This window comes from Trematomus bernacchii, unplaced genomic scaffold, assembly GCF_902827165.1.
Source record: "Trematomus bernacchii unplaced genomic scaffold, fTreBer1.1, whole genome shotgun sequence".
Lineage (NCBI taxonomy): Eukaryota > Metazoa > Chordata > Actinopteri > Perciformes > Nototheniidae > Trematomus > Trematomus bernacchii.
The window spans coordinates 297,918-358,865 of NW_022987803.1; the positions used below are offsets into that span (position 1 = coordinate 297,918).

Below are 60,948 nucleotides of genomic sequence, written 5' to 3' on the forward strand. Positions count from 1 at the left end.
TATGGTCAGGCAAGATTCCTCATCAGCATAAAGTCGGGTTGAATCATTATTTAAGATGAGTTGTTTTCAATAAGGATAAGAGTCCCAGCGCCTTTCCTCTGCAGAATTAGAGAAGGATGCAGTGAGAACCACCAAAGATCAATAGAACATATGCTTAGTATTGGGAGAGGAAACCACTGAAATTGACAGAAAAATAAGCCTTTTAAGATTGCTCCATGTTAAAATAAATAATATATAACATAATACAAAAATAATATTGTATTCAAAGTTAATACAGACTAACAGAGTTGATTTAATATTGACAGGAAATAATCTGCTCAGAATGAATTCAAATCAGTCGTCTCATACAAACTCTTTTCAGCTATTGCATTCATTATTAGGTTTCTCAGTCTTTCTTTACGGTTATTTTAATGCCCAAAATATAATATGTCACATTAGTCAAGGGTCCTCAGTTTACTCAATGATAGATAAAGGGTCCATTAAGGAAGAGGTTCCTCGCCAGCTGCAACACTTCTGATCACTCCCCACAGGCTGGGGTTATAACATTTCCATTATTAATATATTATTATAGCATGTTTTTTATTGTGTGGCTGTGCTCTATAATACACTTATTCACAAATATATGCTTGTGATGCTAGTGTAGGGAACACATCTGAATCCTGAGCTCTATGTCTGCACACATATTAGTAAAAGCCCCTCTTCATCATTTCCTGAGGAGACGTACTTAAATGAAGGCTTCACGCACATGGTTCCCGGGGTAACTGCTTTGCTGATGACATGCTGTGCTTGTTTCAGAATCCAAGAGCGTCCCAGACCCTGAGCTGGTGGTGAAGTTTGGCCCGGTGGACAGCACGCTGGGCTTCCTGCCCTGGCACATCAGACTCACAGAGTTCATGTAAGCTGCGTCCTCTAAATACAGCCATGACAGTTATAGATGGAAGCTTCAGGGGGTCTTTTTGTAAAATGGGTATATTGAACATGAAAAGAAGATGGCAGTGTGTTTCTCTGAATGTTGGTTGATTTGTCCCGCTCTGTCCTCAGCTCCCTACCCTCCCACAGAGACATCTCCTACGAGGACCTGTTGGGGGTGCTGCGGCGCTTTGGCAGCTGTCAGCAGCGGCTCGGACAGTGAAGTGCAGGCAGGAGGAAGTGCGGGGTTCACAGTCGGAGGAGAGTTTGGACAGGTGTGACCCCTCCATGCTTCGCTGTGTCCCCCACTACCCAACTCCCCAAATCTGTCCATGTCCTGGTTCTTTAAAAGACAGCCAGCCAGATCACTTCCTGCCACCAGCTCTTGTCTTATTATAAACTTGCATTCCAGGACTTCTGGAACATGCTCTCCAAGCCAAGAGAAAATAGCACATGAGACTCAGTGGCAGGAGAAGTGCGCAGACTCCGTTCTGTCCTCTCAGAGCCTCAGCCTCCAGCTGCTGTTGTCTGCCTTCCCTCAGCAGATAACAAAGAAGAAGCAAGGCTTTGTGCTGGCAGATCCAGCTGCATTTCAGAGAGAAGCTTGACTCCCTAACACAGCCAAGGAGCGGAAGTGTAGCTGAGGGATTGAGTGCTTAATAATAGTGTGTAAATATGAGAAATTCATGTGGCTACGTTTGTCCCTGTGGCTCCAGCTTGCAGTCATGTGTTCATGTGTAGTGTTGCTTCAGACACATACAGAGTCTCTGGGCTCCTGTTAGACTGACCAAGCTCTGAAATAAAGAAATGCACTGTGTGTGTGTCTCCTGAAAGCTCTGAAGTATCACCTTAAATGACAATCCTGTGTGGAAACAATCCTAACTCCTCCTGATATCATAACTGAGTTATCACTCCTCATGTAGCCATGTGTTCACTGATCTAATGTCCAATCCTTGTGTTTCTTGGCCCAAACAATTCTCTTCTTGTTGTTCATCCTCAGTAGTGGATCTTTGCAGCAATTCACGCAGACACCTCAAATACTTATTTCCCACAGTTAAATGCAAATCAATTTTTATCTTTTATATAATGTACATTTCTGGATTTTCTTTTTGATATTCTTACTCTGTTAAAATAAACCTACCATGACATCAGAGACTGTTCATTCCTTTGTAAGTGGGCAAACTTACAAAATATGTAAGGGAACAAATACTTATTTCCTTCACTGTATATATATATATATATATATATACACACACACACACACACACACACACACACAGGATGTATGTTCAGTAGAGGAGCGCTATAGCAGACAGGGTTCCCTGAGATGAGTGCACATGGTCCTGCTGCAGAGCCACTCCCAGGTTTAAAAGGAGTTTTGCATGGGAGAAGTGAGAAGTCAAATGTCCAGGCAATGGCCCTGTTCTGAAGAATGAACCACAACAACACACTCTCACTCCCTAAGCGTCCAGGAGCGACGCTTGGTCAGGGTCCCGTGGCGTCCAGTTGTGAGGCTCCTTCAGCTTCATAAACGGACGCAAAGAGCTTTCAACTGATTGCAATGTATTCCCATCGGCGTCGGTATTTGACGCTTAGGGAAGCACGGCATTCGTTTGTGTCGGAGGCTGTTAAAGGCAATGTGAGCGTCCATTCCCATTGGATAACGGAGAATTGTACACCCGGAAGTAAGTATTCCCTTTACTGTCGATTGATTTGACAGTGATATCTGCACTACTCATCAACTCAAAAACACCAGATTATCCTTGTTAATTAAACGACATTGATAGGTTTTAGTGTGTGTACAATGCTTTTGTCACGTTTTCCCCTTCAATTCTGAGAAACAAGTCGTTTTCTATGAGTTTTGGATGGCCGAAGACATTACATTACCCACAATCCTCTGTAGCAACCATAGACTGTATACAACAATTAAATAATACATTATTCCGAGTGTGCTTGCTTTTCTTTTTGAAAGTCATCACATAACGGCATTGTAATACACGTTTTGGCTGCATTAAATATGACATATCTGCCGTAGTTAACTCTATTTATAGAGCCCTGATGAGAAGACTTCTAGACAAACAGGAACTGCCGCCAAAACTGAAAACTTGACGTGGATCTTAAATATATAAGCAATTAAACATCTTACATTTCTTTTCACACAATACGTCTCCTTGCAGTATCAACACTAATTCGGCTGACTTTTATATTTGATCCAATTGGTAGATAGGCTGTATTTACGCCATAACGGTGCACAGCTGATAGAAAGGGACACCTACTGGTTAAAGCACGTTATTGCATTTTATAATTTTACTATTAGATATTAATAGGATCCCTATAAAGTATATTCTTTACTCGTCGTTATTCTCTACTAATAGTTAATTAAAGACTGTATATAATGACTATTTTGCACATCCCTTTCAAGATTTCAAGATTTTCTAAGGTTTATTGACATATATTATACACAACTACGGTGTAGTTATGCAATGAATGAAAAACTTGGGTCGCAGGTTCCTCAACAGTGCATTACAAGACATCTATCAATATGTGTGTACCTCCACCATTACATTGTCATATTCTGCACATTTCTTATACTATCTACATACATCTTATAAGAGTATAATACATATGTATAATATCAGTTAAAATAATAGTTAACATGGCAGGAAAGCAATATATTAGACGTTAAGTACTTTGTCAGGCTTAATATTTATCTGTACAGTAGATACAAATGTCACTGTGTGTGCTGTGTGCTCTGCATGTGTGACCATCAAAGAGGGTTTCATCCCTCCATATTCATCTTCTATACCCCCAAAGCTTTTTTCTTATTCAAAAGAAGACCTTAACCTAAAGTATTCTTTAATGTTTAAATAAAGCCTTATTAGTTTGTCTGTTTTGCACATCCTCCTATTCATATCTAATAATAAAATTATAAAATGCAATAACGTGCTTTAACCAGTAGGTGTCCCTTTCTATCAGCTGTGCACCGTTATGGCGTAAATACAGCCTATCTACCAATTGGATCAAATATAAAAGTCAGCCGAATTAGTGTTGATACTGCAAGGAGACGTATTGTGTGAAAAGAAATGTAAGATGTTGTTTAATTGCTTATATATTTAAGATCCACGTCAAGTTTTCAGTTTTGGCGGCAGTTCCTGTTTGTCTAGAAGTCTTGTCATCAGGGCAGAGTTAACTACGGCAGATATGTCATATGCAGCCGAAACGTGTATTACAATGCCGTTATGTGATGACTTTCAAAAAGAAAAGCAAGCACACTCGGAATAATGTATTATTTAATTGTTTTATACAGTCTATGGTTGCTACAGAGGATTGTGGGTAATGTCATGTCTTCGGCCATCCAAAACTCATAGAAAACGACTTGTTTCTCAGAATTGAAGGGGAAAACGTGACAAAAGCATTGTACACACACTAAAACCTATCAATGTCGTTTAATTAACAAGGATAATCTGGTGTTTTTGAGTTGATGAGTAGTGGAGATATCACTGTCAAATCAATCGACAGTAAAGGGAATACTTACTTCCGGGTGTACAATTCTCCGTTATCCAATGGGAATGGACGCTCACATTGCCTTTAACAGCCTCCGACACAAACGAATGCCGTGCTTCCCTAAGCGTCAAATACCGACGCTGATGGGAATACATTGCAATCAGTTGAAAGCTCTTTGCGTCCGTTTATGAAGCTGAAGGAGCCTCGGCGCGTCACAACTGGACGCCACGGGACCCTGACCAAGCGTCGCTCCTGGACGCTTAGGGAGTGAGAGTGTGTTGACCACAACCGGATTCCTACTTTAAAGTGGACCTATCATGCTATATTTGAATAATATAGTGTAGGACCATACCTATATAAGGCATATTTATACTTTTTTTTTTTCAAAATACCAAACAGATCATGCATTTTAGCCATGCCTCATTTTGCTCAATTTGACAATTTCTAGCTCTGTTTTTGCAAGGGCTGATTCTGTGAGAACAGCACCATCTACTGGCCTGGCATATGTACTACAGCGTCTCCAGCGCTTTCGAACGGCAATGCCGTGGCTGTCTCCTCCTGATTGGTGGAGTTGGTCCAATAGCCGTAGCGCCACCGTCCTGACGTCAGGACAGTGTTCAAATCTGGATCAGTTTTTATCAGATCCGTTGCAGCCCCTTTTTTAGAGATTTGGGTATGGAGGAGAAAATAGAGAGGGTTGTGTTTTCTGACACTTGGTGAGTTCCCTGGAACACTGGGGACACATATTCATGTATAAAAGACGTACAAAAGTGCATTTTGCATGATAGGTCCCCTTTAAGCCAAAGTATGACATCTTCTGTAAATTACAATGTGGACTTTATGGTTAACGGATGCAGTCATGCAGATAACAGATGTATTACAAAATATGTACAAAAGTGGTGGGGCACAAAAAACTTAGATGTCTATATATAAGCTTCTGCAGTGACGTGCAGTGAGGGTCATGGCTGGTGAGGCACTGGCACTGACTCTTCAGGTTTACAAATATTATATTTTGACCTAAACCAAAATATAATATTATTTTCAAAAGCTTTTTTTGTCTGATGCTTCAACAAAAGGATACCCAAAAAATGTAATTTTATCATTTAAATATTGAATTGTTCTCTCTTAGTAAGATCCCATTTTCAATAAAATTGCGGTCTTACCTTGACTTGAAGTTGAAGTCCATTTGCCTATCCTTCTGGACAAAAATGTCTATTACTTTTTTGTAAAAGTCCTCCTTATCTTCTTGTAGTTTCAAAAGTCTATCATAAATCTAATCGAGAGATTTATGATTAAAAAATTATAAAAGTAGGGTAGACATGTGGATATTATCCGGCTGAACAAAACGTGCATTTATCTAACAGGTACGTTTCCCACAGATCTTATTTCGAGCTATTTTCTAAAATCCTATGGAGAAATCTCATTGCTTTTTTGTCGAGGGAAGCCATGCGCAGCTTACTTCCGGGTTTTAGGACGCGTCACTGCAGCTCTCTCGTCTCCTCTTCACACACCACACTTTTCGCGGCACACGTACTTACAGCCAATCAGCTCTGAATTATGTGAGATGACGTATGGTGGGGATGGAAGCTCAGTGCCCCTATGGTCATTATTTTTTTGCCACACACATTAAATAGGAAAATACTCTGAGCATGCGCAGTGTCGTTTTTACAGTCACCGTTCACTTAGACAGTGAGAGGGAGGGGCATGATCAGGTTTTGTCCCACATGGCTCAAAACAGCTCAATAGGCACACACTGTAGACACTAATTAGAAGAACACAGACTAAAACAGCAATGTACAGACGAATCAGATGATTAAACATGATCTTAAAATATATTTAATATTTTTTTTTATTTTTTTTTGCATTTTTTGTAATCATTATTTGTAATACTTTCTGCTGACACTAGGTGGGGCTGTGCCCCACCTGCCCCTAATGACCAGTCGCCACTGCTTCTTCCTCCCGTGAGGCTGTCTGTGTGACAGCACGCTTACCAGTATCCTTAGCTGCGTTCACACCAAGTACTTTCCTGTACTTAGTTCCGGCACTCAGAGCCCCGGCGCTTTTTACCCCAGGGCACTTAGTACAGATCGCGTTCACACCGGAGTACTTTTCCCTGAGGGAAGATTACGCAAATGAGCCGCTGACATCACTTCTTCTTCTTCTGCTTTGGCTTTACTGGCAGGCCACAAACCACTTCACGGCGAGTACAGTAGGTGGCGGTATGCACCTTAAAGTTGTTTGCAATCCGCTACAAAACAAGAGAAGAAGAAGAAAAACTTCCCGCGTATACTGCGACGGCCACCCACTCGCTGTACATTAGGCGTCTGTTGTTTACCTTCCGACCTCAGACATGATGGAGATGGAGTCGACTGAAGTTGTGCTGTTTGTGCTCATGTTATACAGCTTTGTAACTGAGTTAATGCAGCCTGAGCAACTTGCGTACAATAACAAAACAAGCCGAGAACGAGTGGTGGTGGAGAACGCTTTTGGCAGACTGAAGGGCAGATGGCGGTGCTTGATGAAAAGAAACGACTGCAAGATGGACAAGATCAAAATCCAAGTGGCAGCATGTTGCATATTACATAACCTTTGTGAAAGTAATGATGAGTACAGGGACGAATGGACTGCCTTACCGGCGACCCAGCTTGATGGGCCAGCCATTGCCGAGGCTGGGGGGCAAGACACGCGCACAGCCCTTATGAGGCATCTGAACAGCGTGTAAATTGTACATTGTAAACATTTTGACAATAAAGCTAATCTTTTGTACAGTGCTTTTGTTTCTCTTTTATTTTCCAGTCAAGACAGGCAACATTACAATAGTGTACAGTGTGGCAATATAATAACAATAAACTGTGCCAGGTGTGTTGTATGCACAGTAAATAGGCTCAGCAGCAAACCCACCTTTATTATTTATTATATATCTTCCTGAGACCCACTGCATCCGTCTGCCATAAACACTATGGAAACCTACATGTTAGTTTCGGCCCATAGTGGACTCCATTTTGTGTTGTGTAAAATGGGGGGGGGGGGGGGGAATTAAAAGTTTGCAAATCCCCATGTCCTCCTCAGAGGACAATCATAAAAACATTTAGTTTTAGGTCAAATAATATTTAAAATTATATAAATTATCATATTTGTGTATGTGCCCCTGCCATTCCTCCACAAGGTTGCAACATTGATGATAAATAAATGACAAATAAAGCTTTGCCAGTTTATAACCGATGAAACATGATGGTATCAGAATAATCACTTACATGTGATGTATAGGATGCTACACAGGTCACTAAAGATAAAGTGTCAGGAGAAATAAGCAAGATACAGGATCTGTTTAACAGTAAATAGAAGTTCACATTTTTAATGTAAATAAAATAGAAGTTGTACATGTAAATTAACATTATCAATATAAAATAAAGTGTCAGTTGTATCAAGACTATATAATAACAGTAATAACAATAATATAAAATGAACTGGTGAGCATCTTGTCCTCCGTTTCCTGGGCCTTGGTGAACAGCACCATCTGATCCCTGTGCATCGACTCTTTCACCACGGCACGCCAGTCCTCCAACGCCTCGACGGTGTCAAAGAAATTCGCATCCCGTGTCCGCTTTCCTAAGAGGGGAAAATAAGCAAGATACAAGATCTGTTTAGTCGCCATGTAGTTTTACAACATACTAGTGTGTGTGTGTGTGTGTGTGTGTGTGTGTGTGTGTGTGTGTGTGTGTGTGTGTGTGTGTGTGTGTGTAGCTGCCGCTCAAAGTGCCCTTCTTTATTGCTTTGTATTGTTGAAGAGTGCTTCATGTATGCTTGAACTTTGTTTAATGTTGTTGAGGCAAGTTTTCTTACCGGAAGTCATGTGACCTCTAGCCCGGATGTTTACAATGTTTGTGAGAGAGTAAAAAGGCGCGAACATTTGTAAATGCCGGTCTAGGCGAATACGTTTTCACGCTGTTTCATAATTGTACCAAGAAGGAAATAAACATGATTGTGAACATCAGTTCGATGCGTAACGTTCTTTCAAGACAAAGTTACAGTGTGTGTACCTTTGCGTTTGGTTGCTGGTAAGGGGGACGACCAAGCGCTGTGATCTAGAATGCAAAGCTCGCTTGTTTCCAATCCCGAGAGTTGTCCATCCTCGCCTGAAACAGACGATTAGTGCCATGAGTTAGTGAAGCAAATTACAGAAACACTGCACAGTTATTCACAAGTCAAAACGTTTTCATAGCGGCCGAGAATATCTAGCTAGCTAGACGTAGCTAGCTCGGGGCCGGTGTTAGCCTATTCAGCCTAGCATGGCTAGCTTGATCTACTGAGCAAATAAAAGTACATCTGAGACCATTATTGTGCAGATTAAAACCCCAGTGCATGTAGTTGATTTTACCTTCGTCGTGGTCGTTGGCCACTGAATCCGCCGTTTGTAGTCCTGCCTGAGTTTCTTTATTTTTAGCCGGTATGCCGTGGGGCTGTGCACGATTCCCAGGTCGAGTGAAAGCTACTGAACTGGCTTCAGTAGCATTCCCTGGGTCGCGTCCTCGGCGTAGATCTCCAGAAGCGCCGACACCTCCTCATCACTCCACCGCTCCGATGATTTCTTGATGCTTGCCATAACTGCTTTCAAAAACAAACTACTCTCCGTCGGTGCGCTGGGTTTTTGTAGCAAGGAAAAACAATGGCGGCTCTACACAACATTTTCACAGTTGTACAGGGCGTGGTTTGCAATTCGCCCAGCCAATCAGCACTGGGGCACTTTTTTCCCACAGGAAAGTACGATCTCTCAGCGGGCACTAAAAATGGGGGTAAAAGTTCCCGAGATTAAGTACTCTTTTTGGTGTGAACACAACATAATGGGTACTAACGGAACTAAACGCGAAAAGTACGGTGAAAAGTACTCCGGTGTGAACGCGGCTCTTGAGCTCCTTCATGTTAAATGCAGCACCTGCAGAGGTGGGAGTAAGTCCTACATGTGCAAGTCATGAGCAAGTCTCAAGTCTTGACCTACAAGTATCAAGCAAGTCCCAAGTCACTGTGGTGAGAGTCAAGCAAGTCAAGTCAAGTCATTGCTCAGGTCAAGCAAGTCAAGTCAAGTCATACGAAATTCTGATGAATAAGCCCAGTTTCCGCATTTAAATCAGTTAAAAGACAGTGGTTATGAAAATGGATTCAACCCACACTATGATCTTCATCACATACACAGTTAATCATTTGTAAACTGTAAACAGTAAATCTAATTTAGACCAATGACAATCATATTAGATTAATATTCACCCTAGAACTGCAGACAATATAGCTAGGACTCAATCAAAAAGTCTGTTCAAAAAGGCAGAATTTCAGGTAAGAAAATCGTATATGGCATTTGCCATTACACATATTTAATTTACATTTCTATTAATTAATTTTCATTTTTACAATAAATCAAGGAATGATGCACTTCTACAAACAAAAACAACATAATTAAAACATTTAAACAAACTACTAAAAGTAGATGAACTACATTATTCAAAAGTTTACAGTAACTTCTGATAATATCACAGGGGAAATAAACGAGGCATCTCTTTTCCTCTCTCTCTCTCCCTCTCCTGACAGCCCGTCAGTATCAGGGTTAGTACAAATGAATCCCTTGGCGGTTCTAGTGTTCATTTACCGTTTTGTCTTCTCTTTGCAATGCTTAATCGATTTGAAACCAAGTCTAACGTAGCTTAAACTTAACGTTAGCTTTCTAGCACAACACATTCACGCACCTTTCTCTGTGGGTTTTTTTGTAGTGACGAATGAAGTTGGATGTTGTGGTGGTCGTGTCAATGATCTTTATGCTGCAGACCCTGCATACCGCTGTTCTCTTCTTATTAGCGTCATCGACAACATAATCCTTGAATCCAAACTTGACTATTTGTGGAGTAACGCTAGCCGCTGCCATGTTAACTGACACTCCTGCCAGCTAGTGGGTTGCCAGGTTTGCGCGCATGGCGCTATAATCACCCAATCACGTTTCGAAAAAACTAAACGTAATATCTCACTACAAAAACAAACGCAAATATTTAATTTTAAACAGTCAAGTCCTTTCAAGTCATCTGTCTCAAGCTTAAGTCAAGTCTCAAATCATGAATACCAAGCAGGCGCGCCGGATTCATTTTAGAAGTGGGGGGGCCAAAAAAGTGCGTGTGTATGGCCCAATCCCAAACTACGCCCGACACACTCCCCCTCCGTGACGGAGTGAACTCCGTGGAGTGACACATGAGGCTCCCTCCTGTCAGATGGAGGGAGACAGCGGCAAGCTTTGGGACAAACTCCCCTCTCTCCGGCAGAAACAGGAAATGCCGTAACTACAACGGTTTCAAATCAGCATCTCTTTGACAAAAAATGTAAATTAATAACTCAAATAAAACTCCAAACATCTTTAATTGTGTTACTTTTTTGTAAAGCTCTTTTAGTTTTAAACCTTATGTTTATAAGCTTATTAGTTTTTGCAACAGTCTGTAAATATACACAACTTTATAATAAAATGCACACAATTACCTTTTTCTAGACTAAACACAGGTATGATCCTAAGTTAAAAACATATGAGGTTATCATGAGGTTGTTAACATCGCAGTTTATCAGTGGGTTATTGATTCTGCGTCAGTCTTAGGACAGTCATACATTCCTATGAAGTCTTCATGGACAACATAATCAGCTGATACCCATCGTACAGTCAGAGACAACTGTTCATGGAGGCTTGGGCACTTTTTCCAGTTATTAACTCCGGTATTAACAAAGCTATCATCTCCACATTTTGAGAAAGTTACAAGCCGTTTGACAGCAGCAAATCTGCATATTTCACAGAAGGCCCGTTTAGTGGTTTTGCAAATAATTAACCACTCTCTGTTTTTGTACCATTCTGCGTTGAAGTACCTTTCTCTTTGCCCAGACGATCTAGCGGTCTCCTTTTTTTCGACAGTTAGCTGTACAGCTTTACCCGCCTCAATGTCCCGACAACAAACCTCCATGCAGTCAGAACCAGCCTGTTTCGGTTCAACGATGGCGGTGGGGGTGGCGGCGGCGGTTTTGACAGTCTCTGCGGCCGCAGAGCTGCTGCTTTTGGGTTTATCTATTCTCGCTTCGCTGGTTCTTCTATGATTGATGAAGGTCCAGGCTCCGGAGAAGTGGATGTCAGGGATGTGACCTTCCAGTTGTTAAAATGTAAGTTTAGATTAACTGTATTTAGTTTTCTTCTGCGCTGGTTCTTCTGACTTGTTTGCAAGTGTATCTATTCTTTCTATCTGGCTTAACGGCTGACACACACATAACAACGTAACAAATAAAGTAAACAACGTAACAAATAAACAAATCTAAGCTTTTTTATTGGTTGCAATTTACATGGATACATTTGAATGGTGTGACAATGTCCTATTTGATTGGGTTAAAATGTACATATTCTTCCTGTTATGTCTGCCTGCTTTATTTTACCTAATGCAAACCTGCTCCATCGAAATCAGTCGCATTGACGCGAATACACGTTTTGAGTTGTATACACTGTTGGAAAGAGGAGATTCCTAGCTTTCTAATGATATCAAGATTGTTGTTGTAGGCTACTCCAAATATTAAGCAAAATATGTCACATTATATAATGACTGTTACAGAGTCATCATTTTGAGAAAAAGGCCTTTAAAGTTTCCTCTTCTCTGGATCGATCTGATTGATTATTAGCGGAGCAAATGATCAAAATAGTACGAAGGGAAGATAGGGGAAGCCCGCGAGTGTGAGTGTGTATACGTGTGTGTTTGTGTATTTTTGCGTTTGTGTATTGTGTTTGTTTCCCGGGGAAAACACTCACGAGAAACACCGGCTGTTATGCCTGCAGTGAAGTAAAGTTACTCCGTTGCTTGTAATTATGCCGTTACAAGCTTCAAAGTTGTATTTATCATCTGAATTTGCCGAAACAAGTTTAATATTCTGAAAGCCAATACTTTGTTTATTTGAAATCAGATAAAAACAAACTGTAACGGACCCTGCCGTGTTATCTATGATTACTATACGCCTTACATTCATAATTTCAGCAGAGGGAGGGGAAGCGGCGCTGTGGAACAGCAGAGTGGCGAGTGAGAGCTTTACAAGCTTAAAAAATGCCTGTAGCTAATGAGATTGAATATAACAATCAAACATAACAAAATATACACAGCTATATCAGATCGCGTTTTAGATGCGACTTTAGAGTAGAGGAGAATTATTGGGGATTTGTACAGTGTTCCACGGCATCCACGCTGCGAAAATGTGGGGCAGGGCTGAAAAGTGGGGGGGCCAATGGCCCCCCCGCTTCCGGCGCCCTTGGAAGTAACGTGACACAACGTCTGCGTCTGAAGTTACTTTACTTTGGTAGTTATCACCAAATAACCCAGTAATGTTACAGCTACGTTGCTGTTCAAGCTAGACTCTATTTCAATATAGTTTTGGTATTAAAATAATGTTACACTTCTTGTATGCCCTGAATGCAAAAACAACCACAGACAAGAATATATATTTTTAATTATCAAAATGATAACAAAGGCTGAAAAAACAGGAGAAGCCTGTCTTCCCTTGGTCTCCAGGAGAAAACGCCACTGTATATCACCAAGTTCTCATATAGTTTTGTGTGAAATAGATCGCTGCAGTGAACACGACTTTATGTATTTGTTTATGGTTTATTTGATTTGGAGGGATGCAGTATACATAGAAGTTCAGAGAAGAGGCAACCCCTATATATTGTTTATTTTATTTTATTTCATTTTGGCACCATGGCAGAGGCAAATATAGAGTTAATGTGCGGAGATTATAATGTCCCGTTTACTAAAATATGTATTGTTTTATGATGTTTAGTTGACAAAATAGTCACTGTGCTACATTTTGCTGCACTCAAGCATACATCTGAAGACAAGAGTTGTGTCCCCCTTTGGCCACAAGGGGGAGTATATATATATATTGTATATATATTAGGGCTGTCAGTCGATTAAAATATTTAATCGCGATTAATCGCATGATTGTCCATAGTTAATCGCGATTAATCGCAAATTAATCGCACATTTTTTATCTGTTCTAAATGTACCTTAGAGGGATATTTTTCAAGTTTTTAATACTCTTATCAACATATGAGTGGACAAATATGCTTTATATGTTTGTTTATTATCATTTGAACAATGACAAATATTCTCATGAATATTAAACACAACAACCTCTGAACATTACAAATATTCGCCTCAATTCAACCTGGAACCTCTCTCATACAATACAAAGTGTGTGTGTGTGTGTGTGTGTGTGTGTGTGTGTGTGTGTGTGTGTGTGTGTGTGTGTGTGTGTGTGTGTGTGGAGACACTGTGATGGATCGTTGGAGCTATGTGCAGCTCAAGGCATATATGCTCGAACGTGTGCTGCCTGGACGCTGCAATCATGTTGCGCGTATTATCCGTGCTGAGTGTGCTGACTTTTCGAACAATGTCCCACTGTCTGGCTACCTGCATAAAGTCAAGTGCTCGGCGCAGTTGTCGGCGAAATGTCATTGAAACAGCTCCTTATATCCGTTAGCGCAGCTAGCTAGCACCAGATGCTAACAACAACAACAACACGTAAGGTGTGCCTCGCTCGCGCGAGTCGCCCCACACATACACACACCCTCCCGGTCCTCCCGATGGCCAGTCCGGGCCTGCCGGTGAGCGTGGAAGTGTGGTCTGCCACAAGCGGGCGGCAGGAGCGGGGCTGTCAGCATCAGCTTGTAGATGGTATTTTAAACTCGATGCGCTCTGAAACTACGGGGCGGCGAGGACAAAAAATACACATGCGTTAATCGCGTTAAAATAATTAGTGGCGTTAATTTTTTTTTTGCGTTAACGCGTTATTAACGCGTTAACTTGACAGCCCTAATATATATATATTTTGTATAGATGTTGCAACTATACAGAGCTTTGGCAATACTATATGTAACTGAGGTCATGCTAATAAAGCTATTGAATTTAATTGAGTATACATTTAAGTGAGCTGTCAGGAGGAAACAAAGGTTCGCCAACACATTGCACTTTAATGCTGAGAAAGTACAAAGACGTGAAACGATGTGCTGCAATGTCTGTGTATTTTTGAAGAATGCCAAGTAAAGGAAGAAAGTAATAACTCGCACTGAGTCTTAATACATTACTTTATTTCTATTATATAGAAACACTATCCAATGATTTATTATGTTTGTGTTACACACACACCATTACTGAATTCATTCTAAGACCAAGAATAACCTACATACAACAATAGGGAGCCCTGGCTCAAGGACGGACAAAACAAGGACACCACACATGATTATTTTCCAATTACAGTATATTTATTTAAAGAGAGTAACTCAATTGTGATATCAGTTAATCAGTAATGTGTGTAGCGTACGGGTGTGTGATGTGTCAGCAGGGCCGGACTGGGACCATAGCAGGCCGGGAATTATACACCCAGCCAGGCCACTACCAGTTTTGTTTGGGGGCGTTTTGCTAGATGTATCGTCAATATTTACAACGTTGCTGCCCTTAGTGATAGCCCTACAGTTTGAATCTACTACTTAACCTGTTTCACACCTTCCCCCCGGTACCGGGCGGATAAACGCGTCATTTGCAGGAAACAACGTCTAAGGAATCTTAATATTGAATAAAACTATGAATGTGTTATATCCATGTAACGGGAAGAAACTCAGCTAACTGATCTTTTTAATTTTTTTTTCAAAAAAAACCCACATTGCTAGCACTCAGCCTCTGAATTAGCCTCAAGCGAAAAAAACGTAACATACTAAGGCAACTAAACTCACTCTAACTCCCTTATTACTTATCCTAGATGCACAACCAACCACTCTTTTTTGGTGTCCTGGAGACACTGAATCTACCGGTGCCCTCCTCAACACTCAGTGATAAACATTCGCGACGCTCTAAACGAAAGCGTACATCATCACATGTGGAGCTAAGAAGCTAAACACGTAAATATGGCTTACCTTGGTCAAAAGTGGTCTTCAATGGCATTAAAACGATAAAAAAACGATGCTGCAGTTAATCCATAGGTTCATCCTATGTGTCTGTGCCTTCTTTGAAATTATTTCTGATAATCCATAAGCAATACAACTGCGTTTTAGTTTCCAAACTCCAGAAGGAGACATTCCTCCACTTTGGTTTCGTTTTCCACACGCGAAGCAACCACATTTTTTCTCTACAACGTGTCTGGGTGGGAGCCTCCCCCTTCGATTCTATTGGCTCTAACGGTCACAAGGGTATGTCAACCAACCAAATCGAGCAAGGGGGGCCAGAGATAGGTCAAATCCACCCAAATGACTCCAGATGGCCCATTTTTGGCTAAATCTCTCTAAAAAGGTCAAATTTCACTTGTTTTGCATCAATCTTGATACAGGGTACTTATTATATGTTGTACTTTGGATTCCTAAAGCTTTTAGTCTACTAACCCATCATCCAAGGGTAGTTTTCACTATCTGTAAAAAATAATTTTTGGACGGACACTATAATTTACAGTTTTTTACTATGTAAAATCTGAATTTTCTTTAAAATAAAAAACATTTATATTGATTCTGACACTTCTACATCCAACTCACAGGTTTATCATTACTTTGAGAACAAAGATTATTAATTTAACCCTTTTAGAAGGGAAGATATGGTCATTTGTTCTGGGAATGTCATTTTCGAGCCTGAGACCTGAAAAACAGGCTCAGAGTGGAACAGGTTAAAGGGGACCTATCATGCAAAATGCACTTTTGTACGTCTTTTATACATGAATATGTGTCCCCGGTGTTCCACGTGTCAGAAAACACAACCCTCTCTATTTTCCTCCATACCCAAATCTCTAAAAAAGGGGCTGCAACGGATCTGATAAAAACTGATCCAGATTTGAACACTGTCCTGACGTCAGGACGGTGGCGCTACGGCTATTGGGCCAACTCCACCAATCAGGAGGAGACAACCACGGCATTGCCGTTCGAAAGCGCTGGAGACGTTGTAGTACATATGCCAGGCCTCTAGATGGTGCTGTTGCTCACAGAATCAACCCTTGCAAAAACAGAGCTAACATTTTTCAAATTGAGCGAAATGAGGCATGGCTAAAATGCATGATCTGTCCCTCATCACATCCCCAGCCACAGCCGTGGTCTTAACCGGTCTTGACATAAAATCTCGAGTCCTATAGGTCCGATACAGAGACAATACGAAACCAAATGCAGTCGATTCGGAGACCAATACCGTTAAAAAGTGGTCTGGAGACCGGTCTCGAGTACAACACCAGCAAATATTTTCATACTAATGATTATTAATTATTATTCCCCTCTCTTCTGATACCAATACTTTGCCGATGAGAAAGTGTAGGCTACCTGTAACACTCTCCAAACTAGGAGCGGAATCATTCGAAAAATATAATATAGGATAATGCTATACAATGCTAACGGAGGCGAGACATACGTTATTCACGCGCTTATCCACACGTACGTTATTCACGCGCATATCCACACGTACGTTATCAACACGCATATCTAAGATAGTGCTTTCTAAGGTTCAAGGTTCTTTATTGTCAAACTGACATAGCTACAGAGTAATTATGTTGTTGAACATCTTATGTCACAGGCTTCTCCAACAATGCAACATAATAATAATACAGATAGTAAGAGTAATACAAAAAGAAAAATAGTTATAAAATAAAGTGAGTATGTGGAATAGTGCAGTACGAGTCTATATACAAGTTATTGGAATGATATATATTAGATATTAGATATATATTACTGAGTAGCAGATGAATGTTTTGAAATTGTTTCAGCAGTTCAATTGTTTAACAGTCTCACTGCCCGCGGGAAGCAACTGTCTCTGAATCTTTTTGTTTTTGCCAGGATGCTGCGGTAACGTCTGCCAGACGGCAACAGAAAGAACAGTTTGTGACTGGGGTGATGGGGGTCTTTGGTAATCCGTAGTGATTTCTTCCTGAGCCGCTGGGAGTAAAGGTCCTCCATGGATGGCAGCTCCGTCCTGGTGATGTGCTGTGCAGTTTTCACCACCCTCTGTAAAGCCTTACAATTGAGGTCGGTGCAGCTGCCGTACCAGGCCGTGATGCAGCCAGTCAGGATACTCTCTATGGTGCACCTGTAGAAGTTGCAGAGTATCCTGGAATCCATTTTGAACCTCCTCAGCCTGCGGAGGAAGAAGAGCCGCTGTCGAGCTTTCTTGGTGATGGTGGTGGTGTGAAGAGTCCATGTCAGGTCCTCAGTGATGTGGACCCCAAGGAACCTGAAGCTGCTGATTCTCTCCACCGTAGTCCCGTAGCTACTCCGCCGCTACGTGAGCGCGTACTTTGAGCGCATCTATGGTACGTCGCCGTGACGTCTGACATCGTTGTGACGTCGCCTGTATTCTACGTCAACCCATTCAAAATTGATGGAGGCGTTGGCGCACGTTGACACGTCAGTTCTCCGCTCAGTTAGCTTAGTTATCTGTTCTTTGGCACAAATCACACCTCATAGAAGAGCGTCCCCAGAGGTACGGACACCCCCGTGCCGAGCCTCTACCAGCGGATCAGGGCGCAGTTAAGCAGGTGAGAGCATGATCTCTGCATTAGAGCGGAGGGTCACAGGCAGCAGCTGGAGACACGGAGCGGACTCAACAAACCTTGTCCCAAAGTTTAAGTCGTAGTTAACTTCACTAGATATTTCAAAGCAATGTGTCCAGCAGGCGTTGAATTCTGCCACTGTACAAAGTGTGACTGTACCTGACAAAGTGACCACTGAACTATGGTATCTTCAACATGTCTCCCAGGTGACCAAGCTGCAGGTTTTCCTCTGATTTGAAGCATGATGTGATACACATGTGAAAAACATTTTCCACATGACTGACTGTGTGCTGATGTTCTCCTGATGTCCATGTGTCCTACCAACCCAGTCTCACGGCATTTCGTGTTATAGTCACGAAATTAATTTAATCTATTGATTCGTGTTCACCAACACGATTTTCGCATTTTTTTCGTGTCACACAGAACGATTTTAAAAGCAATGTATTTCTATTGGTAGTATGTTTCGTGCCTGCACCACGTCTTTTTGTCCGGTCGGGTCTTGGAATACCAGAGCTGTGTGGTTCATAAACACATTTTCTTACTCAATATCTTACCCTAAGCCTAACCCTATCCCTTTTATTTTAAATTGTATAATGTCGGAGTTTTTTTGCCGTCCGCGAGGAAAATAAATGGCTCAGAGCCTCAGAATACTGACATCTGTATTTTTTGTCATCTTTTTTTCCTTCTAATTTGTTATTATTTGGTGCAGGCACGAAACATACTACCAATAGAAATACATTGCTTCTAAAAATCGTTCTGTGTCAGAATACTGAAATCTGTATTTTTAAAAATCTGTTTTTCCTTCTAATTTGTTATTATTACATTGCTTTTAAAAATCGTTCTGTGTGACACGAAAAAAATGGCGAAATCGTGTTGGTGAACACGAATCAATAGATTAATTTCGTGACTATAACACGAAATGCCGTGAGACTGTGTTGGTCCTACAGGGAGCTGCTGGTGAGCCTGGCTCTGGGTCAGGTCCTGTCCTTGTTAATCTGTGCCATCAGCCTGATCAGCAAGTACCTGGCAGATGACTTCCATGCTAATACGCCACTCTTCCAGAGCTTTCTTAACTACATCCTGCTGTTTCTGGTCTACACCACCACTCTGGCAGTCAGGCAAGGTACACACAGAGTCCTCAACACACTGCTGCACTTTCCCTCTGTGCTTTCTGAGGACGAGATGGACCTAAAGCAGACAAACCGTCAGGCGCACTAGGGTCAGCTGTATGTAGGGAAGTATGCTCACCACACTCTCTGTCTCTCTCACAATTCAATTATATTCAATTAAAAGATGCTTTGTTGGCATGAACGTATCAAAAGTAAATCAACAGTAAAACATTAAACAACCACTGTTAACAACATTATTATGTAATTAAAACTCAAGGAGAGAAGCTGAACAGAAATAATGGATATCAACAACCAAATCAAAATGATGATAATACAAATATTATCAATGCATGTACATTATGCAACAGTGTGCGTTTGTGCGTCGTATCAGGGTGGTTGCTGAAGCAGTTCTGTTTCTGCTGTTTCATCAGTTGGTAGACTCTGATTGATAAGAGGTCAGACCAGTGGTGTAAAGTAACTAAGTAGATTTACTCAAGTGAAAGTAAAGTACAATTTTGAGGTACTTGTACTTTACTCAGTGGCGTTTTCTCCCGGAGGCCAAGGGAAGCCAGGCTTCCCCTGTTTTTTCGGATTGTAGTTATAATTTAAATAAATAAATAAAAACACTTTGTTTTGTTTCGATAATTCTCCTTTGCTGTGTGTTGCTGCCGGCCCGTCTCTCCCCCACTCTCATTGAGTATTTTACAAAGAGTGAAACAAACAGCGCCCCTCTAGATGTTATGGTGAAACAGTAAATTGCATTCACTGTTGCGAGAGGTGAAAACAAATTGAGGGATTGACCAATCAGATGAGGCCCACGTGATGCCCCTGCCAACCTGTGATTGGTCAGGGCCATGCCAAGGGAAGCCAGCCGCCTCTGGCTTCCCTTCAGAGGCGGCTGGCGATTTGATTGGACACTGCCATCCAATCGATCACCTGAATAGATGAGATTGTTTATATTTTTTAGTTACTTTTGGACTACGGACTGAGCTAATTACAGAGACGAGGACTGTTGCTGCACTTGCCGTGTGTTAGAAAGGGAAGGGAAGAGAAGGTGGACTATCGCATGCAAATGTTTCTGTACATAATTGTTTTTGAATTCATGTGCTTCATACACGCCTACTGATACTTTGATGTGAACGTAAAACTTTAAAGGTCTCCTGATTTACTTTGTGAATGAATGCTTCTTTTTTATTCATTACCGAATCTGCACTGCGCATTGAGCGGCTGGTATTGCATTTGGGGGGGGGGGGGGGGGGGGGGGGGGGTGTCTGCATAAATGAATAAGAAAATGCTTAAATGAATAAGACGAAAGAGTTTCGGCTGGAGAGTGCGTGCGGACCTGTCGGTTCGATAACAGGCGTGTGCAAGTCCTGCATCTGTGTGATACAAATGTGTGTAAAATGATACCGGGCGCTGTAATCACTCATCTGGTTACGTTATGGGTCGTTGGGCGGGCTCGTGCCTCGGCGGCCTGTCTCTTTAAGGAGCTCGTGAGCAGCGGAACTGGTCACAGCCTTCACAGCAGCCGCAGCCTGCCAGCCGCACTGCCTGTTCTTCTGAAAAGTTGAGTATAAAATCATTTGTATTTACGGTCTGGTGTGAGCAACGGCATGCTCATTAATCCTCGTGTCCTACGGACAGCAGCGTTTCACTTTGTGTCGCCAACAGTTGGGCAGGGCTCTGGCTAATACATGGAGCCACCCTGTCGGTGTATCTGTCACAGGCAGAGGTGGCGGAAGTACTTAGATCTTATACTTCAGCAAAAGTAGAAGTACTAGATTGTAGGAATACTCTGTTACAAGTATAAGTCCTGCATTCAAAAAGTTACTCAAGTAAAAGTAGAAAAGTATTAGCATCAAAATATACTTAAAGTACCAAAAAGTAGTCATTGTGCAGATTGGTCCATTTCAGAATAATATATATGATGTTTTATAATTATTGATCATTAAAGTGTTAAAGGGGACCTATCATGTAAAATGCACTTTTGTACGTCTTTTATACATGAATATGTGTCCCCGGTGTTCCAGGGAACTCACCAAGTGTCAGAAAACACAACCCTCTCTATTTTCCTCCATACCCAAATCTCTAAAAAAGGGGCTGCAACGGATCTGATAAAAACTGATCCAGATTTGAACACTGTCCTGACGTCAGGACGGTGGCGCTACGGCTATTGGGCCAACTCCACCAATCAGGAGGAGACAACCACGGCCATTGCCGTTCGAAAGCGCTGGAGACGCTGTAGTACATATGCCAGGCCTTTAGATGGTGCTGTTGCTCACAGTATCTGCCCTTGCAAAAACAGAGCTAAAAAATTTCAAATTGAGCAAAATGAGGCATGGCTAAAATGCATGATCTGTTTGGTATTTTGAAAAAAAAAAAGTATAAATATGCCTTATATAGGTATGGTCCTACACTATATTATTCAAATATAGCATGATAGGTCCACTTTAAGTAAAGTACAAGTATCTCAAAATGGTACTTTAGTACTGGACTTGAGTAAATGTACTTTGTTACTTTACACCACTGGCCTCCGGCTAATACATGGAGCCACCCTGTTAGTTTATTTGTCACTGGATGTAGAAACATGACCTACATTTGCACTCGTAGCTTTATAAAACGGAATGAGGCCTTTCATTTGGTCATCACATATTTTTCTTCATCAAAATACACTTTTACACAATTATAGATCCTGAAAAATAACCTTTCTTTTGCCAAATTCTCTCATAGTTTGTGATCCTAATATAAATATATTTTAAGAAAGAGTTTATGTTGATTTATTTACATCAATTAATGTCCTGCAAGACATTATGATATAAAAGTATTTGAAAACAATATTGATTTCTTTAACTGTGTAGATGAAGGTAGGGATATACTGTATATCCACCATCACATTTGGGTAAAAGTCTTCAATGTAACGTTTTATTATTTTCTTATATTTCTTTTGTTGGGTTCAGTATGTTAGACACAGTCAGTGACATGTAATAAACAAACTAATATTACTCTTCTGAGTTTGTTCATCAGCTGTTCAGCATAGCATTTCTGCCTGATAGACAATTAGAAGACTGAATGTTCTTAATCTCAGTTGAGTGATATCAAAATGTGATCCTGGTCACGTCAGCTCTACTTTGGTTTTATGAGAGAGCATCATCCTGCTAAAGTTTGTTTTCTTTTTTAGAGCTTTCTGTATTAAACATCCTCTACTTCCTAATGTTGCCCAAAACACTATATTTTGCCAATATCATGTGAGGTTGTAAAAAAAAATCAATTGATTTGAGAATTCTCATATGTTTAGAAATACTATGTAGATTTTCCAAAACACTATTTGTTTATCTATTGTGGACATGCATGGATTCATGGCAGTCACTGGACATGTATTAGTGCTCTGATGCTGGACGTGCCAGGGACTGTGACTAGATCCCACTCTTTGAAATATAATATCTATATGCTTACATTACACCATTTATTGAATGGCAACCCCTGTATCATAACACTTATTCTATGGCCAGATCTTTGACCAAACACAGGTTTAATATCATGCTGATGTTGGGGAGGGAAGCGTGATGAGCTCTGTCTGTGTCCCTGCAGCACCATGAGTCTGCGAGAGATCAATGAGAACGTGAAGCTGGCCCGCGAGTACGCCCTGCTGGGAAACTACAGCTCGGCCAGTGTTCTCTATCATGGATTGCTAGAACAAATCAAGAAGTATGTGTACACCATGCGGGACAGCAGTTATCAGCAGAGATGGCAGCAGGTAACATGATATTAAAAACTTGACATACATTTTCAGAAATTAGTCCTGCCTGTTCTGTTTACTGACTTTTATTGGTGTTTTCATCTCAGTTATGGCAAGAAATCAGTGAAGAGAATGGACAAGTTCAGGACATAATGTCCACTCTGGAGAACTTCCAGCTGGACACAACACCTGCTAAACCCAGCAACCACGAAGACAATGAAATAAGGCCTGTGCATGTGGAACAGCGGTATTGCACTTCGTTATTCACATCCAACTCTCACCTTTCAGCCTTCTTATTCGTTGCTTCAGTACATTTTTTCTCTGTTGGCAGTAATAGCGCTTTGGGTACTGTAGATCTATTTCCTGTTTGCAGTGTACAGGTTTGTGCTAGTTCCTGATGCAGTCATGTGATTGAGATTAGTCCCTTTGAGTCTCTGTTGTGACCTGGATTTGTTCCTGGTCTACCCCAAAGGAGTCCTGTAAATCTCTGTTTTCCGTCACTTTAAGGCTGGCTTCATGAGTCCTCCTGCTGAGCCTCGGGACGTTAAGGCTAATGTTTTTGTTTATAGCTACCTCTTCTTCTCTGTCCACAGACATTCTCCATGTCCTGTGAGGCGGCCAGGTAATGCAAATAAAGAAAGTAAAGCCCCCAACAACAGGCTGAGTGTGGCAGTGAGGGCCCAGCAGAGGCACTCCCCCCGCGGGGCCAACGGGGACAAAAGCAAACCTTCCAAGGGCAAAGAAAGGAAGGAAGTGAAAGAGGGCAGAGCAAAGGATGATAAGGTGCACACGGCACCTTCTTCTTCATTACACTGCTTAACTTGTTCTCAATATTTGCATTGTGGATCGCACAGTATCCACATGCTGCTTGTTTGCCTATTTCCTGGTAGAAATTCCAGTTTCTTGTCTGGAAGAAAGCAGACCCAATGGCTAACATTCAGGCTGCAGAGTAAGAAAGAGTAAAATAGTTTTGTGTGCCTCCCAGAACAAAGCTGATGTCCAGGAGAAAGAAGTGAAGAGGTTTGACGGAACAGGGTACGACAAAGACCTGGTGGAAGCTCTGGATCGAGATATTATATCTCAGAATCCCAATGTGAAGTGGTACGTGTTCATCATGAGTGCGGGGGTTGTAGGTATATACTTGTGTGATTTGAGAGAAATCTCATTCAGAACTTAAAGAGTTCTCTTTATTTCTAATTATGGAGCTACAGGACAAAATAACTCAAACAGCCTGCCACATCTGCAACACACTGACCACGCAATAAAACGCTAAACACAATTCAGATTTGATCCGCAGGTCTCCCTTGAAAAAGAGATCGTTGATCTCAATGGGATTTTTCACCTGGTTAAATAAAGGCTACAAACAATTAGAACTTACTCAAGTTATTAATGATATCTTAAGCTAAAAGACGATACATTTGTATTAAGCAGTTCACATGTAGCTAGTTAACATAACATGCACTGCAGTTGGGAAATTCATGACAGCTGGAAGATTTAACAATTGTCAAAAAGATTATAGTTAAAACTTTTAAGATCATTATATCATAATTGGAATCTGAATGGGGACCTGGCCGCTGCTTCTTCACTCTATCATACTGCTAGCTAGAGCAGCTGCTCATTATTGCCTTACAGATCACAGTTTGACTTTTAGCCTCATATTGTTCAGCACTGCTGTTTGTATTTCACTGTATTGTTTGTGTGCGTCCATAAGAGAAACATACCATTTGTTAAACACATATTTCAAGGAGCAGACTCTTAACCAGGTAGTGTGTGTTTTTCCTTTCTGAGTGAGAGTACACTTTGGAGCAAGGAGAACACAGGGTTAGGGTTAGCTCTGCTCCTAGCAGCTGGCAGGGAGCTATCCCCCTGATCAGATGGAATCCGGATGTCCATACTGCTCTACGACACTGTGCGTCGGCTTGGTCCTGTTATTATCTAAAGAAGAGATTGTTTTATGAACGTTTTGGGCAAGCTGAATCAACTATTAGTCAAAGCAATACACAGCTGTGGGGAAAGAATGCTAAAGCTCCAAAGCAGTTTGCCTGCAGGAGACAGGGGAGGAGAGCCAACAGCTAAGATGACCAGATCCAAAACTAAAGATTCCATATTGAACATTCTATATCACTGAGTTCCCCCCCACTTTAAACTGTCTCATCTCTTTCTTAGGGACAACATTGCAGACTTAGAAGATGCAAAGAAACTTTTGAAAGAAGCGGTCGTGTTGCCGATGTGGATGCCAGCTTTCTTCAAAGGCATACGAAGACCATGGAAGGTGCGGATTTAAAGACATTCCAGTTGTATTTTTTCTGTAATCTATTATCAGTATCATGCACAGAACCTTTTTATATTTGACCAAAGGGAGTGCTTATGGTGGGACCTCCTGGCACGGGGAAAACGCTTTTGGCTAAAGCTGTTGCTACCGAGTGCAGAACCACATTTTTCAACGTCTCCTCATCCACTCTCACCTCCAAGTACAGAGGGGAGTCTGAGAAGCTGGTTCGCCTTCTCTTTGAAATGGTAAGACTTCACATATGATGTTGTACACCAAGTCATGTTTTTCTAGAGCAACATCCCTTTGATTTTCACCCTTCACAGGTAGTGTGCCCAGCACAACACGGAGTCTTTCTCTTTTCCCATTCTTTGAAGGTGTGACTGTTGGCAGTGTCATCATTCCTGTAAAACCACAGCATCTATAGTGATAATTACAGTTAAAATATGTTAGCCTTAATGGCACATACAAGAAAACAAGCAGTATAAATGAAAGAAATACAAGAAAATAAATAAAGAACACTTGGTTACCCAACATGGAATATACTGAATGATGAAGAGAGATGAGTTTGCCTGGGACAATGTGTGCAGACCTGACAGGGGATATGTTCTCTCCAGTTATTGTAACTAGTTGTGACTGTGATACTTTTAATATTTTCTTGACTGATCATGTATTGTGTTGTTGGTCAGGCACGTTTCTACGCTCCCACTACGATCTTCATCGATGAGATTGACTCCATGTGCAGCCGCAGAGGAACCTCAGAGGAACACGAGGCCAGCCGCAGAGTGAAGGCGGAGCTGCTGGTGCAGATGGACGGTAACCTGACCACAACACAACCATGATAGGTTTACTACTGATCGGATAGCTACAGATCAATTCTTGAACTAGTAAACAGAAAACACACTGCCAAGTTGTTTTAGTTTAATCTTCCTACCCTACTAAATGTTAAGAAACAATTGACCTGTATTGATGCTGCAGGAAAGTCTTTGATATGAAAAGGCAGGAGAGTCTTTCAACCAGACAGGAAGAGGCAGGACGTCCTCCACAGCACAGAGACCCTCTGAAGACTCATTGTGAAGACATGATGAAGACTCAGGCTCATGATGAAGACTCAGGCTCATGATGAAGACATGATGAAGACTCAGACTCATGATGAAGACATGATGAAGACTCAGACTCATGATGAAGACATGATGAAGACTCAGACTCATGATGAAGACATGATGAAGACTCAGGCTCATGATGAAGACTCAGGCTCATGATGAAGACATGAAGACTCAGGCTCATGATGAAGACATGATGAAGACTCATGATGAAGACATGATGAAGACTCAGGCTCATGATGAAGACATGATGAAGACTCAGACTCATGATGAAGACATGATGAAGACTCAGACTCATGATGAAGACATGATGAAGACTCATTGTGAAGACATGATGAAGACTCAGGCTCATAATGAAGACATGATGAAGACTCAGGCTCATGATGAAGACATGATGAAGACTCAGGCTCATGATGAAGACATGATGAAGACTCAGACTCATGATGAAGACATGATGAAGACTCAGATTCATGATGAAGACATGATGAAGACTCAGACTCATGATGAAGACATGATGAAGACTCAGGCTCATGATGAAGACTCAGGCTCATGATGAAGACATGAAGACTCAGGCTCATGATGAAGACATGATGAAGACTCAGACTCATGATGAAGACATGATGAAGACTCAGGCTCATGATGAAGACATGATGAAGACTCAGGCTCATGATGAAGACATGATGAAGACTCAGGCTCATGATGAAGACATGATGAAGACTCAGGCTCATGATGAAGACATGATGAAGACTCAGGCTCATGATGAAGACATGATGAAGACTCAGGCTCATGATGAAGACATGATGAAGACTCAGGCTCATGATGAAGACATGATGAAGACTCAGACTCATGATGAAGACATGATGAAGACTCAGACTCATGATGAAGACATGATGAAGACTCAGGCTCATGATGAAGACATGATGAAGACTCAGACTCTTGATGAAGACATGATGAAGACTCAGACTCATGATGAAGACATGATGAAGACTGAGGCTCATGATGAAGACATGATGAAGACTCAGACTCTTGATGAAGACATGGTGAAGACTCAGACTCATGATGAAGACTCAGGCACATGATGAAGACATGATGAAGACTCAGACTCATGATGAAGACTCAGGCTCATGATGAAGACATGATGAAGACTCAGGCTCATGGTGAAGACATGATGAAGACTCAGGCTCATGATGAAGACATGATGAAGACTCAGGCTCATGATGAAGACATGATGAAGACTCAGGCTCATGATGAAGACATGATGAAGACTCAGGCTCATGATGAAGACTCAGGCTCATGATGAAGACATGATGAAGACTCAGGCTCATGATGAAGACATGATGAAGACATGATGAAGACTCAGGCTCATGATGAAGACATGATGAAGACTCAGGCTCATGATGAAGACTCAGGCTCATGATGAAGACATGATGAAGACTCAGGCTCATGATGAAGACATGATGAAGACTCAGACTCATGATGAAGACATGATGAAGACTCAGACTCATGATGAAGACTCAGGCTCATGATGAAGACATGATGAAGACTCAGGCTCATGATGAAGACATGATGAAGACTCAGACTCATGATGAAGACTCAGGCTCATGATGAAGACATGATGAAGACTCAGGCTCATGATGAAGACATGATGAAGACTCAGGCTCATGATGAAGACATGATGAAGACTCAGGCTCATGATGAAGACATGATGAAGACTCAGGCTCATGATGAAGATATGATGAAATGCAAAGGATACTATAGCACAGAATAAGACGTATGAATGAATCATTTAATGACAGGGGTGTCAAACTAAATGTAATCGCAGGCCACATTAGAATTATGGTTGCACTCAAAACGCCGGTTGTAACTATATAAATATACATATATAATATATATATATAAAATAATGTATTATATTACATTATTGCCTCTGAATTGGATTATTATCTGATACGATAATAATTTAGTAATTAACTACTTCTGAAAGCAGAAGTCCAGGGCAAATAATTGCAAGTCTCTTCAGTGTGCATGTCACAAAACGAGATGCATTGTGGGACATGTAGTTTATGGGCAACCTGCTTTTGTAAAGTGGCATGTAACCGTATAATAAACGTATTATATTCTTTGCAAGCTCTTGCGGGCCACATAAAATGAAGTCGCGGGCCGGATTTGGCCCCCGGGCCTTGAGTTTGACACCCCTGCTCTAGGATCAGTCCGACAGCAGCAGGAATGAAAGGTTCCGGTCTGGGGGGGCATCTTTAAATAAGTAGCCCCCCTCCCCTAAACGGATATGTTAATATGACAATTTAGTTTAGCAAAAAACTAAAATAAATGTGATTTAAAAAAAACTATTGATTGGAAGGTACAGATGAGTTATCTTATATTCACTTTTAGAAATGATTATTGTTCTTTGTAAAATGCTCGAAACAAGCTAGCATTGGTTTTCTGCAGCATTGCCTTTTCCCCAGCATTCTAGATGTAACAGTTTTAACTAAAGAATATATACAATTACAGCATCCATTCTCTCATTGCTGGGACTGCTGTCTAGGTGTTGGTGGAGCCTCAGAAAACGATGATCCATCAAAGATGGTGATGGTGCTGGCTGCCACCAACTTCCCCTGGGACATCGACGAGGCTCTGAGGCGGAGGCTGGAGAAGAGGATCTACATCCCGCTGCCTTCATGTACACACTCTGCTTCACGTACACACTCTCTGCTTCATGTACACACTCTCTGCTTCATGTACACACTCTCTGCTTCATGTACACACTCTCTGCTTCATGTACACACTCTCTGCTTCATGTACACACTCTCTGCTTCATGTACACACTCTCTGCTTCACGTACACACTCTGCTTCACGTACACACTCTCTGCTTCACGTACACACTCTGCTTCATGTACACACTCTCTGCTTCACGTACACACTCTCTGCTTCACGTACACACTCTCTGCTTCATGTACACACTCTCTGCTTCATGTACACACTCTCTGCTTCACGTACACACTCTCTGCTTCACGTACACACTCTCTGCTTCACGTACACACTCTCTGCTTCACGTACACACTCTCTGCTTCACGTACACACTCTCTGCTTCACGTACACACTCTCTGCTTCACGTACACACTCTCTGCTTCACGTACACTCTCTGCTTCATGTACACTCTCTGCTTCATGTACACACTCTCTGCTTCATGTACACACTCTCTGCTTCACGTACACTCTCTGCTTCACGTACACTCTCTGCTTCACGTACACACTCTCTGCTTCATGTACACACTCTCTGCTTCATGTACACACTCTCTGCTTCATGTACACACTCTCTGCTTCACGTACACACTCTCTGCTTCATGTACACACTCTCTGCTTCATGTACACACTCTCTGCTTCACGTACACACTCTGCTTCATGTACACACTCTCTGCTTCATGTACACACACTCTGCTTCATGTACACACTCTCTGCTTCACGTACACACTCTCTGCTTCACGTACACACTCTCTGCTTCACGTACACACTCTCTGCTTCACGTACACACTCTCTGCTTCACGTACACACTCTCTGCTTCACGTACACTCTCTGCTTCATGTACACACTCTCTGCTTCATGTACACACTCTCTGCTTCACGTACACACTCTCTGCTTCACGTACACACTCTCTGCTTCATGTACACACTCTCTGCTTCATGTACACACACTCTGCTTCATGTACACACTCTCTGCTTCACGTACACACTCTCTGCTTCATGTACACTCTCTGCTTCATGTACACTCTCTGCTTCATGTACACACTCTCTGCTTCATGTACACACTCTCTGCTTCACGTACACTCTCTGCTTCACGTACACTCTCTGCTTCACGTACACTCTCTGCTTCACGTACACACTCTCTGCTTCACGTACACACTCTCTGCTTCATGTACACACTCTCTGCTTCACGTACACACTCTCTGCTTCACGTACACACTCTCTGCTTCACGTACACACTCTCTGCTTCACGTACACACTCTCTGCTTCATGTACACACTCTCTGCTTCATGTACACACACTCTGCTTCATGTACACACTCTCTGCTTCACGTACACACTCTGCTTCACGTACACACTCTGCTTCACGTACACTCTCTGCTTCATGTACACACTCTCTGCTTCATGTACACACTCTCTGCTTCACGTACACACTCTCTGCTTCACGTACACACTCTCTGCTTCACGTACACACTCTCTGCTTCACGTACACACTCTCTGCTTCATGTACACACTCTCTGCTTCATGTACACACTCTCTGCTTCACGTACACTCTCTGCTTCACGTACACTCTCTGCTTCATGTACACTCTCTGCTTCATGTACACTCTCTGCTTCATGTACACACTCTCTGCTTCATGTACACACTCTCTGCTTCACGTACACACTCTCTGCTTCACGTACACTCTCTGCTTCACGTACACTCTCTGCTTCATGTACACTCTCTGCTTCATGTACACTCTCTGCTTCATGTACACACTCTCTGCTTCATGTACACACTCTCTGCTTCATGTACACACTCTCTGCTTCACGTACACACTCTCTGCTTCACGTACACACTCTCTGCTTCATGTACACACTCTCTGCTTCATGTACACACACTCTGCTTCATGTACACACTCTCTGCTTCACGTACACACTCTGCTTCACGTACACACTCTGCTTCATGTACACTCTCTGCTTCATGTACACACTCTCTGCTTCATGTACACACTCTCTGCTTCACGTACACTCTCTCTGCTTCACGTACACTCTCTGCTTCATGTACACTCTCTGCTTCATGTACACTCTCTGCTTCATGTACACACTCTCTGCTTCATGTACACACTCTCTGCTTCACGTACACTCTCTGCTTCACGTACACTCTCTGCTTCACGTACACTCTCTGCTTCATGTACACTCTCTGCTTCATGTACACACTCTGCTTCATGTACACACTCTCTGCTTCATGTACACACTCTGCTTCATGTACACTCTCTGCTTCATGTACACACTCTCTGCTTCACGTACACACTCTGCTTCATGTACACACTCTCTGCTTCACGTACACACTCTCTGCTTCACGTACACACTCTCTGCTTCATGTACACACTCTCTGCTTCATGTACACACACTCTGCTTCATGTACACACTCTCTGCTTCACGTACACACTCTGCTTCACGTACACACTCTGCTTCACGTACACTCTCTGCTTCATGTACACACTCTCTGCTTCATGTACACACTCTCTGCTTCACGTACACACTCTCTGCTTCACGTACACACTCTCTGCTTCACGTACACACTCTCTGCTTCACGTACACACTCTCTGCTTCATGTACACACTCTCTGCTTCATGTACACACTCTCTGCTTCACGTACACTCTCTCTGCTTCACGTACACTCTCTCTGCTTCATGTACACTCTCTGCTTCATGTACACTCTCTGCTTCATGTACACACTCTCTGCTTCATGTACACACTCTCTGCTTCACGTACACACTCTCTGCTTCACGTACACTCTCTGCTTCATGTACACACTCTCTGCTTCATGTACACACTCTCTGCTTCACGTACACACTCTCTGCTTCACGTACACACTCTCTGCTTCATGTACACACTCTCTGCTTCATGTACACACACTCTGCTTCATGTACACACTCTCTGCTTCACGTACACACTCTGCTTCACGTACACACTCTGCTTCATGTACACTCTCTGCTTCATGTACACACTCTCTGCTTCATGTACACACTCTGCTTCATGTACACACTCTCTGCTTCATGTACACACTCTGCTTCATGTACACACTCTCTGCTTCACGTACACACTCTCTGCTTCATGTACACACTCTCTGCTTCATGTACACACTCTCTGCTTCATGTACACTCTCTGCTTCATGTACACTCTCTGCTTCATGTACACTCTCTGCTTCACGTACACACTCTCTGCTTCATGTACACACTCTCTGCTTCATGTACACTCTCTGCTTCATGTACACACTCTCTGCTTCATGTACACACTCTCTGCTTCATGTACACTCTCTGCTTCATGTACACACACTCTGCTTCATGTACACTCTCTGCTTCATGTACACACTCTCTGCTTCATGTACACACTCTCTGCTTCATGTACACTCTCTGCTTCATGTACACTCTCTGCTTCATGTACACACTCTCTGCTTCATGTACACACTCTCTGCTTCATGTACACACTCTCTGCTTCATGTACACTCTCTGCTTCATGTACACTCTCTGCTTCATGTACACACTCTCTGCTTCATGTACACACTCTCTGCTTCATGTACACACTCTCTGCTTCATGTACACACTCTCTGCTTCATGTACACTCTCTGCTTCACGTACACACTCTCTGCTTCATGTACACTCTCTGCTTCATGTACACTCTCTGCTTCATGTACACTCACTCTGCTTCATGTACACACTCTCTGCTTCATGTACACTCTCTGCTTCATGTACACTCACTCTGCTTCATGTACACACTCTCTGCTTCATGTACACACTCTCTGCTTCACGTACACACTCTGCTTCATGTACACACTCTCTGCTTCATGTACACTCTCTGCTTCATGTACACTCTCTGCTTCATGTACACTCACTCTGCTTCATGTACACACTCTCTGCTTCATGTACACACTCTCTGCTTCATGTACACACTCTCTGCTTCACGTACACTCTCTGCTTCATGTACACACTCTCTGCTTCACGTACACTCTCTGCTTCACGTGCACACAGAGCTGAGCCCAGATTCTTTGCATTCTGTATCCTGTCCCCTGGGAGTACAGAAAACACACACACAGACACACACACACACACACACAGACACACACACACACACAGACACAGAGCTTCATTATATTAATAATAAGTCTTAAAACACACTTTGACCAAGCCTGGGCCTTGAGATCAGGTTGTACTGCAGACCTTAAAGCTCTAAATGCTGCTGCGTCTCTGTCTGCAGACGCAGGGCGGGTGGAGCTGCTCAAGATCAACCTGAAGGAGCTGGAGGTGTCCGAGGACGTGGACCTGGAGAAGATCGCAGAGCAGCTGGAGGGTTACTCTGGAGCCGACATCACCAACGTGTGCAGGTCAGCCATCCTTTCAACCAATGTGGTATGGAGGTTATTCCCTATCTTTATTCAAGAGCGTGGTCTTTACATTTGAGAGCATAAGTTATTGATTTCACGTTCAGATGATGTATTTCTTTCCCTCAAACCCTGTCCTCGCACTCAAATAGCGCTTGCTTGCGCTTAGATTTGCTGCTTCTGTGCGCTCGTCAAATGTCTGAGAGCAGACATTTGACGAGCGCACAGAAGCAGCCTGAGTGCGAGGAGAAGGTTTTAAACTAGAAAACAGGAAATCTGTGTAAGCAGCAATATATCTGAGTGCAAGCGTACAGTTTGAGCAGAAGCAGAGCAGATCTAAGCGCAAGCAGGCACTATTTGAGTGCGAGGACAGGGTTTGAGGGAAAGAAATACAAAATCTGAAACGTGAAATCAATAACTGATGCTCTCAAATTGAATGACCACGCTCTTGAATAAAGATGGGGAATAACCTCCATAATGTGGAACTTCACGTTAAATGGAGATGGTGACAATATATGTACCCAATATGACCATTGCTACAATAGATAAAACACAATTACCTATTGACGCATAACACAGTAAATAATTCCAGTTATCAATCAATCAATCAATGTTATATAGCCCAATATCACAAATGTTACATTAGTCTCAGTGGACTTCACAGTTTGTACAGAATATCAGTGACAATACGACACCCTCTGTCCTTAGACCCTCTGTCCTTAGACCCTCTGTCCTTAGACCCTCTGTCCTTAGACCCTCACATCGTACAAGGAAACACTTCCAGAGAAACCCCACAGTTTAAAGGGGAACATGGGAGAAACCTCAGGGAGAGCAACAGAGGAGGGATCCCTCTCCCAGGACGGATAGACGTGCAATAGATGCCGTGTGTAAATCAAAGAGATAATACATTTTACAGCATAGGTAGACCAAATGTTTGGAAATGCATGTGTCTATAATAATAAGATGAATCCACGAGGATGTCAACAATCCTGTGGGAGCCATCAGGGAAGTAGTATGATGAGAGTCAGGCAGGACCGCAGAGACAGGTTCAGACACGACTCAAAGTCCAGGACTCAGTCCAGAACTCAGGATAGAGGATCCAGGACTCAGGACCACAGCAACAGGATCAGCCACGACTCAGGGTCCCGGCGTAGATAGACACCAAAAAGAAATGTGGGGGAAGCTGGGTTATTGGGAACATGAGAGTACACAGGTACAGACAGAGAGAAGGAAGAAGTAAGGTGTCCCCCGACAGTCTAAGCCTATAGCAGCTAAACTAGGGGCTGAATCTAATCAGCCCTAACTATAAGCTTTATCAAAGAGGAAGGTCTTAAGCGCACTCTGAGACCACTTGCTGAAAAATAATTAAATGTGGATTTAAAATAAAAAAAGTATAACTTTTTGTAATGCAGACATTACATTGACTTAAGATTGCAGAAGATCACAATAAAAGCCAGGGCTGGAAGGATTATTGTAATAAGTTTGGTTAGTTAATTGAAGAAATCAAGTTTTGAATGAGCTGTGTTCTGTTGCAGGGATGCCTCTCTCATGGCCATGAGGCGAAGAATAGAGGGCCTAACACCAGAGGAGATCCGGAACATTTCACGGGATGAAATGCACATGCCCACTACTATGGAGGACTTTGAGTCTGCTCTGAAGAAAGTGTCCAAATCTGTGTCTGCAGGCGACCTGGAGAAGTATGAAAAATGGATCGAAGAGTTTGGGTCCTGCTGAAAACCCCCAGCATCAGTCTTTTAAGTAATGATGTTCAGAGGGTAGTGAGTCATTCAGGTGGGAATAGAGAGTACTGGAGATGTATCCATTCAATATTGTACATTGTGTTAATGTTGTAAAAAGGTGGCTCAACTTGATCATTCCTTACAAATGATGACATTTCTAACTTGTGTTAATGATCCTGAAATCTTCATCATGTAGCTGTGAGACAAAGTTTCCTGCGACACACTGACAGATGTTTTAAGTTACTTTCTCAAGTGTTATAGTTCTTTGTACCATTGTATCTGACAATGAGATGCTCAGCGAACTGCCAATCAATGTCAAATGTTTTGTTTTCCATTTTTGAATGCATTTTATTTTATTTTAAACAGTTTGGTTCTCTCACATTTTTTAATTTAACGCTAACAAGATATTTATGTAAATAAAGTTGACAATGATTGTACTATAAAACTGTTATATTCACTATGTCTTGCGTGTAATTTTGTTTAGTAAGCTAGGGAAACAAACTCTGAGGACCCTCTCACTTCTGTGGCTCACCTAATATTGATCAGCAGTCAAGGGGATTATTAGATAATAAGCATCCCTCACTTATTATCTCATTTACACTCAAATGAGATAATAAGTGAGGGATGCTGGTCATCAGGTCAGAGACTTGTTACTTGAGAGCTGGAGCTCTGTTTAGTGCCTATAACCCAGAGCATTCATCTGGTTGCATCTTACCATTAATTTATCTTAATATTTCTCACTACAATAAACAGTATATTATTACTGTACAATATGTACATGTCTTATTCTAATGACATGTATATAGACTCCTGCATTACTTGGTTACTTATAACTTTCTCTGCATTAATTAGCTTATTTCTTTCTGACATGCATATAGTTCACTTCATCTGCATTACTTGCACATTGGTCTGCAACATAATCTGCTCTGCTCTATTCTGATTTATTCTACACTTTTTCTATTTATTATTATTATTTATTTGTTGTATTGTTTTATGTCCTATATATAGTTTATTATGTTGCATTGTTGGAGATGTTCAGTTCCATATCTACACTAGCATCTTTGCATATGACAACAAGGTCTTTGAATCTTTGGAACTTTACCGTCTGCAGCCTGTAAGGAGATGGGCGTTACACGTCCCAGTGGAAGCTGCCTGTGTCGGGCAGATGTTGAGCTCTGTGTTTTCCCTCCAGGCACCACATATCAGGAGCAACGCAGCAAGTGTTCTGAGTGCAAAACAACAGTGAGCACACAACACGAAGGTTTGATGCTCATCAGAGAAGCATTTATTCAGCAGGATGTTAGACCCAAACCCACAGTCCAGCTTATGAATGCACACAAAAAGTCTTAAAATAGTAACATGTTTCGAAGAGCAAATTAAAATACATTTTATTTGTATTCTTCAGCAACACGTCTGAATTCATGCCTGACATATTGTTTGCCTCACAGGCTAATGTAGTGTCCTCCACGGAACTGTAATGTATTGAGATGATCACTTGAACCCAACACAGGTCATCGTGCAGCTTCCCACTTCTTCTTGCTGATAACACAGCAGTTCACTAGCCAGACTTAACATGCATCTTCCACAAAGTACATCATGCATTCTGCAGATCAACTGGAGAAAAAACACAAGCTCATCTTTAAAGGGGGTTTAAAAAAAGCATGGTAGGTGCATTTTAAAATAACACAAACATGTTGAAACACTCCCACTACTTAGTTTAGGATTGATTAAACACACCTCTTTGACCACTAACTGGCATTCTTCGCCACAAGTCATTCTTCGCCACAAGTCATTCTTCGCCACAAGTCATTCTTCGCCATAAGTCCAGTTTTCACTCCACAATTCAAACCTAAATACAGACTATTTACACAAGTCTTTCACCTTGGTACTTTATGTTATATAGTGCAGACAATCGGAACTAACGCATTTACATTCTCCATCATGACAAACAGGAAAGCACACAAAGAATCAATCCCCCCTTCACTGAGAGTCACAGAGGCAAAGAAACACAATCATTATATGAAAGCAAGCCTTAAGGGGAGTGTAGTGACATTCAGTTTAACAGAGGTGGTGGTGGGGGGGGGTGTACTCCTTTAACTTTGTCCTCACTTAAAGAATGAAAGTTGGGAGACACTGCATGCTTCATTATAAAGTCATTATAGTGCATCTGTTATCTCAGCTTTCTTCACATCCAGCAAAGGGTTGCATTTTAGAGAATAAAACATGTGAGCTGTACAGAAGTGTTTCCTAAAGTCTTCTCAGTGATCAGAGAGACTGGGTCAGCTCCATACACTTCAGTTTGTTCATATTTATGGGTTTAACCTGCAGTGCGCACATCTGGGTGTCTTTGCTTTCCCTTTAGCCCGGACACGTATTCTGAGCACTTTTAGGAAGACTCGCCTATGTTCCATTATAGGAGTAGTTTGTCATTTAAGAATTCCTTTCTTCAGTCGATGAGTTGTACATATAACATGTAATACGCAGGCTGGTGGTTTGACTTGATGGGGCATGGGTTATGTGTGGTTTAATGCTTAATACCACATGTATGACCCTACTTTTTGAAACAATACTGAAGATGTATGGAAGAATGAGCCACATTGCAAAAGCTTGTTAAAAAAAAAAAGGTGAGTCATTTCTAGTAGATTAATGTACACTCATTTATGACTTGGTAAAACTCTTATATGACAAATCACAGGAGCAAAGACATGGCTTTTTCTGTGCAGGGCAACACGCAGCTGGCCTCCATACATCAGTTGCTCACTTCCTGTTCCTCTCTCATCATGTTAGTGAATTGGAGGAATTGGGTGGCATTAAAGCACTTCCTGCTCCATGGCTTTTGTGCTTCAAAGGGTCAATTGAGGAGCTGCTTCCAAAATCAGAATACCAGCTTGTGACAAAATCATGCCATGCTGAAAATATAACGCAATGCCCAAGTTAAAGAACAAATAAGAACAAACTGAAAATAAAGAAGCTGGCCAAAAGCCCCCTTCCTTCAAGGCTTCTTCTCTTCCTCTTCTTCTGCCTCTATTTCTATGTTCTCGAGCAGAGTGTGCTTCTCGTCTTCCGGCATCAGAGTGAGAGGGTTTAGGTGAAAAATGTGCCTGTAAGAAAAGAGGCAAGAAAAATATCAACATTTTGTAGACATCAGGTAGGTACTGATCACACATATATATTCATTCACTCATGTTCCCCATGAAACATCTCACTTGTGTTCACAAGTTGGGAAGAACATGTCCAAAATCTTGACGATGACCGCTGATCCGACCACGCCGATCACCACCACCCACATCACCAGGAAGAAGAGAGGCAGCGACTCGGAGCTGAAGCGCCTCAGACGCTCCCTCAGCTCTTCCACCCACTGACACACAGCCTAAGGGAGCACACACACGTCAGCTACAGCTACTACATGTGGAGGCTAGAGAACACAGCTACTGACAAAGAGTTGATGGGAGGATTGTGTGTCATGTCATGGAGCTCCAAAAACTTCCAGTGAGTTGCTGGATTCTTAAATACTAGAAATGTTTTTATAGAAACTATCATTAGTATTCCACCCTCCCCACATGTTTCAAAAGCGTTATGATAGGACAGTGTAACAGTGATCACAGGAGCAGCCATACTAGCCAGTGCTGTGTGAATCCCTTCTGATAAACTGGCTCTCCATTCCCTGTTTGTGTTCAGAGAGCCCTGCAATGTCTGGACCTCTGAGGCAGTATGTGCTGTACCTTCAGGTCTAGCATCACAAATGGCTTACAGAGTAAGATGATATGAATTCTTTGGGTGGAGTTTCCATCTGAATGTGATCCGGTTGGCTTGGCTCTCTGACATCAAACTCATCATCATATCTGACGTCATACAGCAGGTCAGGGTCCATGCGGAGAGGCGTCTCTGGGAGCTTCCCCGGGGCGGCCACCTCCTCCTGCGTGGTCTCCGTGTGCTTCAGGGGGTACTGGCTGGTGGTCTGGGATATCAGCTGTTCTTCATCTAATTTAAATACAACACACACTTACTGGATCTGTATACAAATCATAACGAGGATCAGCAAATGCTCCATGTTTACATACCTTTCCTGGGGTTAGGTGGATCTGTGACCACCATGTCATTCTCCCTGGGAAGCCTGAAGATCTCACTGTGTCCGATGGGGTAGATGTTTGTGAACTGAGCCAGCTTCTGGAAGTCTGGGCTCATCAGTATCTTCACCTCACACATGTCAGGCTGTTGGACCTAAACGATAAAAACCAAGAGTGTGAAATCATATTCAATTACTACTTTATCAATCATGATCTGTGGGTTTATCTTAGAGATATTACCTCCTTGCCCTCCATCTCTATCACTTCACTGAACACCTGCAGAGCCAGCACCTCCTCTGTGTCGCTGTACAGCCGGTTCTGGCTCACCATCACCCGCGTGACCGTGGACACCAAGTCCCCAGATTCAAACTCACTGCTACCGTTGATGCTGTCTACTGGAAAAGAGGACTAAGTGACATGTCTCCAACAGTTTGCATTTGTACCTTTAGCACCTCCTCATTAGCAGATCAATCGGTCAATAAACATCGATGACAATTTTGCTCATGAATTAAATATCAAGTCATTCACCAAGTAAACAGATACATTTTACAATTTGAAGACATCCCTTAGACTCTACTTGTAATTCTGTAGAAGTTGCCGCGTGGTGAGGACAGCAGAGGCAAAAACTAAAAGGAGGATGTCAAAATCCTGCATTACAATCTTGAAGGAATTTGCATCAAAATATACTTACAAATGTACCATGTACAGAAGTAACTGTACTCATTCAACACAACAGTCCATTTCTGAATAAGATATGATATATCATTGCATTCTATTGATGTATTAATGTGTTCATCACTTGAATGTTTCAACCGGTAGTGGAGAAGTTTATCTTAACCTAAATAATACATGAACAAGCATTTGTTGATTAGCATATATTTTGTATTAATGATCTAAATCTTAAAGGATGCCTAACTAAAGCTGTCGGGTGACTGTAGTACAGCAGGAACAGCTGAGGGGAGCTGGCATGGTATGCAAAAAAAGAAGACAACCCGAACCAATATTAATTAATTAATTTATATTATCGACAGGGTTTCTTCTGGCTGTGTTATACAAATGGTTTGGTCCGGGATGGTTCACGATGATAAGGTGAGGGGAACTCACAGAGCAGAGCCTGGCAGGTGAACCTGGTGACTCCGGACAGCTCCACCGGGATGTGGTTGACCAGCACCTGCTGCTCCCCCACAGACAGGTTCAGGCTGATCTGAGAGCAGAGGCAGCGGTGAGGCTCACATTAAACCTTTAGAGTTGTCTTTCTATGTACTGTAACGTTCAACGGGCCTACCTGCAGGCTGCTGGAGTCCTGCAGCTGTGTGTCCGCCACAGTCCCGGCTGTCACGTTAATCACGATGTTTTCCTGTGGAGGATATGAATAATCAGAGAGAACAAATAGGTGACACGTTAGCACGAGTAACGCTAAGCTAACGCTAAAACTGATCGTTGCTAACATGTTACCGTATTCAATTGGCTAGGCGACGGCTCTGTGCAGGTTACTGAAGCAAACAGAAGCGATAACACACAAAGTGTTTGACCCGCCGTCTCCATGATGCTCTACTTCACAGCGTCAGACAGCTGGTTTTAAAAGCGCTGTCTTGGCTCAAACAAAAACATTGAGCAAGACACACCCACTGCGCACGCGCGAGATATTTACAAACAGTCGTCTCGCGTTAACAGGAAACTCAGCATGGCGGTGCTGCTTGAAACAACGTTGGGCGATGTTGTTATCGATTTATTTACAGAAGAAAGGCCTAAAAGTAAGAAATAGTGCAATCTACACCCAACAGCAGCTCATTCTGTGAACAGGTGCAGGCTGAGCGAGCCGGGGGGGAGCTGCGGCTCTGTGAGCGACGGCTAGCTAAGCTAAGGCCGTTAGCTTGTTCTGTTATTGAACAACACACTGTCCTGTTCCTGACGCACAGCGTTACGGAGGCCGAGTTCATGTAGTGATGTGATGACTATCGGATTAATCTCTGTTCTCTTTTCTTCTCCAGCTTGCCTAAACTTTCTGAAACTATGCAAGATAAAGTACTACAACTACTGCCTCATCCACAATGTCCAGGTAACATTACACACTGTCTCATTCACAATGTCCAGGTAACATTACATACTGTCTCATCCACAATGTCCAGGTAACATTACACACTGTCTCATCCACAATGTCCAGATAACATTACACACTGTCATCCACAATGTCCAGGTAACATTACACACTGTCTCATTCACAATGTCCAGGTAACATTACACACTGTCTCATCCACAATGTCCAGGTAACATTACACACTGTCTCATTCACAATGTCCAGGTAACATTACACACTGTCTCATCCACAATGTCCAGGTAACATTACACACTGTCTCATTCACAATGTCCAGGTAACATTACACACTGTCTCATTCACAATGTCCAGGTAACATTACATACTGTCTCATCCACAATGTCCAGGTAACATTACACACTGTCTCATTCACAATGTCCAGGTAACATTACACACTGTCTCATCCACAATGTCCAGGTAACATTACATACTGTCTCATCCACAATGTCCAGGTAACATTACACACTGTCTCATCCACAATGTCCAGGTAACATTACACACTGTCTCATCCACAATGTCCAGGTAACATTACACACTGTCTCATTCACAATGTCCAGGTAACATTACACACTGTCTCATTCACAATGTCCAGGTAACATTACACACTGTCTCATTCACAATGTCCAGGTAACATTACATACTGTCTCATTCACAATGTCCAGGTAACATTACATACTGTCTCATTCACAATGCTCAGATAAAACACTCTTCATGAGACAGGTGTGTGGAGAGGCATGGGTAGATCAAAAGTTCCAAATATTTATTCACACATACATTCTTTGATTCTTGATTGACGTTGCAACAAAAATATATTTTCTGCAAGTAAGACAGTTTGGGGGAGATTAATTGCAACTTTGACAACTTTAGACTCATCAAAGGGTCAGGTAGATATGTGAAGATACTGTGCTCTCCTAATTTATCTGTCCACTTTTGAATTTGAAGCTGTGTTAGTAACGTGTCCTTGTGTCCTCTTCAGAGAGACTTCATCGTGCAGACTGGAGACCCCACTGGGACAGGGCGCGGTGGAGAAGCTGTCTATAGGTCAGTCCTCTTCATCACCACTGTTGACTTTCTTTCACACCGCAAGTTGAACACTGATACATTTTCTGTTCTGTGTGTGTGTGATTAGCAAACTCTATGGGGACCAGGCTGGCTTTTTTGATGCAGAGAAAGCACCACGTATCAAACACAGGAAGAAGGGCACGGTGTCCATGGTGAACAACGGAAACAACCAGCATGGTTCTCAGGTGAAAAAGAAAGGATCACACTGTTGTTTGCCCTGCTTGTTTCAAAAAGCTTCCAGAGCAGAAGCAACAGAAAATGATCAGCCAAGTTAAAAATAACTTGTATAACTCAGCTGATTACGACACATAAATCATCAGGTCTTCTTATACACAATTAAGAATAGAATGAGTATAGTACTATTTGACCATGTTGTACTGAACCATGGTCAATGGTAATGGGTGGATGGAGAGACTTTATGCATCCATGACAATCTGTTATTCTGTTCCTCAGTTCCTTATTACCATGGCTGACAACCTGGATTACCTGAATGGAGTCCATACTGTGTTCGGGGAAGTGACAGAAGGCATGGACATCTTGGCCAAAATCAACGAGGCCTTTGTGGACAAGGACTTTGTCCCCTTTCAGGATATCAGGTGAACTAACACAAACTATCTATGCAGTAGTTCCCTATGTTTCCAAAATCATATGTATTATTTATCAGAGAAACATCTGGGGGGTTGGGGTTGCTGCAGGATAAACCACACAGTGATCCTAGAAGATCCTTTTGATGACCCTCCTGATCTGCCAGTGCCGGATCGATCCCCTGAGCCCACCAGAGAGCAGCTTGACGTGAGTGCCACTGTGGATCCATTCATAAAGCCAAAGCTTGACACAAGATAACTGAGAAACTAACTTTCAGAACAAGAGATCCATGCTCAGCAAACCTCACCTGGACATTATACATGACCAAATGCATACATGTCCACAGTTTATGTGAAAAGAGCTTCATCTGTCTGAAAACCTCCAACTGTTTCTGATGTGGTGTGCAGAGTGGCCGAATCGGAGCAGATGAAGTGATTGACGATGCGGATGGAAAAGAAGCAGAGGAGCTGGAGGAGAGGTTAAAGGAGAAAGAAGCCAAGACTCAGGCCATCCTGCTGGAGATGGTATGTAGAAGAAACGTGCTCTCAGCCTTAAATGGAACATACCAAGAATGCAGTATGTCTACGCTCTTCTGTCACACCGTCCCTTAGGTCGGTGACCTCCCTGACGCAGACATGGCGCCTCCAGAGAACGTCCTGTTTGTGTGCAAACTCAACCCAGTGACCACAGACGAGGACCTGGAAATCATCTTTTCTCGTTTTGGGACCATAAAAACGTGAGGCTTAGCTCCAAGTTCTACGCACTGTAAACTGCCATTTGTATTCAAAATGTTTATACAACTAATTTTGTGGAAATTGTTTTTTGATATAACACTTTTCTCATGCTACTTTGTTATGTGTAGTTGTGAGATCATCAGAGACTGGAAAAGTGGAGATTCCCTCTGTTACGCTTTTATTGAGTTTGAAAAGGTGAGCATCTCATGTGTCTGCGTACTGTACAATATCTACCTGAGCTACATGTGCACTGGTCTTTATGAAGTGTGTTGGACTGTGTTTACACTTCAGTTACAGCTCAACAATTAATGATGTTAGTATACCTAATATTATATTACTATCATTTGAATCAAAACGGAAACAGATGGCATAGCTCGGTCCCAAGTAGAAAACTTGTTTGGCAACATTTATCTTGCTTTTTAAACGGACATTGTTGAACTACTAGAGTGTGCAGTGAGGGTAGCTCGACAGGATGCTGATGAACTGTAGTGAAGCATTGTCAGAAACATAAAAAGTGAAAACTATTTCACAGTTCAGAGAATGGCTCACTTTTTTTGATTGCGGGGCTTCTCAAACATGAGGACATTTGACATATCTTTCAGCTCATCAGTCTTTAGTAAGTGACAGGAAACTTTCTGCAGAATGGGAAGTATAAAGTAAATCATGAACTTTGATTGTTCATTATCACATAGATGCTGAAATATTATTATACAGATTTGAAAGTAATTTGCACTTGACCCTCAACCCTTCGAACACCTCCGATCATGAGCTGTGAATCAGGAGGGAACCAGCCCTGAGCAGCACAGCAGTAGTGTTCTGAATGGTGGCGCTGACATGATGAAGTGAATCTGTAAAAACAGCCAATGAAAGGTTCACTCTTAAATATCTGATATTTGTGCTGCTAGCTTTTGTTTATGCTTTAAATGAATGTACATATAGAAATGAGAGCTGCGGATAAGATATCAGACAACTATTAACCTAGTAATTATTTTTCACTTTTTATTCAAAAGTTCTCTGGTCCAGGATTCCCAAAACAGGGTTTTTATAGTTCTCTAAACTTCTGAAATTGTAATTGACATTTAAAACAATCTTTTTACATTTCGTTGACTAAATAGTCAAATCAATAATTATAATTGTTGGTGGGAGCTCCTATAAACCAAAAAACCTTCCAGTTGGAAGATCACTTTTGAAATGAGGTTTATTAATGACATGACATCATCTGTGCCTGACATTGACTTCATAAAGTTCCCCTCTAACCTCGATTTGTTTATTTTTTCTCCACAGCAGGAAGACTGTGAAAAGGCCTACTTCAAAATGGACAATGTGCTGATTGATGATCGTCGCATCCACGTAGACTTCAGCCAATCAGTGTCGAAGATTAAATGGAAAGGCAAAGGTACTCGTAGTGAAGCCTGCAGGGTCTGCATGTTTTTCAATATTGGCGCATTTCCATTGCAGGGCCTCGCTCGGCTTAGTACGGCCTTGTTCGGCCTTGTTAGGACTTGTTAGGACTGGCTCACTTTATGCTGCGTTTCCATTACAGTTTAGTAGCTGGGGCAGTATCTATAGTAACGCAGTGTAGGCGGAGCCGTGCCGTCATCTTCAAAGCGAACCACAAAACCAACATCAGCCGTTAGCTGTTAGCACTCAGAGCTCACAGCTCCTCATATCTGTTCAGAGACTAGACAAAAGTGAAACAAGTACAAACCACAGACTGCCTGTGTCAAAACACGCATTTTAAAAGGTTTTTCGCCTGCCGTCTGTCTGCAGACTTGACAAAGCATTAATTCATGGTTTTTACTAACCGGTATCAGTATGTTGTTACTTCGGCATCATTTTGAAACGTTTATTACAATTAAATCACGGTCAAATATGTTCATCTTGTTGTAGTTGTAGCCCCCTTGCCAGCGATTCTCTCTCTAGTTTAGCATACTCAGCCCGACTCAGCCTGGTTGTTGGTCCGCTAAGAACCTCGATTTTATGGGGCCAGAAAAACTGTGAAATAGTACCCGCTAGCCGGTACTACGCCTAGTGGAAACGCAACCAAAAACAGGCACGCTTAAACCGCGCTTCGCGCTGTAGTGGAAATGCGCCATATGTCTCCTTTATGTTCTGAAGTTTGCAGCAATCCAAACCTTAATTCTGTATTTCGTGTTCAACCTAAGTTTTAATACCCATACTACCTTACTTTTTACTATGCCAGAAAAAAGATTGAATATGTCCTAATACATAGTGTTTCAAATGCAGTATGCAAAAAACAACAGGAAGTCCTATTGCACCCAGTCCCATTTTACAGTTTGCAAGCTAGCATGCTGTTCTAACACAATCTTCTGCTCAGCAGGTAAACGAGCCAGAACATCAACGTTGCAATGATATAACCAAGTAGTATGTCCCAAGTGTATGCCTACTGCATGCAACAGTGCACATTGTAAAGGCAACTGTAGTACATACATTACGTCAGCTAAATGAAATGTAATGTAATGTAATGTAGTCGTGATTCAGCCCACAGAGTGTGTTTCCTGAGGTAATAGCCCTGTCTCTGTCATAGGTGGCAAGTACTCTAAAGATGACTTCAAAGCCTACGAGAAGGATGCTGGCAACCGATCCAAATTGGCTCTGAAGGATCAAGTGAAGCCCAAACAAGAGTATCCTTCTAGTTAATAGGCTGGGGTTCCAGCTTCCACTTTTCCCACATCATAACAAATATGTCTGCTATATTTAGCTGTACAGTCTCTGTTGTGGTGGCCATTTGATCTGGTCTAACTTTCTCAACTTCATGGAGATTTCCATAACTTTCCCTAAAGTTCCAAGTATGACCTGTTAATTGAGGAAGAAGAGGAGGCGATGAGCCATCACCACTCTGAGAAGAAACACAAGGACAAGAGGCACCATCACCATTCAGATGATGAGGACAGCAGGAAGTCCAAAAAGCACAAGGTAGCTTCAAGCCAGAACTACAGCATTGTGTACTGCTCTTCCAATGTTCATATTAAGAGGGGAGTTTTTATTGATTTATTCTGTATGTAGGAATATGTGATGTATCTTACCTTATCCGAATCAAGCGGTGTGATTTAAACACCCGTTTCCCACACAAAAGAAATCAGATTGTTTGGTGTTTCTGTGTGTTATTGTAGGCAGCCATTTGACTGAATCCAATGCACAGTTTTCTAGATGTTTAGATGATGCTCTCTTTAGTTTTGTACATGGAGAATGAAACACTGCAATGGTTAAACCAGACTCACAATTGAAAGGGCAGAAAGAGCAGCAATTAAATAAGAATAGAAAGATAAAAGAAACTGGAGGTTAAATGTGTCAGCTTTAAATAGGAAGCACTTTTCTGTTTCAGTGTCATGTGCACGACTATGCCTCTTACTCGCTGGCCTGAACAGGACATGTGTTGCTTTAGCAAAGCCTCCTACTTCACTATAGAATCAGGTCTAAAGTAAGCACTGCATGAATATCAGCTGGACATACTTTGGACTGACAAATCCAGTCTCACCACTGTTTTGACTACAGAGGGCCCAGAGAAAAAACGCAAAAATGCGATATCAGAGGTTCACTAATGATCGAGGATCACTAATGCTCTCTGGTCTGGCAAACACCTATAAAACCCCTCATGCAGGACTTTGCTGCAGGTCCGGTTAGAACTTGGTCCGGGTCCACACATGTGGGGATCCCAGGGGCCATACACAACCTTACTTGCTTTGTGGACAGAATAGTCTTCCCCATTAACAAGCTTCACTGTCTCCAGTGGTGGAGGAAGAACCATCACCCTGCAAACACACTGTGAAAACTTCACCACAAACAATGCATTTAAAACGTTACGTTTCTAAAAGTATGTAAGTATTATTAGCTAAATCTATTTAAAGTAAAAGTATTGACTTTGCATTAAAGTGTTCCCTGTCCCTTCATACAGTGAAGGAAATAATGATTTGATCCCTTGCCGATTTTGAAAGTTAACCCACTTACAAAGAAATGAACAGTCTATATATATATATATATATTATTTTTTTGTAATTTACTTTTTATTTGCATTTAGTGTCAAACATTGTCACAGCATATTGTACATTGCATCTTTACATGAATGACATACATCTGTTCATAGTTATTTTCAGCAATATACACATGACACAAAAAACACAGTCTATGTTTTAATGGTAGGTTTATTTGACTAATGAAAGACAGAATATCAAAAAGAATATCCAGAAATGTACAACATATAAGAGATATAAATTGATTTGCATTTCATTGTGGGAAATAAGTATTTCATCCCCTTGGAATCAACAAGAATTCTGGCTCCCAGAGATACATATGGTTACATTAGTCCTCTTCCTTTAAGAAAGTACTCCTAATATCAACTTGTTACCTGTATAAGAGACACCTGTCCACAGAATCTATCAATCAGATTCCAACCTCTCCACCATGAGCAAGATTAAAGAGCTGTCTTAGGACCTCAGGGACCACATTGTAGACCTGCACAAGGCTGGGATTGGAACTCCCTGCCACTACATATCCGACAGTCTGATTCCATAACAACATTCAAAACCAAACTCAAAACCCACCTGTTCAAACTGGCCTTTTCTTTATAAACTGTACCCTGTGTCCTTCTGTGTCCTTCTGTGTCCTTCTGTGTCCTTCTGTGTCCTTCTGTAGTCCATTTCCTGTTGTTTGTCTTGTTTTACCCCAGCTGATATTTCACTAAATCCACTGTTTTAATTGTTCCCTATATTGCCCCTATGCCCTGTAAGGTGTCCTTGGGTGCTATGAAAGGTGCCCCCCAAATAAAATGTATTATTATTATTATTATTATTAGCTGGGACCACAGTCGCCAAGAAAACTATTGGTAACACACTACACCATAATGGATCAAACCCTGCAGCGCCTGAAGGCCCCCTGCTCAAGAAGAACATGAAAGGCCCGTCTGAAGTTTGACAATGAACATCTGAATGATTCAGAGAAGGCTTGGGAGAAGGTGATGTGGTCAGATGAGACCAACATCGAGATCTTTGGCAGCAACTCGACACGCCCTGTTTGGAGGAAGAGAGATGCTGAATGTAACCCCAGAACACCATCCCCCCCCCCCCCCCCCCCCCCCCGTCAGGCATGGAGGTGGAAACATTCTGCTTTGGGGATGTTTCTCTGCTAAGGGGACAGGAGGACTTCCCTGCATCGAGGAGAGGATGGACGGGGACATGTAACGTAACATCTTGGCCGATAGCCTCCTTCCCTCAGCCAGGACACTGAACATGGGTCATGGAGGGGTCTTCCAGCAGGACAATGACCCTGAACATACGGCCAAGGCAACACAGGAGTGGCTAAAGAAGACGCACATTTAGGTGAGGGAGGGGCCTAGCCAGTCTCCAGACCTTAATCCCATAGAAAATCTGTGGAGGCAGCTGAAGCTTCCAGAGGCCAAGCATCAGCCTCAACACCTGAAGGGTTTGGAGAGGGTCTTCAGAGAGGAGTGGACCACAATCCTTCCTGAGATGTGCACAAACCTGGAGACCAGCTACAAGAAGCGTCTGACCTCTGTGTGACCTCTGTGTGTCCAACTAGGGTTTCTCCACCAAGTACTAACACATGTTCTGCAAGGGGATCAAATACTTATTTCCCACAGTTAAATGCAAATCTATTTTTATCTTTTATATAATGTCTATTTCTGGATTTGCTTTCTGATATTCTTACTTAATAAACCTACCATTAAAAGTATAGCCTGTTCATTTCTTTGTAAGTGGGCAAACTTACAAAATCTGCAAGGGATCAAATACTGATTTCCTTCACTGTATATGATGTTTCTGCTGTATCAATGTGTGTGTTGCATGTCATATACTGTTGGTTAGTTTATTCTGCAGCAATGCATCATATTTAAAAAGATCATCACATGATTGTAGCTTTGTCCTTTGAGAAACACGTCAATCAAACACGTCAATCATCTGATGATTCATTTTCATGCAATGTACTGTACCTGGATGTAGTTCCATTCTGCCCCTAACAGTCTCAAATGTTCTGTGACATTTCCAGGACAGCGAGGATGTCCGGCGGGACAGGAAGAAGCGCTCCCGTTCCCGCTCCAGAGAGAGAGAGCACAAACAAAAGCATGGGAAAGATGTCCGTGATAGAGGCCACGGGAGCTCCTCCAAGAAGTCCAGTGATAGAGAGAGGAGCAGGTACAGATGAGGAGCTCCCATCCTTCACAGTATCCTCCTCTTCAACCATTGGTGCTCTATAGGATAAACATTGTTTTAGAAACGATTTTCTAATAAACACATTTTTTTTTTAAACCCCCGAAATTTGAAATGTGTCTTTTATTAATTTCCGCTAGAAAGTTACTTTCAAATGTTGTATGCATATTTTCCAACTCCAAGCTGTATAAACTTAAATGCGTATTGGAATTTAGCACATCAGATCAACACCCAACATGAAGGTGTGCATAACTATTAGGCAGCACCTTTTTCTCATGCAAAATGAGATTTAACTGACTTTTGAAAGTCAAACCTTTCAAAAGTCTCAGTGGGATGCACCACTCTTGAAATTGCTAAGATATTGCTAAGATATCACAGAACCATCAAATGTTTTGTTGCAAATAGTCAACAGGGTGGCAAGAAACATGTTGAGACAAAAGATGCAACTTAAAGGTCACCTATTATACTATATTAGAACAATATATTATAGGGCCATATCTTTACAAAACATGTCCCTGAAGTGTTTTGCTCAAAATACCAAACAGATCACCCATTGTAGCATGCCTCATACCCCTCTATTTCAACCCTGTTACTAAAGTGCTGATTCTGGGTCTGGCCCTTTAAATGTAACTTAAGTTAAAGTTAAAGCCTTTTATTGTCATTGTACACAGAGTACAACGAGATTCAGAGTGCAACTCTGTCCCGGTGTGCAAAAAATACAAACACATACAGAACACTAAAAAACACGGCCATAGGACAGACACCATAAACAATCATACGGGGGAATAAATAGTTAAAAATATTGATATAAAAATAGTATATAAAGTGCATTAAAAGTGTGTGTATGTGTGAGACTGGTTATGGTTATTGCATTATGTGTGGTGGTTAAGCAGCCTGACGGCCCAGGGGTAGAAACTGTTTTTGAGTCTGTTTGTCCGTGAGTCGAAGCTCCTGTATCTTCTCCCAGAAGGCAGGAGAGAGAACAGACTGTGACCTGGGTGAGAGCTGTCCTTTATTCTTTTGTTAGCTCTGCTGAGGCAGCGGGAGGTGGAGATGTGCTCCAGAGAGGGCAGGGGGCAGCCCATGGTTTTCTCTGCCATCCTGATCACTCTCTGCAGGGCTTTCTTGTCCGCAGCTGAGCATCCTGCATACCACCCAGAGATGGAGTATGACAGCACGCTCTCGATGGTTGTCCGGTAGAAGGACACCAGCAGCTTCTTGTTCAGTCGGTTTCTCCGAAGCACCCTCAGGAAGTGTAGTCGCTAAGGGCCTTCTTAACTGCTGCAGTGGTGTGTGCTGTCCAGCTGAGGCTCTCCGAGATGTGAACCCCCAGGAACTTAAAAGTGGAGACCCTCTCCACTCTCTCTCCATTGAGGTGAAGGGGGGCGTGTTCTGGACGGTGCTTTCTGAAGTCTATGATGATTTCTTTTGTTTTGCTTGTGTTCAGATGTAGGTTGTTGGCTGAACACCACGCAGACAGCTTCAGGATCTCGTCTCTGTATGCCGACTCGTCGTCTCCCTTATATATTTGGCCGACCACGGTGGTGTCATCTGCACATTTTATAATGGAGTTGGAGGGGTGGGTGGGAGAGCAGTCGTGTGTGTAGAGTGTGTAGAGTAGCGGGCTCAGCACGCAGCCCTGCGGGGAGCCAGTGCTGAGGGTGCGGGTGGAGGAGCAATAAGGGCCTATTTTCACTGTCTGAGGACGGTCTGTTTGGAAATTATTAATCCAGGCACATATGATGGAGGGGAAACCTAGGCTTGACAGTTGTTCCACTAGTATGTCAGGTATGATGGTGTTAAAAGCAGAGCTAAAATCGACAAACAGCATCCTTATATAGTTGCCTGGGCCTTCTAGGTGGCTCACAGCTGTGTGAAGGACCGTGGAGATGGCATCATCCGTGGATCTGTTGGCTCTATAGGCAAACTGATGAGGGTCGAGGGAGGGTGAGAGGCTGGCTTTGATGTAGTCGGCTATCAGTCTTTCGAAACATTTCATCACCGCCGATGTTAGGGCTATGGGCCTGTAGTCGTTGAGCTCTCTGACTGGTGTCTTTTTGGGGACAGGAATGATGGTAGCCGTTTACAGACAGGATGGGATGCAAGCTTGTGACAGGGACAGGTTGAATATCCTGGTCAGGACCCCTGAGAGCTGGTCAGGACCCCTGAGAGCTGGTCAGCACAAGCTTTGAGTACTTTGCCGAGTACTCCATCGGGTCCTGCGGCTTTTCCAGGATTCACAGACCTCAGCTTCACCTGATGTTCTTTGAGAGTGGGAGGTGGTATGGAGCTGGTAGTTTGCAGGGACAGAGGCAGAGTAGAAAAGTGGGGGGGTCTGCTGGCCTCAAAGCGGGCAAAGAAGTGGTTTAGCTCCTCTGCAAGGTGGGCGTCAGCTCTAGTAGTGCCAGATGTTTTGCCCTTATAGTTGGTTAGCTGGTGAAGGCCCTGCCAAACGCACCGCGCGTTGTTATGAGCGAGATTCTCCTCCACTTTTCCCTTGTAGTCCTCCTTCGCAGCCTTGATGCCTCTCCTCAGGTTCGCCCTTGCCATGCTGTACTGGGCTGCGTCCCCTGACCTGAAGGCTGTGTCACGGGAGCTCAGGAGAGACCGCACCGCTCTTGTCATCCATGGTTTTTGGTTTGGGTAGACCTGAATGCGTTTTTCCACAGTTACAGTGTCTGTGCAGAACTTGATGTAGGATAAGACAGCCTCTGTGTGTTCCTCCAAGTCTGTCTGTTCAAATATGTCCCACGCTGTGTGTTCAAAGCAGTCTTGCAGTTGTGAGAGTGCCCCCTCGGGCCAGGTTCTGATATATTTGACCACCGGCTTGGTGTTACTTCTGAGGGGGGTGTAAGCTGGGATGAGAAGCAGTGAGAGGTGGTCAGATAGACCTAAATGGGGGAGTGGTACCGCTCTGTAGGCATGCTTCAGGTTAGAATACACCCGGTCCAGTGTATTCTTTCCTCTGGTGGTACATCGTACATATTGTACAAATTTGGGAAGCACCTTTTTTAGACATGCATGATTGAAGTCTCCAGCTACAATATGAACTCCGTCGGGATGGGACCTCTGTTGATTATTTATTAAGCTCTGGAGGTGGTGAAGTGCAATGCTGGCGTTAGCATCAGGTGGGATATAAACAGTGTTAATTATCACCCCCGTCAGCTCTCTGGGCAGGTAAAAGGGTCTGCACAGGATAGACATTACTTCCAGGTCAGGAGAGCAATGTGTATGTGTAACCCTGCTGCTTGATACATGTCTCGGGCAAGATGGCGGCGCGCTCAGTCGCTGCGGCTCACGGCTCTCTGTTTTGGTTGTGCACTGTTTGTTTTTTGTTCGTGTGCGTGAACACCCTAGAACAGGCCAATTTCATATACAGTCGCATGGACTTATTTGACATAGGGATGAGTTGTCGCTCTGACATCACAGCCGATTTCCACCGGACTAACAACATCCCGGAGGACATAGCGAGACCGCTCGGGTCTCCTTGGATTGTTTTCGGGCCTGTGAAGCAACGCAGGCGCCGGAGGGAGAGGAAGCAGAAGCGAGGATGCCGTGCGGGCCTGCTTGCTAGGCTAAGGAAGCGGCCGCACCGACCAGCACTACCAAGCCTCTTCCTCGCAAATGCCAGGTCCATCGTCCATAAAATTGACGAACTGGAGATACTACTAGCTGCTAACACGAACGTACGCGACTGCTGTGTGTTGATCATCACAGAATCCTGGCTACACTCGCGGATTCCGGACGCAGCAGTGCAGCTACCAGGCCGCTCTACCCACCGCTTCGACAGGAACAGCGCTTCCGGTAAGAGCCGAGGGGGTGGTCTGTGTGTTTACATTCACAACGACTCAGCAGTAACTGAGCTGCTGCTGGCCACGCCCCTTTTGAGCTGCTGCTGGTCACGCCCCTTTTGAGCTGCTGCTGCTGGTCACGCCCCTTTTGAGCTGCTGCTGGCCATGCCCCTTTTGAGCTGCTGCTGGTCACGCCCCTTTTGAGCTGCTGCTGGTCACGCCCCTTTTGAGCTGCTGCTGGTCACGCCCCTTTTGAGCTGCTGCTGCTGGTCACGCCCCTTTTGAGCTGCTGCTGCTGGTCACGCCCCTTTTGAGCTGCTGCTGCTGGTCACGCCCCTTTTGAGCGTCCGCATGCAAGCAGTGATCTCTGTGAAGAGAAGGCTGTCTACCAGCAGAAACTTATGGAATGCCATTTAAGCCAAAATTAAATAAATAAATAAATAATTAAATAAATACATATATATATATAAATATGCCTATGAAATAAATTCTGAAATAAATAAATGAGGCAATAAATATGTATACATGTACATTTAAATACACATTTATTTATTTCATGGGACTTTTATTTCATAATGACACATTTATTTATTTCAAGAGACTTGTATTTCATAATGACACATTTATTTATTTCAGGGGACTTGTATTTCATAATGGCACATTTATTTATTTCAAGAGACTTGTATTTCATAATGACACATTTATTTATTTCAAGAGACTTGTATTTCATAATGACACATTTATTTATTTCAGGGGACTTGTATTTCATAATGACACATTTATTTATTTCAGGGGACTTGTATTTCATAATGACACATTTCCATTTCTTATATGCAAATGAACGGGGCGTGGTTAGCCCACAGATCCAGACCAAAGCAACAGCACCGCAACACTGACTCAATAGCTCTTGTTTCACACTCAGCCTGATTTAGCTCTGGTTCTTCCTGTTTCAGCCGCAGCGGAGCCGGCTCTAAACACCGAACACCGGTTCTTAGCTGACCCCACTTGGCTGCCCGGCAAGAACCAAGAACCACGCTCACGTCGGAAGGGGGCGAGATTAACCTGAGCCATAATAACAGTTTATGGTGAGTACGGAAAATGAAAGTTGTAACAAGCAGTAGCGCTGAGCAAAGTGACTAGAACGCAACCACACACTTATAAACAAACACACTTTATAAAGTCAGGCAACACTAACCAGGCTTCGTGTGATTCTGTTTATTTGTACCTTACTTTTATGGAATGCCATTTAAGCCAAAATTAAATAAATAAATAAATACATAAATAATTAAATAAATACATATATATATAATTATGCCTATGAAATACATTCTGAAATAAATAAATGTGGCAATAAATATGTATACATGTACATTTAAATACACATTTATTTATTTCATGGGACTTTTATTTCATAATGACACATTTATTTATTTCAAGAGACTGTTATTTCATAATGACACATTTATTTATTTCAAGAGACTTTTATTTCATAATGACACATTTATTTATTTCAGGGGACTTGTATTTCATAATGACACATTTATTTATTTCAGGGGACTTGTATTTCATAATGACACATTTCCATTTCTTATATGCAAATGAACGGGGCGTGGTTAGCTCACAGATCCAGACCAAAGCAACAGCACCGCAACACTGACTCAATAGCTCTTGTTTCACACTCAGCCTGATTTAGCTCTGGTTCTTCCTGTTTCAGCCGCAGCGGAGCCGGATCTAAACACCGAACACCGGTTCTTAGCTGAAGTAGAAGTAGAATCATAATGAAAAGGTAAAATGTGCCTGGAGAAAACGGCTTATGCCACAATAGGATAGCAACAAGTAGTCAATATAATCAGTTTAGCTTCGGTTGCTGTTGCATAACTGCGGTCAACTCAGCCGTCTCTCGCGTTCGCTTGGTCAAATCAGCAGCTATTCATTTTTGAGTGCGCAATTAATAGCGCCTTTACGGTAAACTGACACTGTTTGACTCAGTCCTAGTTTGACTGCTACAATAAAATGAAGTAGGCTACTTTTACTGTGTAATACTCTCTCAAAGTCCCTGAGAACAAACTCATGCCACTTCTGCTATATTTGATGAGAGATAAAATAATTTTTAGCCATAAGTTCTTAATAAAATTGGTACTGTTGGACTCAGTACTTGTTAGACTACTACCACAAATACAATGAAGTAAGCCTACTTTTATTGTGTACTTTTTGAGTAATACTCTGTCAAACTCCCTTCCCGAGTACAATAATGCATGTTTTTAGCTATCTTTGATGAGAGATAAAATGGTATTTTGCCAAAAGTTCTTAGTTAAATTGATAGCCTACTGTTGGACTCCGTACTACTTGGACTACTACCACAAGTACAATCAAGTACTTTTACTGTGTACTTTTTGAGTAATACTAGGTCAAACTCCTGTCCTGAGTACATTCTTTCATGTATTCTGCTATCTTTGATAAGAGATAATATCTATATTTCAGGTATTTATTTAAATAAGAAGTGACCTTTGAATAAATATTGCAAAACAAAGCCTATATCACCTGCAGGCTTAGCCAGTGTGTATTTCTTCCTGCACTACAAGATTTCGATGTGTACACATCTGGGCCATTTATTGTGTAATTTCTCCAAACATATACAAATGCCTGTATTGGAGTCAAAAAGGTGCAGTAGAAGGACTGTAGCAGCATCATGAGAGGCCAACAAGAGTGACAGGGGTGTGTCACTGTGCTGAAGGAAGGTTGTGAACAGCTATCCAGGATAGTCTCTAAAGACGTTCCAAGGGGTAACAGCTGCTGCTGGAGTACTGATCTAGTGGATCTAGTGTTGATGTCATCTGTCTACCTCTTCCTCTTAAAATACTCTGTCTAACATTATCTGTACATTACATTACATTACATTACATGTCATTTGTTAGACACTTTTATCCAAAGCGACTTACATACATTCAGTACTGTGGACAATTCCCACAGGAGCAATTTGGGGTGAAGTGTCCTCCCCTGATTCGAAGTCCAGCACACTATCCACTGAGCCACAGCCTCCCAGTATTGTGAACGCTTTTAACGCTTATTAAATATAGCAGAAAACATGCATTATTCTACTCAGGAGGGGAGTTTGACAGGGGATTACTCAAACACTTGATTGTACTTGTGGGAGTAGTCCAAGTAGTACTGACTCAGTACAGTATCAATTTCATGTAGAACTTGTTGCGAAAAATCATTTTATCCCTCATCAAATATAGCAGAATACATTAATTATTGTACTCAGGAGGGGAGTTTGACAAAGGATTACTCAAGAAGTACACAGTAAAAATACTTTATTGTACTTGTGGGAGTAGTCCAAGTAGTACTGAGTCCAACAGTCCCAATTGTATTAAGAACTTATGGCAAAATATCATTTGATCCCTCATCAAAGATAGCTAAAAACATGCATTATTGTACTCTGGAAGGGAGTTTGATAGAGTATTACTCAAAAAGTACACAGTAAAAGTAGCCAACTTCATTTTATTGTAGCAGTCAAACTAGGACTGAGTCAAACAGTGTCAGTTTTATTAAGAACTTATGGTACAAATGACTTGTATTGCAAAAAAAACATCCATTATTGTACTCTTGTACAGCGATTACCGTAAAGGCGCTATTAATTGCGCACTCAAAAATGAATAGCTGCTGATTTGACCAAGCGAACGCGAGAGACGGCTGAGTTGACCGCAGTTATGAAACAGCAACCGAAGCTAAACTGATTATATTGACTACTTGTTGCTATCCTATTGTGGCATAAGCCGTTTTCTACAGGCACATTTTACCTTTTCATTATGATTCTACTTGTGATAGTCGGACATGACAACCTGTGCAGCCCATGTATTGATTCCATCCGATAGCTGCTATAATAACAAACAAAACTTCTGCCTGCTCTCCACAATGATCAATAACAGTGAACGGATGGTCAAAGTAAGGTACAAATAAACAGAATCACACGAAGCCTGGTTAGTGTTGGCTGACTTTATAAAGTGTGTTTTTTTATAAGTGTGTGGTTGCGTTCTAGTCACTTTGCTCAGCGCTACTGCTTGTTACAACTTTCATTTTCCCGTACTCGCCATAAACTGTTATTATGGCTCAGGTTAATCTCGCCCCCTTCCGACGTGAGCGTGGTTCTTGGTTCTTGCCGGGCAGCCAAGTGGGGTCAGCTAAGAACCGGTGTTCGGTGTTTAGAGCCGGCTCCGCTGCGGCTGAAACAGGAAGAACCAGAGCTAAATCAGGCTGAGTGTGAAACAAGAGCTATTGAGTCAGTGTTGCGGTGCTGTTGCTTTGGTCTGGATCTGTGGGCTAACCACGCCCCGTTCATTTGCATATAAGAAATGGAAATGTGTCATTATGAAATACAAGTCCCCTGAAATAAATAAATGTGTCATTATGAAATACAAGTCCCCTGAAATAAATAAATGTGTCATTATGAAATAAAAGTCTCTTGAAATAAATAAATGTCTCATTATGAAATAAAAGTCTCTTGAAATAAATAAATGTGTCATTATGAAATAAAAGTCCCATGAAATAAATAAATGTGTATTTAAATGTACATGTATACATATTTATTGCCACATTTATTTATTTCAGAATGTATTTCATAGGCATAATTATATATATATGTATTTATTTAATTATTTATGTATTTATTTATTTATTTAATTTTGGCTTAAATGGCATTCCATATACTTTGACCATCCGTTCACTGTCAGCAGGCAGAAGTTTTGTTTTGTATTATAGCAGCTATCAGATGGAATCAATACATAGGCTGCCCAGGTTGTCATGTCCGACTATCACAAGTAGAATCATAATGAAAAGGTAAAATGTGCCTGTAGAAAACGGCTTATGCCACAATAGGATAGCAACAAGTAGTCAAGATAGTCAGTTTAGCTTCGGTTGCTGTTGCATAACTGCGGTCAACTCAGCCGTCTCTCGCGTTCGCTTGGTCAAATCAGCAGCTATTCATTTTTGAGTGCGCAATTAATAGCGCCTTTACGGTAATCGCTGTACAAGAGTAAAATAATGCATGTTTTTTTTGCTTTATTTGCAATACAAGTCATTTGTACCATAAGTTCTTAATAAAACTGACACTGTTTGACTCAGTCCTAGTTTGACTGCTACAATAAAATGAAGTAGGCTACTTTTACTGTGTACTTTTTGGGTAATACTCTCTCAAAGTCCCTGAGAACAAACTCATGCCACTTCTGCTATATTTGATTAAATGATTTGTATCCATAAGTTCTTAATAAAATTGGTAGTGTTGGACTCAGTACTTGTTAGACTACTACCACAAATACAATGAAGTAGCCTACTTTTATTGTGTACTTGTTGAGTAATACTCTGTCAAACTCCCTTCCAGAGTACAATCATGCATGTTTTTAGCTATCTTTGATGAGAGATAAAATTATATTTTGCCATAAGTTCTTAATACAATTGGGACTGTTGGACTCAGTACTACTTGGACTACTCCCACAAGTACAATAAAGTATTTTTACTGTGTACTTCTTGAGTAATCCTTTGTCAAACTCCCCTCCTGAGTACAATAATTAATGTATTCTGCTATATTTGATGAGGGATAAAATGATTTTTTGCAACAAGTTCTACATGAAATTGATACTGTACTGAGTCAGTACTACTTGGACTACTCCCACAAGTACAATCAAGTGTTTGAGTGATCCCCTGTCAAACTCCCCTCCTGAGTAGAATAATGCATGTTTTCTGCTATATTTAATAAGCGTTAAAAGCGTTCACAATACTGGGAGGCTGTGGCTCAGTGGATAGTGTGCTGGACTTCGAATCAGGGGAGGACACTTCACCCCAAATTGCTCCTGTGGGAATTGTCCACAGTACTGAATGTATGTAAGTCGCTTTGGATAAAAGTGACTAACAAATGACATGTAATGTAATGTAATGTAATGTACAGATAATGTTAGACAGAGTATTTTAAGAGGAAGAGGTAGACACATGACATCAACACTAGATCCACTAGGTCAGTACTCCAGCAGCAGCTGTTACCCCTTGGAACGTCTTTAGAGACTATCCTGGATAGCTGTTCACAACCTTCCTTCAGCACAGTGACACACCCCTGTCACTCTTGTTGGCCTCTTATGATGCTGCTACAGTCCTTCTACTGCACCTTTTTGACTCCAATACAGGCATTTGTATATGTTTGGAGAAATTACACAATAAATGGCCCAGATGTGTACACATCGAAATCTTGTAGTGCAGGAAGAAATACACACTGGCTAAGCCTGCAGGTGATATAGGCTTTGTTTTGCAATATTTATTCAAAGGTCACTTCTTATTTAAATAAATACCTGAAATATAGATATTATCTCTTATCAAAGATAGCAGAATACATGAAAGAATGTACTCAGGACAGGAGTTTGACCTAGTATTACTCAAAAAGTACACAGTAAAAGTACTTGATTGTACTTGTGGTAGTAGTCCAAGTAGTACGGAGTCCAACAGTAGGCTATCAATTTAACTAAGAACTTTTGGCAAAATACCATTTTATCTCTCACCAAAGATAGCTAAAAACATGCATTATTGTACTCGGGAAGGGAGTTTGAGAGAGTATTACTCAAAAAGTACACAATAAAAGTAGGCCTACTTCATTGTATTTGTGGTAGTAGTCTAACAAGTACTGAGTCCAACAGTACCAATTTTATTAAGAACTTATGGCTAAAAATTATTTTATCTCTCATCAAATATAGCAGAAGTGGCATGAGTTTGTTCTCAGGGACTTTGAGAGAGTATTACACAGTAAAAGTAGCCTACTTCATTTTATTGTAGCAGTCAAACTAGGACTCAGTCAAACAGTGTCAGTTTACCGTAAAGGCGTTATTAATTGCGCACTCAAAAATGAATAGCTGCTGATTTGACCAAGCGAACGCGAGAGACGGCTGAGTTGACCGCAGTTATGCAACAGCAACCGAAGCTAAACTGATTATATTGACTACTTGTTGCTATCCTATTGTGGCATAAGCCGTTTTCTACAGGCACATTTTACCTTTTCATTATGATTCTACTTGTGATAGTCGGACATGACAACCTGTGCAGCCCATGTATTGATTCCATCTGATAGCTGCTATAATACAAAACAAAACTTCTGCCTGCTGACAGTGAACGGATGGTCAAAGTAAGATACAAATAAACAGAATCACACGAAGCCTGGTTAGTGTTGCCTGACTTTATAAAGTGTGTTTGTTTATAAGTGTGTGGTTGCGTTCTAGTCACTTTGCTCAGCGCTACTGCTTGTTACAACTTTCATTTTCCGTACTCGCCATAAACTGTTATTATGGCTCAGGTTAATCTCGACCCCTTCCGACGTGAGCGTGGTTCTTGGTTCTTGCCGGGCAGCCAAGTGGGGTCAGCTAAGAACCG

General features: G+C 42.0%; 4 protein-coding genes across 6 annotated transcripts in view; 3 read left to right on the top strand and 1 right to left on the bottom strand.

Moving 5' to 3' along the window:
- The window catches only part of nus1 (NUS1 dehydrodolichyl diphosphate synthase subunit), a 10,985-nt gene extending 9,239 nt beyond the window's left edge, over positions 1–1,746 (top strand). Inside the window, exons 4-5 of the mRNA XM_034150652.1 lie at positions 796–895; positions 1,042–1,746. Coding sequence (XP_034006543.1) covers positions 796–895; positions 1,042–1,132 — 191 coding nt within the window. The 3' untranslated portion in view covers positions 1,133–1,746. The remainder of the gene's footprint in view (positions 1–795; positions 896–1,041) is intronic.
- An 18,795-nt stretch (positions 1,747–20,541) lies between these two features.
- katna1 (katanin p60 (ATPase containing) subunit A 1) lies at positions 20,542–35,485 on the top strand. 2 transcript variants are annotated; one of them, XM_034150667.1, is made up of 11 exons: positions 20,542–20,645; positions 22,668–22,833; positions 22,923–23,062; positions 23,409–23,598; positions 23,801–23,916; positions 24,982–25,087; positions 25,174–25,332; positions 25,774–25,900; positions 28,733–28,867; positions 33,166–33,292; positions 34,825–35,485. In XM_034150667.1, exons 2-11 carry the CDS (start codon positions 22,672–22,674, stop codon positions 35,021–35,023), a joined length of 1,461 nt encoding a protein of 486 aa, XP_034006558.1. In that variant the 5' UTR covers positions 20,542–20,645; positions 22,668–22,671; the 3' UTR covers positions 35,024–35,485. The 2 variants fall into 2 exon arrangements, with proteins under 2 accessions (XP_034006558.1, XP_034006559.1); XM_034150668.1 differs by having other exon boundaries at positions 20,606–20,645; positions 22,589–22,833.
- Positions 35,486–36,286: 801 nt separating this feature from the next.
- Positions 36,287–40,714, bottom strand: ginm1 (glycoprotein integral membrane 1). Of its 2 annotated transcripts, none has more exons than XM_034150435.1 (8): positions 40,551–40,714; positions 40,381–40,452; positions 40,200–40,299; positions 39,336–39,487; positions 39,090–39,249; positions 38,780–39,009; positions 38,235–38,398; positions 36,287–38,129 (listed from the first exon to the last, which is right to left on the bottom strand). In XM_034150435.1, exons 1-8 carry the CDS (start codon positions 40,638–40,640, stop codon positions 38,021–38,023), a joined length of 1,077 nt encoding a protein of 358 aa, XP_034006326.1. In that variant the 5' UTR covers positions 40,641–40,714; the 3' UTR covers positions 36,287–38,020. The 2 variants fall into 2 exon arrangements, with proteins under 2 accessions (XP_034006326.1, XP_034006325.1); XM_034150434.1 differs by having other exon boundaries at positions 39,336–39,490.
- Positions 40,715–40,736: 22 nt separating this feature from the next.
- Positions 40,737–49,855, top strand: ppil4 (peptidylprolyl isomerase (cyclophilin)-like 4). The gene is made up of 13 exons (XM_034150433.1): positions 40,737–40,849; positions 41,087–41,154; positions 42,167–42,231; positions 42,320–42,437; positions 42,706–42,848; positions 42,948–43,044; positions 43,245–43,361; positions 43,449–43,573; positions 43,700–43,766; positions 44,856–44,967; positions 46,120–46,216; positions 46,376–46,508; positions 49,593–49,855. Exons 1-13 carry the CDS (start codon positions 40,780–40,782, stop codon positions 49,746–49,748), a joined length of 1,368 nt encoding a protein of 455 aa, XP_034006324.1. The 5' UTR covers positions 40,737–40,779; the 3' UTR covers positions 49,749–49,855.
- The last annotated feature ends 11,093 nt before the right edge of the window (positions 49,856–60,948 follow it).

Coding starts and splice junctions, on each gene's coding strand:
- katna1 (XM_034150667.1), top strand. CDS start 22,672: ATGAGTCTGCGAGAGATCAATGAGAACGTGAAGCTGGCCCGCGAGTAC. Junction 25,088..25,173: donor GCATACGAAGACCATGGAAG/GTGCGGATTTAA, acceptor ATTTGACCAAAG/GGAGTGCTTATGGTGGGACC. Junction 28,868..33,165: donor CTACATCCCGCTGCCTTCAT/GTACACACTCTG, acceptor CTCTGTCTGCAG/ACGCAGGGCGGGTGGAGCTG.
- ginm1 (XM_034150434.1), bottom strand. CDS start 40,640: ATGGAGACGGCGGGTCAAACACTTTGTGTGTTATCGCTTCTGTTTGCT. Junction 39,250..39,335: donor TAGAGATGGAGGGCAAGGAG/GTAATATCTCTA, acceptor TTTATCGTTTAG/GTCCAACAGCCTGACATGTG. Junction 38,130..38,234: donor TTCCCAACTTGTGAACACAA/GTGAGATGTTTC, acceptor CTTTTCTTACAG/GCACATTTTTCACCTAAACC.
- ppil4 (XM_034150433.1), top strand. CDS start 40,780: ATGGCGGTGCTGCTTGAAACAACGTTGGGCGATGTTGTTATCGATTTA. Junction 40,850..41,086: donor TACAGAAGAAAGGCCTAAAA/GTAAGAAATAGT, acceptor TTTCTTCTCCAG/CTTGCCTAAACTTTCTGAAA. Junction 44,968..46,119: donor GATTAAATGGAAAGGCAAAG/GTACTCGTAGTG, acceptor TCTCTGTCATAG/GTGGCAAGTACTCTAAAGAT.